Here is a 70,919-nt window from a genome sequence, read left to right on the forward strand (position 1 = left end):
GCACTGCCAGCCCTTTGCCTTACCCACAGCGGAGGAGTGAGGCAGCAGGTGGCAGTAGCTGGGAGTCAGAAAAGGTGGGCCCCAGCCCAGGCCCCCTCGTGACAGACCCTGTGGCCCCGGGTGAGCTGTTGAACATGCCAGGGCCTCCCAGCTCCTCCCGTGGAAGCAGAGCCTGGACAGGAGTGCCCTCTGCCCGGGAGTGGGGGTGTTCAGTGGGGCTGGGCTTGCCGGGCCATGGCCGGGGGCGGGGGGCTGGCTGACGGCCACAGCTGGTGGGCTGAGCAGTCCCTGTGAGAGTCACTCCAGCCTGAGAACTTCTCAGCTGTGCTGCGGGGCCGCGTGGGGCTCTGCCAGCCATCCTGCGGGGGGCGGGGCGGGGGGGGGGGGCAAACCCACAGGGAATGATGCCCATTTTACTTGGAGATTTGGAGACATTTTAACAGTAGCGAACAAACACCTGGAGCACAAGGTGACATTCATACAAATTTTAAAAATAAAGGGGGAACAATGGGGGCATATGCCACACTTTGGACAATAAAGATAAATAAAAATAAAGAGGTCTTCACGAAATTCCTTGTTTGTGGCAGGTCTGCCCCAGCTTCACACCCCCCCCCCCCCCCCCCCCCCGCTCCTTCGCTCCTCGGCCTTGAGATGCCTTGGTTGACAAGTATCCTAAGCAACCGAGGCCCGTCCACCTAGAGCAGCCGCAAAGCCTTGGGCACTGGAGGGGCAGAGGGACCCATCACCGATCCGCCTCAGCTCCACTCTCCCGTGGCCTGTCTGACAGCTTTGCAGGCTGAACGGGGAGTGGGGGGGATGGGGGGGATGGGGGGGAGGCCTTCTTCAGCCCTGCACCCCGAGGTGGCAGAGCAGCGCCTTCCAGGGTGCTCTGGGGGAAGCGGGGCTCACTGCCCACTCAGCCGCAGACCCCCATTAGCCAGGCCTCCCAGGGGCTCTGGAGCATTCAGGGGTGAGGACTGAAGACAGACTCTAGTGTTTGCGAGGGGAGGAGCGGGGTCTGCAGGGACAGGCACGCTGGGAGAGCAGCCGCTGGAGGAGCAGCTGCAGTGGCGCCAGCCCTCAGGCCTCGCCTGCTCCAGTCCGGGCCTATGGGAGGCCTCTGGGTCCCAGGAGCAGAGGGAGGGAGGCGCGTGTGGAAGGGGCGACGTCCTGAGTGGGCTGGGGTGGGGCAGCGTGGCAAGAGCCTGCGAGCTTGTTGGCCATTGTTTGACTGTGTCCCTCCCCTCTGTTCACATAGCGGCTGAGAGCTGGACTCTCCTTCCACGTGGTCCTCCCAGGTCCCTGGGGTTGTGGCCGTTGTAATGGATTGTTTTCAGCGTTTTGAAACTCTAATGGAAGTCACACTCCATCTGTGTCTGCTTTTCGCCTACCCAGTTATGGATGTGTTTGATGAATAAATCATGGGGAAATGAATGAATTATTCCTTAGTGATTAGTCTTATATTCCAAGATGAGGGATATTTGGTAGAAAAATAATAAAGGAGCGTCCTGATGTTGAATCAGCTGGGAAGGAACACAGGTCAGAGGCTCCTTAGGGTTCCCCCAGCCCCAGCGCCCTCCCGGCAAAAGGTGCCCAGCCCAGAGCCGCCAGCAGCCACAGTGCCCATGGCCCAGGGGGGCACGGGGGAGAGCAGAGGTGACAGCCATTTCCTCTTGTCTCTGCGGGGAAGATTCGGGACTCCACGGGGCAAGAGCAAGCGGCGTCTGTGTGTGACTCACACTAGAGACCCCTGTCGCTCTCTCCTGGGTCCCCATGCCCAAGGCAGAATGTCAAAAACATTGGAAAAGCCCAGGATGAGGGCCGCATGCCTGCTTAAAATAACAGCTGTTCAGCCCAGCGGGTCTCAAGCGATGTGCGCCCCAGAACCCCTGGGGGAGCTTTTAAACACACAAATGGGCTCAACTTTCCGAGTCCCTGGTTCCGAACGTCAGGGCTGAGACCACGGATGTTCATGTCTAACACGGCCCCACGTGTCTGCTGCTGCCGCTGGTGCAGGGGCCACACATTTTCCCCATCCTCCCACCTCCGTTTCTCACTTCCGTGGCGTTCCTGTCACCCTCACCGTGTCCCCCCACCATCTCACCCCTCAATGCCCCTGTCCGGGCTCCCCTGGCTCCTCCCCCCTTTTCCCTACACCAGCTCCGACAGCCTCCTGACTGTCTCCCTAAACAATGGCAACCTTGGTTCTCCTGACAATAAAGTGCAGGTGAGACAGGAGGAAAAGCCAGTGTGCTCCCCCCCCCGCCCCACCCCCACCCCCGCTGCCACCTCCCAGGTTGGCAGGGTCACAGGCGACAGGGACCATGCGGGCTGGCAGTACTCAGGGTTCCTCACAGCTGGCAGAGCCGCCTGGGGCTGGGCAGCGCAGCCAGACTCCCTGTGCCCTGGGAGACAGTGGGAGAGAGGGGTCACTAAGGGGGCAGCGTCCAAGCACAGGGTCAGCTGAAAAGGTCCTTCTGGTAGTTTCAGACTCCGGAGCGGTGCCTCGGAGTCCCCTGAGCGCCACTAAATTAATTCCTCTGCTGCCCGCCCGGAGCCTCTCATTGGGCATGTCTAGGATAGAGCCCCGGACTTTCCTGATAGTTACCAGCTGCAAGCACTAAAGGACCTCCAGCAGGGGCAGTGGACAGTGTCTGGGATCAGGCAGACTGAGGCCAGAGACGAGTATTTGCTGAAGAAAGGAATGAAGGGAGGAAGGGGACTGTGGGGCTGCTGTGAAGATCTTGGCCACGGACAACACTCTCACCCAGGAGCCTGGCCTTCCCAGGCGGGTACAGGTCCCCGCAACAGGAAACGGAGCAGCGTTCCTGTAAAACCTCTCATCAACCGAATGTCATTAAGTGAAGGCGCGATTACCAGGAACTTATATGGACAAAGGTTTCAGTGTCCCAGACCCAACATGCCTCGCGTGCACAATTGAAACCCCTAATTACGTTCCGTCTTATGCTAAGCATAACCCTCTCAGGCGCCCTCCCGGCTTTTCTGGTACCTCAGGGCGCATCTTGCTAACCAGGCACAGATAATTGAGATAATGCTCAGCTGCTCGCAGACACGGTTCAAAGCCACGCGGCCGGATGCTGAGATGCCCAGGGTGCTCCCAGGGCGGGGCCGCTCCTGCCGCTGCTCAGGGTGGCTGCCAGCTCACTGCACACCAAACTCCGAGCAGTATTTTTGCCCCCCCCCCGCCCCCCCATAAAACTCAGGGTATAACTGCATTTAGTTTCTAACAGTCTGAACCTTTCATCCAAATATCCCTGACAAGGAGTGATTTACTCTTTCATTCTCTCTTCTGCCAGGTATCACTCTGTCTACCAGGAACTAGTACAACCCAACTTTACACTGGATGCTTCCCAGCGTTGAGACAAGGACCCCCAGTACCACATACAGATTTTTTTTTTTCTCCAAAAAGTTGCCTAATCCTTCCTATAGCCCTTCTTCCCTGAGAACAGATGGGGTTGTTGTAAGATGAAGGAAGCTGAACATACGGTGTTGTCCCAGTTACCAGGCCAAACTTGTCTGTCTGACTCCCTTTTCCCTTCGTGTTGGTTTTTACCCAGAAGGCTCTTTGGTCTCTCATGCAAATGAGTTTCTGGGCCGACCTCAGCAGTGATAGACTCAGCTTGTGGTCAGCCTGGATGGGCCCCCTCTTTCCCACCGCCCCCCCCCCCCCACTTTAATTTCACAGAGAAATGAGTTGAATTCTAGAGGCTTTACAGCTCTACTGATTGGGAGTGGGCTGCAGGGCCTGGCTGGACTCCCCCACTCCTGCCCCCCCGCAGTATGCCCATCTTCCCCTGGGTTTGTGGGCCCCTCTCAGTCACCTCTGTGGTAAACCGTGGGAATGAGGTAGTGTGAGGTGTGGACTTTGTTAGTGGCAGGACTTGACTTTAAATAGCCGTAGATGACAAAGGTCCTACAGTCCTGGGTCATTAGAGTCTGAAGGGATGACCTAAGTGTAGCTCTATGTTTTAAGAACAGAGACGCGGTGAGGGATGTGCCCATGTCGGAGGCTGTGGGGTCTGAGACGGCCATGCCGAATCCACTGGGCCCTGGCGATGGGGAGGACTTTACTACGATCCTCTAATGCAAGGACCACCTAGGACAGTGGTTCTCAACCTTTCTGATGCCTCGACCCTTTAATACAGCTCCTCATGTTGTGGTGACCCCCAATTTCAATTGTTACAAATTGAACATAATTAAAGCATAGTGATTAATCACAAAAACAACATGTAATTAATTATATATGTGTTTTCCGATGGTCTTAGGCGACCCCTGTGAAAGGGTCGTTCGACCCCCAAAGGGGTCGCAACCCACAGGTTGAGAACCGCTGGCCTAGGAGGTCACTTTGCCTGTAAGTGGCAGAGTTGACTGAGGTCGGGCACTGAAAAAACCCCGATGCCTTCCAAGGACCAGACAGGATGAGGGGCCCCAGAGGTGGCCCTGGAGAGGGGTCGGAGGCTCCCTCGGCCGAGCCCCTGGGAGAACTGTCTGGGAGGGCAAGTCCAGATCTGCTCTGGCTCAGCTGCCTGTGGCCTGCCCAGCGGAGACGTGCCCTCCTCCCTCTGCACCCCGCCTTGCCTGTGTGATGGGCACTCATGCCCTCACGGCTCTGGCATCCACAGTGACGCAGAGGAGCGTGGAGGCCGGTCAGGAGCGCGTTCCCAGGCACCCGGCGCAGACAGGCTGAGGCCTGGGGCACGATGGCTCATGACTCACCTGCCGCATGAGCGTGCCTCACCTCCTCTGGCACACCCCTGCCCGCCACTACCCTGCTCGCTCTGCCTGAGGCTCAGAAGGCTCTGGGGAGGCCAGTCAGCAGCTTATGGACGGGAAAGAGGACTTGCCTGGTGGCCTGGAGGCCTGGAGGCCTGGAGACCTGGGCCCCAGCCCTGGACCTGCTACTTTTCAGCTGCTTGGACTTGGAAAGGTCACTTCATCTCTGGCCTCAGTTTCCCCATCTCTGAAATAGCAGGTTGCTCATGATCCTTGGTCTTCTAAATGTCCTGGGACTAGGAGCAGCGGTACCATCTAGGACAGCGGTTCTCAACCTTCCTAACGCCACGACCCTTTAATAGCTCCTCATGTTGTGGTGACCCCCAACCATAAAATTATTTTCATTGCTACTTCATAACTGTAATGTTGCTACTGTTATGTATGAATCATAACGTAAATATCTGATATGCAGGATGTGTTTAGGCGACCCCTGTGAAAGGGTCGTTCGATCCCCAAAGGGGCCGCGACCCACAGGTTGAGAACCGCTGATCTAGGAGCTCATCAGAAATGCAGTCTCAGGCCCCTCCCCAGACTTGCTGAGTCAGAAGCAGCATTTAGCAGGACCCCAGGTGATCTGCACACAGTGTGAGTAGTGCCGCTTTCATGGTCTCTAAGGTTGAGTCCAGTACTTGAGGCCTCAGTTTGTGCCATAGGGGTCCCTGGGCATGGTTCCAGCACCAGGCCCAAGAGGGGTTGCCCCAATTTCCAATGCCTAAGTGTGCCTTCCCAGTTCTAGCCCTTAATCAGGGTGCCCAGGAGGCTGAAGGTAAATTGCAGGAAGCCCTCTCGTGTAGCCCTCTCTTGCTTTCCAGGGGCATTGCCTCCAGTTCACCTCCTACTTCCCTGATCACAGCTTCACTCGGCACCCATTCTCGGCAGCAGCGGGAGGTGCCCGGGAGGTGCCCACCCTACAGAAGCGTGCCCTGTGATTTGGGAGGTAGTTCAGGAGCTGAACAAGCGCCCTAGGTGGAGAACCGCCACACGTGCACTTAGATTGCATGCTGACAGCCAGGCGGAAGGAGGAGAGGGAGATGTAAGTAACGTGAGACACTCCCTGGAGGGGAGTGTGATGTCTGGGGGTCGGAATCTGCAGCTGCTGCTCAGCTCAGCTCAGCTCAGCTCCCCAGCCTCGCAGACGCAACAGACTCTCTAGGCTGAACGCGCAAGCCGAGTTTTTCAGGATTTGCATATTTTGAACAATGTGGCTGCTGCGAAATGAAAACCAACTATTGCTTTTGTTTCCAGCAAAGAAACAAACGCATTCCATTTCTAGAATGAACAAACAACTGGGTGGGTCTCGTGAAAAGAAGTTATGTGGCCTCCGACACAGTGTCTTGCTAAGGAACCGCTGAGAGCGACTTTGGTCATAGGCGACTTTTCCCTCTGTGTGGCGACCGAGCTGAGAGAGGAATTGCTTCCTCCCTGCGTGTGGGCAGGCAGGACACACGGAGAAATAGTTAACAGGGGAAATCAGCAAGTAAAGAGAGTCAAGGCAGGTTCTAATCTTTCTTTTCCTTAATGTCGTATCTAGAATGTTCTTTCATGATATCTCTTCGGGTGTTGAGACAGCCTAATCCCCATTTTTTTTAAATTACTCACTCACTTAACAAATATTTATTGAGGTTCAAATATGGGCCAGGCACTGTGCTTTGAGACTAGCTGGATTCTGAGAAGCCAGGTGGTGGCTGAGTACAGAACTTCCAGAAGATTCCAGGGGGTCAGGCTAACCCAGCCGTGGGCAAACTATGGCCCGTTTGAAATGAATAAAACTAAAAAAAAAAAAAAGACCGTACCCTTTTATGTAATGACGTTTACTTTGAATTTATATTAGTTCACGCAAACACTCCATCCATGCTTTTGTTCGGGCCCTCCGGTCCAGTTTAAGAACCCATTGTGGCCCTCGAGTCAAAAAGTTTGCCCACCCCTGGAACCTGTCTCCATCATGCCGGGCTCTCTGCATGCCTTCCAGGAGGTGCTGCGCCGAGTGCGGCATCCAAGGCCTGCACGGAGGCAGTGAAGCTACTGGGGAGAGAGAGGGTGACAGGGCTGGGAGTTTGAGCCTCGTCAGAAGACCACGCAGATGGGAACCTGTCATCACATGTTTTACCAAAGGCCACGTCAACGTCTTTATTCAGATCATACCATACGAGGGCTGAGGCAGCGTATATGAGACACATACACTTTTAGGGTGAAATATAAATAAAAGGTACACAAGTAGGCCAGGACACATAAATTATGGAGCACAGTGGTGAGCAGAGCACAGTGGCGAGCAGAGCACAGCCGATCAGCCTCCCGAGGGTGGCCCCCAAGTCGCTGTGGTTGGGCTGCATCTGACTAGATGAAACTGAATGAAGATAAAAATAAAGTCCTGCTCTTGGGATCGAGAAATAAATAATACCCGGGCAGCATAGCGGAGGCCTCGCTTGCTTATTAGAAAACGCCCCGAGGGTTTCAGTTGCTGAGCTCCACGTGGGCTGACCGTGTGGCCGGGCTGTGCATGCGGGTGGGGCTGTGTAACAGCACCCAGCGTCCGGCACTGTGGAGCATGGCCTCTCGCCCAACACTGGCTGTGCATTTGCTTCTGCAAGCAACATGCTGACATCTGCTGCCCTGTGCCAAGGGGATGGGGCCGAGAGATGGATGAGGGGAGCCCGCTGGGCTCAGCAGTCAGAGCTGAGGAGGAGGGCGTGCCGGGGTGCGGTGTGAGCGATGCTCGGGGGATCCCATGTGGACATCGGTGCTTGGTTCCAATAGCTAGTCTTTAAAAGGACATTGGCCGGAGGAGCAGCGGGGACGGGACTTCTCTGCTGGTGTCTAAGCCCTCAGCAGGGTTGCTGCCATGGGAGCTCCAGTGGGAGAACTTGGAGGCTGCCCAGGCCCTTCTGGGGCAGGTGGGCACGGCAGGGGCGTCAGTAGACTGGCACAGGGCGCCGGAGTCTAGACGGAGCCTGGCATCACGGCCGTTCATGGGCATCCCGGTGGCTGCTGGAAAGCTTCTCTGTGCAGCCTCTGGCTCCCCCCGCACCCTGGCACACGACGGGCCTCGTGCTCTGAGGCGTCTCCATCAGAGGGGACCTGTGCTGAGTAATGAAGACAAAATGATCAGCCTGAGACCCGAGTGCATCCTTTCAGGCCTGTGTGCCTGACACGAGCCTGGTGCTCGGCGTCAGCTGGCCTGGGGCCCACTCTGCAGCTGCCCCCCAACAGCACCATTTCACGGGCCAGTCGTGACACCTCGCTGAGACTCGTTTCCCACCTGTGTTGTGAGGATTTGTGACCGGATCTCAAGAGCTGTGAACACCAACTGAGATAATGAAAATGGAGAAGGTGTTTGGCCCAATAAATATTGAGGAGCTCATCAAATCTCAGCTCCCTCTCCCACCCTTTCCTTTCAGGCAAAGCTGATCTCGCTCTCTGGGTTCTGAATCCAGCCCCCCACCTCCACCTTGGACATGGCCAGACACCCCCCTGTTTTTCTTTGTGACTTTAATGTCCTCTTTTCCTCTCCAGTGGCCCCTCTCCTCCATTTAACATCCTGCTCAATTTTCTGTATCCCTTCCTAGGAAAAACTCATGCTTCAAACAGGCTATGCCACCACAGCCTTGCTCCGGCCATTTCATCACCCAATACTTTGAAGACTAATCTGCACTCAGTCCTTAGACACCTGAGCAGCTGCTCTCATATTTGTTCCCACCATCTACTGATAAAGTCTCATTGCCAAGTCCACCCCCCTTTCCACAGGACACGACCTTCCTGACAGCTCTGGGGTGTTGGGTGGTCAGCCCCCCGATCTTGGTCTCATGTCCTCCTTCATCCTCTTTGCCACACCCCTCCCCCCGTATTGCCCATTATTACTCCTGGGAATTCTCTCTGGGCTCCCCACCCGCCTTCCTTCTCCCAGTCCCCAAAAGCAAACCTAACTCAGGGGTCTGACCTCGGCTCCTGTGGGAAGTAGCCATGGCTAGTTCAGGGCAGCAAACTACATCTGTAAAAGGCCAGGTCGTCAGTGTTGCAGGCAAACAGTCTCCTCGACTCTGTCGTTTCAGCATGAAGCAGCCACGCAGGAGCCGAGGATCCCAACTGTGTCCCAACAAAACCCACCTACTTACAGACACAGAGGGCCAGCTTGCCCAGCCCGAGTGCGGAAAGAGTGGGAACAAGGGTCAGATGCACCGGTTTCACCAACTGGCTCTATCGCCCACTCGTTCCATTATGTTGGGCACGCTATTTAGCCTCTGTGCTCCTCGATAGCTTATCTGTAAAAGGGGAGCGATAATAACTTTCCTCTCAGTGCTGTTGATAGGGTGAGCTGGGATAGTGTGCCTCTTTGGGGGACTCTCAGGGTTCCTGTGGCCCCCCAACCCCCCACTCCCCACAACACGTTTTCTTCCTGTTTCTCTCTACTTCTCACCCTCTACCATCTCCTCCACATCCATGCCTGCAGCCCCAACGTCCATCTCCAGGCCTGTTCTCCCTCCTGAGTTTAAAATCTGTGCATTCGGTTCCAATTAGGTAGTTCTGTTCATAAATACCACTTCCATCTCCAACTCCGCATGTGCGAAGGAAAATGCATCATTTTAACCAAACCCGTGCCTTCTCCTGACCTCCTCGTCTGTGGGCGGCAATGCTGTCTGCAGCTTTGAGGACACCTGTGGGTCCTGTCTGTCCTCTGCTCACGCTGTCCCTGCGCCTCCTCTCCTTCCCATGCCATCATTTCAGGCCACTCTCTCACCTGCCACCTGAGCTTCCCATGGTCTCCCTCTCCCCTCCCTCTCCTCTCCAGCCCATCCCGCACTAGGCACCCAGCTACTCTCTGCGCTCCCCCTCCCCCGGCAAAGCCTAGCCCCTTCCCTCTCCAGCCCCTCAAGTTAGCGAAGGCCCTTTCTTGCTTTCCCAGCATCAGGATCCGCATCTCGTCCTCCAGGGAGCCCCCCAAACCCAGCCACTCCTGCTCACTCTCCCAGGACACTCTAAGTCTTCCCCTTCTGCATCTGCCCAGATGCCACCTCTGCCTGTCACCTCAGGACCAGGCCAGGCTTCTGACACCACAGGCGGCCCCTCCCCACCTGGCGGGAGGCTCTCTTCCTGGGCTTGGCTCTCAGAGCCTGTGCAAGACTGTGCTTATCTCATGGCACGCACTTTCCATTTTCTGTGTACTTTGTGAGGTGCTGCATACCTGCTTTATCTCTCCCTCCAGAGTGCAAATGCCTCCAGGGAGAAATGTGGGCCCTCGCAGCCCCAGCACGAGGCCTCTCACCCGGCTCTCCTCTGGGCAGACTTGGCAGCTGCCCCGGCCCCTCCCCTCGGTGGGCAGAGAGGTGTGTGTGTGTGTGTGTGTGTGTGTGTGTGTGTGTGAATAGGGTGGAAGTGGTGTGAGGTTTTTATGTGGGGGTGCGTTGGTGTGTATGTGTGGGCAGTGGGGAGGATGTTGTGTGCAATGTGGGGGGTGTTGACGTGTGTGTAGGGGTAGGTGAGACTATGGGTGTGTGGGGAGAGTGGATTTGTGCACAGAGTGGGTGTGTGTGGGCAATGGGAGAGGTAGGTGTGCATGAGGTGTGTGTGTTTGTGGGAGTGTGCACGTGTTTCTGAGGTGTATATGGGGAATATGGGTGTGTCACATGAGGGTGTGTGTGGAGGAAGTGCTGACATATGAGTATGGTGTGAGTGTGTGTATTTGTGGGGAGTTTAACCTTACCCCCTCTTATAAAAGGATGAGTCCTGCCCTGGCTGGTGTGGCTCCGTTGGTTGAAGCATTGTCCCATGTACCCAAAGGTTTGGGGTTCGATCCCCGATGAAGGTGCATTCAGGAGGCAGCTGATGGATGTTTCTCTCTCACATCGATGTTTCTCTCCCTCTCCCTTTCTCTCCCTAAAATCAATAAAAGCATGTCTTTGGGTGAGGATTAAAAAATATAATAATTAAAAACAATAACAAATAGGCCAAGAGTCCTCCCCTGGGAATCTACAGGAAGTGCCCAGCAGGTGGAACATGGCACACATATAGCTTGAGGGATTCCCTGACCACTGATGACGTCTCGCTTGGTTACAGTTGGGCCGTAACAATGAGCCGCTCACCCCTGAGACTCCCGGGGCCTTGGAGCGATAGCAGCCAGGTCTCCAGCCCCTGCAAGCTGCAGGCGAGGGCTGTGGGGCCCCCTGCCCTGCCCTGTCCTCACTTACGTTTTGAGTAAAGGACCCTGCCCACCCCCAACCCCTGCGTTCTTCTCCACTGAGGACAGCAGAACTGGCAGAGCCAGTCACAAACTGTCTAAACCAGGACTGTGGGCACAGGTGACGCCCTGGCCAAAGGTCACAGTGTGAAGGGATTGAGAGGTGCCGTGATCAGGAATATCTTTTAGCCTCAGAACTTGGGTTCCCAGGAAGCCTCCCGGGAAATTTCAGTAGATAAGAGCCAGCATGGGGGTGGGTGCTGCCCTTCCCCAGCTCACTCTCCAGCCCCCTGGACGCCTCTGCAGAGCACAGTTTGAAACCTCTTCTCAGACCATCTCCTGCTCTAAAGGGAAGGAAGAGGACCTGCCCAGGGTCATCCAGTGGGTGGTGGGCAAGTCCCATAAGTGAGCAGGCTCCTGAATGGCAGGGCCCGGCCCACACTAACCTGTCACACGAAGCCAGCCCCAGACGTCACAAGGGATGGAGGGCCTGAGGGAGGCGAGACCAAACGGCCCCTGGCTTTGAGGGTCCCGTGGAACACAGAGTTTGGGGACTGAAAAGGTGAAAGTGATGTTTGCATAATTGTGTTCCATGGAGAGTGCAGTACATCTCACAACTTTGGAGGGCCCTCTGCTCCTAGACAAAGCCCTGTGGTCCGGGGTGGCTCTCACTCTTGTATCTACTGCAAATCTTAAAGCCATCCACTCTCCTAAGAATGACCATGTGCCTCAGAGAGGTTTCCCTGTGTAAGAACACCCTGGCCACCGGCATAGTGACGGAGGTTTACTTAACCAGCACGGGTACGGTGCTGTGGGCAGCATCCCTGTGAGCTGCATGCTGCTACTAACGTCACCTCTGACCCAGGGGTGATTATCAGCACCATCTCCGTTTCGCTGATTCGGAAACCAGGGCACAGAGAGGTGGAGTAACTTGCTCCAGGTCACACAGCTAGTAAGGACTAAAACTGGATGCACACCAGACAGCGGGGTCTTGGCCCATGCTCTTCACTGTGGGCTGTTGAGCGTGTCTTTTTAATGAGAAGGACGTGCAGGGCAAGGAGCCCCACACTGCGGCCCCTGGTTGTGGGGGCAAGTGAGTTAGCTGCCCAAATGGCCTTGAACTGCTCATCATCATTGTCATCGTCACCCTGCTCACATCTCTAATATTTATCTTCTAATGGTTCTTAAGATAAAGGCCACGCAGGCGCTGACTTCTGGTGCACTCGCCCTCTGCCCTGCGCTCCCCACTTCCTCCTCACCAGGACCTTTGCTCCAGCCAGTGCCTCTCCCTGAAACACTTCCCCTCCTGTGCCTGTTTCTGTGCACGTTCCCATGTGAGGTGCTGCCCCTCTTACCGGTCCTTGCCTGACCCTGCTGATGTATCCGTTAGTGAGAACATGAGGTTACTGTCTGCCTCTCACCCGACCGGAGCTCCCCGAGGGTAGAGACCTCGCGTGTGTGACTCCGCAGCAGCCCGGTGCCTGGCACGGTGCCTGACGTGTCCGGTGAAGGAGCGAACTCGTTAGGGAGTCCTCCTGTTTCATCATGCTCACCCGGAAGGGACCCCGCCACCGCCAGTTTGAGGTGCGCCAAAGTCCCCGCAGTTGGGACTCTGGGTGAGCTTTTTCACCCCGCATTACATGTTCACTAACAACCTTTGACATGGTTGCAAGGAGCCTTGTCCTGCCTCCCCTATTTCCCATCTTTGCAAAAACAAGGCAGGGACTGTCCTCATTTTGCAGATGAGAATACTGAGGCTCAGAGCATCACGCAGCCTGCTCAGCGTCACCCGGGAACCAGTGCTGCTCTGAGTGGGACGCAGGCCTCCAGGCAGGGTGACTTCTCTTTTCCTTTCATCTGGCAGGGCGGGACCACCCCACCCTCTGAAACCTCTTCAAACTGCTGCTCTTGTCCCTCAGTTCTGAGGGTCAGGTGGAATTCCCAGAAAAGACACCAGAAAAATAAAAAGATTATTTCCTCCTTCCAACCAGCAATGACCTTTGCTCTTACACCTGGAACTCAGAAGGGAGTGCCCAGCTGCTCCTGAGTGCAGGTCCCTGTCCCCCTGGGGGTGGGGGTGGGAGGTGAGTAACTATCTCCAACCAACGGGGGCTTTGACTGCGGTCCCCTGGGAACAGCTGCCCGTCTCTCATTCAGGGTTTGGGGGCCAGACCAGCTGCACCTGTGGGGGTCCATGTCCATGTGAGAAATCTTACAATATCTACCTCGGGTGACATGTGGTCACTGGAGCCGCTGGCCTGTCTGGAAAGTGCAGCTCCAACAATGAAATGGCCAGCCCTGGTCTCTTGATTTGGGGGTCTTCCCGGCCGGCTCGGGGTGCTGACTGCATGGGAGGGTGCGTGAGGAGGCGGGGGCACTGCATGTGGCCCCCTGCATGTCCACCTGGGCAGGTGCAGGGCAGAAGCAGGTGAGAAGGGCCGTTCTGGGGGGTTCTGCTCTGTCTCCTCCCCCTGCACCCAGGCAAGGGCACAGGCAGCCTGTGGGGAACTCTCCCTGCTCTCCCTGTGCCAAAGGCTTTTCTCCGCAGAGGGTTTGGGGCCAGACCAGCAGACCCTCAAGATGGGCCCCTTTCTTCCACATTCTAAGCTGAGGGACAACCTCCTGTTCAGGTGGCAGAACCCTCCATGGAGTGGAGAGGGCCGCGGGGACCCTCCTCTGGCTTCCTCAAGGACGAGGGTGCTCAGGTGATAAATACCTGCCCCGTGTCCTCCTGGTCCAGGGCCCAGGTGGGCAGAACCCTGTCATTGTCGTCCTCCAGCTGCTTGCCCATTCGGCCTCCAGAGACCCAAACCTGTCCCAGCTCATCGGAGCCCCGCCACTCCTCCGGGCAGGTCTCCTGTGCACTCACCTGCTCCCTGGAGGGAGGTGGGGGGGGGGGATTCTGGGTGGGAGCAGCATGTCCCCGCTCCTCCGACTGCCAGCAGCCCCAGGTTCACAGGAAGCCTGTGTTCCCTCTCCTCTGCTGACAGGCGCACTACAAGTCCAGCTTCTCAAGAGGCACCCTGATGTTGAGGGAGTACCAGATGATCCAGAACAGGAGGCTGAAAGCCATGATCAGGGACCCAGAGTAGACCAAGAAGTCCCAGTAATCGAGCAACGCAAAGATGCCCAGGAGCAGGAGCACCAGGCCCAGGGCGTCGAGCAGGAGGGCCAAGACGAGGAGGATTGCACAGCGGCCGGGGCTGCATCTTCCCCAGGGCCCCCCCAGGAGCATGGCCCCGGAGCCCAGAGGCACTCCCAGGCCTGATTTGCATGGGAGGGTGGCGGTCCTGCCTGCTGCTGCCTCTCTCTCCACTGGGTGTGGGCAAATGAGCGAGCCTCTGTCTGGAGCCACCAGGAAGTACACGTGGATCTACCTTTATGAGCGCGGCAGCCAGTGGGGCAGGATGTTTCTTAACTGTTTCACGGCTCAGCAATGATCCTGACATCACGGTTTATGGACCGAGGCCAAGCCAGTTACGGGCACGGGAGGAGTCAGGGTGCCCGGGGCCGGCTTTGCCATGTCTGGGGACCAGGAGCACGGAGCCTGGGGCCCGCAGAGGCCTGCCTGGGTCATACTCTCTGGCTCTTGTGTCCCGGCCAAGTCCTGCTAGGTTTCAGGACACGGTTTCTCGGGCTCGCGTGGTAGGGTGGGGTGCCCGTCGCCTCCCCACTCTGCCCGGTTCGTTCAGGTGGGCCCGGAGGGTGTGTGTGAAAGGTGTGGGAGATAGGTTACTGATATAAAGAGACTTTGGAATGTGCTGTAAGAGAGGGTCAGTATTAGCCAGAGAAGTGGGATGTGTCTTGTAGATTCTCTGCTCTGCAGACCCAAGGACCCATGCCTCCTCCAATGAGGCTCATCGGAGAGCACAGAGGCCAGGATGGCCGAGGGGGCAGAGGGCGAGAGGGGACTGCTGGCTCTGTGTGTGCTGCACGGGGCGTGGACCGAAAGGCAACTCCAGGCAAAAGCCAGGCGTGTTTTCCTGGCTCTCTGTGTTTTCTGGAAGGACCAAGTGCACATTTGCTGTCTGTCCCAGGAACCCTGCACGCGCCCCCGAGGGGGTAGGTATAAAACGGGGGTCGCATCACCGTGGCCACTCATTGGGTGTTCAGAGTGAGCGTCAACTGAGGAAGAGGCAGCCACAGCCTTCAGCCACCTCCGCAGGCCCACAGACGGCTGCCCCTTCCCCGCCCCGGCTCACTGCCTTGAACTGGGCACCAAACCTTTCCGGGACTCAGTTTCCCCACAACCGGAAGAAAGAATTTCCACTCTTTCTTTGCCTTCCCCCGTGGATGAGAATAATAAGCAGGTGGTTGAAATTCAGTTTCCTACCTATAAGATAAGAAGCTGGGATGAAGGGGAAGCTTGCAGTAAAAGCAGTGGGGAGCGGGAAGGCTTGCCCAGACCACAGGCCGGTCACTAGTAAGAACCGTTCAGTGGGCTTTGGCATTCCTTGGCTTCCAGGGGCATGGCCTTCGTAATCAAGGGCCAGCCTCCTGGTGCCCATCCCTGTGCCCTGCTTTCCCCTCTGCATGAGGACACCAGTGATGGTGCACATAACGGCAGCCACTCCAGCACAACCTCAGCTCACTAGTGACATCTGCAATGATCCTGTTTCCGAATAAGGTCACCTCCTGAGGTACTAGGGGTCATGATTTCAGTAAATGAATTTGGGGACACAATGAGACACATACCAATAATTAAAAGGGTTGTTTGTTTGTTGTTGGAGATCCTTCAGCTTCAGCTGTAGTGCAGATAGAAGATTTAGACTCAAATCAATCTTTCAGAAACAACGTAATGACAAACTCAGCGCCCCATGAAAGGTGGCCCGGCGTGCCACTGGGCACCAGGAGTGCTTCGGGCCCAGGAACACTGAGGCCCCCTTGGCTTTCTCTGTGTCACAGGAGACAAGCCCAGGAGGCAGGGCCTTCCTCCCCTGGGCTGGGCCGGTGCTCACCGCTCATCCCGGCCGAGGGCTTCCCATCTGCACGTGGGTCACCCTGAGGGACGCCCACACACATTTAGAAAGTGGGATTTATTAGTAAATTAGACTGACTGAGCACCTGCTACATGCCAGGCAGCAGGGAATCGCATCAAGTACAGAACCTGACATCATAGAGCTAACCCTCGAAGAGGGAGACAAATAATTAACGCATGACTGATATATTTTCCGATCATATTATACTAGAGGCCAGGTGCATGAAATTCATGCAAGGGGCTTGGACCCCGCAGCTGCAGCCCTCGTAGCCCTGGCTCATCTGGAAGGTCAGCTGGAAGGACGTCTGGTCTAATTAGCATATTACGCTTTTATTATTATAGATGATTTCAGATTATGTATTTCCCTAAATGCAATGGAAAATACTACATGTGGGAAGATAAATTGTGGCGGAAAAAATGAAGTTAAAGTTTTTTAAAAATGAAGATACTATGGAAAAGAGGAAATGTGAGACAGGAGGCATCGGTTATGCCTTTTGAACATGTACATGGTGTTTGGGGCTGGGTGCCCAGCCCCGGCCTATGACTTCCAGGTTTGGTCCCTTAGCGCCCCTCTGCCCCTCTGCCTCGGAGACTCCTCGGGGCTGCCGGGGCTGCGTCACCGAGGCTCAGAGAGGTGTGTCCTGCTGCTGCCACCTCAGAGCTCTGCCTCCTGGCAGCAGAGACCTTGTCACTCCCTTGGCAAAAGCACCCTGAGCTGTCATCTCCCTGTGACGTCTCAAGGATGACAGCCTCTCCATGACCCAGATCCTGAGGGCAGGTGCTCAGCTGACCCAGAGTCACAGCTCCCAGGCCCGGCTGCATGGATGACAAGGCCCAGTCACCTCCCGCGGGCCAGGCTCTGATGCTGGGTGAGTCTAGCCACACCAGCCTGTGCCACTCACTCGCTGTGTGACCTCGGGCAAGTCACTTGCCCTCCCGGTGCCTCGATTTCCTCATTGTTAAATAGTCCCTTACTCCACCGGGTTCCTGTTAAGGTTAAGTGAGTTCACAGGTGTAAAGTGCTTAGAAGCTGCACTCTGTCACATGGACAGTGTTACTACTGTGGTCGTCACTGGCACCTTCATGTCCTTCCTGCCACGGTGCCGCTGGTGGGGGGGAGGGGGGGAACCAGGCTGGGAGCGATCAGCCGCTGCTTCTCCCACACCATCATGTTCTCCCCTTTATCAAGCTTGGCTTCACCTGGTTACAGCTCCCTGTCCCTTTGCCTCCCCTGACCGCCCTAGGTCCAATTAGGACATGCCAAGCCCGCTCTCCCCCTCCCCGCCCCATGGGTATGGACCACCCCTTCATACATACACATCCCTTTTTCACAGGGATTTGCTTTTCTAGTCCCCATCGTGCCCGTGTGGAGGGCTCCTGGCAGCTGGGACTGTCTCCTGGGGACCACGGTCAGCCATCCCGGAGCATGGCCATGCACGGTGAGAGGGCAGAGCAGGTGGTAGACGGAGTGCACACGGCGGCCAGTTCCGTAAGGCAGAAAGGGGGCATTTATGGTCCTGGAGGACGGACCCCAAGGAGTGGCTGCTGACCAGCTCTGGAGGCCGAATGGTCTTCGGGTCTTCTGACAACAACCATCTTAATGGGTGAGAGCAGATTCCTGTTTAAGTCGATAGTGACCTTTACACTGGTGCCCAGCATATCTACAGAGGGACTTTGTTGAATTCTCCGTCTCCCTCGTTAGACTGGGTGTCCGTCTCAGACAGCGAGTGGCTCTGCCTTCTCCTGGTAACCCAACACCCAGTGTTCACTCACTGGATTCATTGATAACTCCTGGCACCCCCAGCCTCCTGGAGAGCCCAGGCTGTCTCGCCAGAGTCCCCCACCTCCACCCAGATACCTGCAAAGCCCCTCTGCATCTTTCCTTTCTTCTTGGCCTGGTTCTGAGGAAGCAGCGCCCTCCCAATTCCTGCTCCAAGGCAAATCGCTTCCAGATAACGCCTTGAAGCCCTGTCCCCCAGGGAAGTGGTTCCTGCACCCCTAGATTGTGCTGCCACACCCATTTGGCTTTGTCATCTGTGTCTGCTGGCTCTCGGCTCTAAACTCACTGCGGGGCACACAGTGGAGGTACCAGGGCTACCACTCCTGGGCATCGCCACCAGGATTCCTGCTGGGCTTGGTGCTCGAATCTGTCTCTTGCCATTTTTCTTGCCACCACCCACTTGCCTCAGCAGCAATCAGCTGCAAGCCTGTTTGCCAGGTCCCAGGGTTGAGTTGCTCAAGGCTCCGTGTCAGTGTCTGTGATCCTGTTCCCGTCCCAGCCCCAGGGCCTCTGCTGGGTGCCCCAGTGCACTGGCTCCAGGGCCAGAGCTGAAGGCTTAACCCCGGGGGCTCCGCCGGCAGCTCGGGCTCCGCTCTCTAGAGATGCCCAGAAAGTCAGCTATAAATGAGCAAGAGAAATACAGCTCCTGCCTTCAGGGAGGTCACAGTGGTGAGAGGGAGGAGGCCAAAGGGGCAATTCACCCCGTGAATGCATGTAAACATATGGCGGACGTGAGTGGTCTGTGGTGAAGGGCGTCCTTCTGATGAGATCATCAAAAGGAAGACGTGGGCCAGGCTTCCCTGAGGAGCTGATGTTTGAGATGAGATCCAAAGGGGAGGCTGGGTGAGGAGGGATGAAGAGGAGGAGGCAGCTTTTCAGGCAGAGGCAGGAACATATGCCAAAGCTGCGTGGTGGCGGGTGGCACTGTTGCTGTGGCTGGGACAAGAGGAAGAAAGGAGTACAGAGCCAGGTTGGCATCTTCCTCCTAAGAGCACTGGGAAGCCGCTGGAGAGTTTATTATAAAGAGGAGCCTGGCTGCTGTGTAAGAGCAGACTGGAGGGGCGAGAATTGGCATGTGACAGGCAATGCGCCTGGTTGCAGTAGACCAGGGAAGCGGCGGAGCTGGTGACAGTGGTGATGGACAGAAGTGGATCTACCTGAGAGATAACCAGAGGGTGAAACTGACAGGACCTGGTGACAAGTTCAATATGAAGATGAGGGGAAGTGGGGGTTCATTGCTGAATGCCAGGTTTGTGTTTTGCAAAGCTGGGTGCTAACAGTGCCTGCTGAGACAGAACATACTAGAAGAGAGCCTGGCCTTGCCTGTGTGGCTCAGTGGTTGAATGTTGACCCAGGAACCAAGAGGTCACGGTTCTATTCCTGGTCAGGGCACATGCCCAAGTTGTGGGCTAAATCTCCAGAGGGGTGTGCAGGAGGCAGCCGATCAATGTTGATCTCTCTCTCTCTGATCAATGTTTCTATCTCTCTATCCCTCTCCCTTCCTCTCTCTCTAAAAATCAATAAAAACATGTTTTTAAAAAAGAAAAAAAAATAGCAGAGAACCTAGTGTGGTCATAAAACCACGAGTTCAGTTTTGCGCATAATGCTGTGGATACATCGGTTGGAAGCTCTAGCGCTGAGCTAGAGACATGAACTTGTGAGTCAGCAACAAACTGGTGGTAAGGATGGGATTGCTCCAGTGTCCTTGAGACGGAGCACAAGAAGAGAAGAGGATCCTGGGCGGGTCCCCGAGGATCTCCCGTAACCACTGGGTCGAGTAGCATGAGCCAGCAAGAGACAGAAAAAGAACATCTACAGAGAGGAGGAAACCACAAGCTGGTGGTATCTTGAACCCTAAGGAAGAGAGAGGCCGTTTCAGAGAGAATTGAGCGGTCAATTGTGTTCAATGCTATTGAAAGGTCAAGTCTGCTAACATACCTCCCCAGGGCTAGCGCAAAAGTGGGGGGCAGGGTTCTCAGCAAGTGGCCCTTGGCTTCTCCTCCCTTCTGCAGTCTACCTGCCCATTGCTCCTCCCAGCCGATGGCTGTTGGGGCTGCAAGCAGTTGGGCCCAAAGGTTTGAGCAAAGTAGACTGGAGTCTTCTGAGACTGGCCAGGGAAACCGGCTGGGAAGTGTTACCGTAGAATGAGAGCTGGGGAGTCAATGATGGACACTCCAGATCAGGAATAAAAAGCCCAGAGACACTGAGAAGAGCCTGGTTCACAGAGACCTGGGTGCTGGCCCTGCGGGAGGGCTGACCCTTGAAGGGGGAAAGCCAACAAGGCTGTGTAGGCCGGGCAGCCTGTGTCCCCACACGGCCCCCTTCAGGCAGGCTGGTGTGGAAGTCACTTCCGTGTGGGGAGGAGGGAGAGCAGGGGAGAGGAAAGGGGGCATTTCCCACACACCAGCCTCTTCCCTCCTCTGCCCTTGCTCTGCCCTCTCTCTGCTGGAATGTCTGCCCCAGAGGGCCCTCCTGCAACTACATGCTCAAGTACCACTGTCCCTCCCCCTTTTCCATGTCCTCGCCTTGTTTCGTGACTCTCTGACACCATCTTTTCCATGGGATGATGTCCTTGTTTATGGTCTGCCTGCCCCTCCCATAGGAAAATTCAAGAGAGCAGGACTGTGTGTCCATTTTGTTATTCCCATCTCCCCAGCGCCCGGTGCAGCTTTTGGGAGGTGCTCAGTAGCTGTTTGTTGAATAAATGGATGGAACAATGTTGTCTTTCAAAGCCCAACTGAGAACGGGGCTGTGCGACCATCCCAGGCCTGTCCAGTCTGGCCTCAGCTTCTGGACCTCCCTTCCACTCCCACTCAGGCTCACCTCACTGTGCAGCAGCCTGTGTGGCCACGCGGCGGCCACACCCACCCCAGCCTGTCTCTTCTCACCAGCACCCGCTTTCCCAGGAGCCAGCACCCGCTCTCCTCACTGCTTTTCATCTTTTTGTTGGGGTGAACCTGCCAGTGGCTGCTCTGGCACACACATTCGGAGCCGCTCATTAGTCTGCTTGCTGGGCACAGCCCTGAAAGCAGCCACGCCCTCTCCCCGAGGATGGGCAGCCCCCACAGGCATATGACGTGGGACTGTTCGCTCTCCCAGTGCATGGGCGCCAGTGGGGTGTTTGGCAGGTGTTCCAGAGGTATTCACTGGGGATTCTGACCTGAATTTTATGAGGTTCTGACCTGGATTCTAAGTGAAAATGTGAACTAGTCTGGAAAGAGGCTCCCTCATAATGACAGCAATGCTACAGGGACAGCCTGCACTCTGTTGCAAAAACGCTTCATTTCTTTGTTCAGAATCAGATCTGTAGGTCCTACCTGAAGAGTCTATTCGTGGCTTTACCCGCTGAAGCATGGATCTATTTTAACAGAGGGTTGGGGATTCCCGCGTTATGCCCGTATCCTAAAATCCTCTCTCCCTGTGACAAAGATAGTAGCACTTCTGCCTGTTAGTGAACACCTACTCTGCACCATCAGCACTATTACAGTGGGGCCTTGACTTACGAGTTTAATTCGTTCCGAGACCGAGCTCGTTAAGGAGCTCGTTAACTCAAATTACTCTGTCAACTCAATGCAAAAAATCGGCGGAGAGACAGCTGGTATCTCAAAAAACTCGTTAGTCGGGACACTCGTAAGTCAAGGCCCCACTGTACCTTCTTTCATCCTGGACAGGACCTGCTGAGGCATCACCACTCTCACACAGAACTGGAACCCTGTGGTGGAGAAATGAGCTCTTATAGTCAGAGTTTGAACCCAGGTCTGGCTAGTGCCCAAGCCTCTGATTTTTCCATGACTGTAACTGCTTTTAGTGAAATGCTTACTTTTCAAGCAGGATTTGACGGACACGAAAAGCCCGTTAGGAAACTAGCTACCATTAATCGGAGGAGACACCCACGTTCCTTGGGGATTGGGCTTTTTGCTGCCGGGAGGGTGTGGGAGGAGATGAGTCCTCAGGAGAGGGGAGCTCAGACTGTGCAAAGGGACCACACGGAGAGAAAGCTCGCGAAGACCTCACATTTGGGGGAAAGGTCACTCTGGTGCGGGACACAGAATGGGTTAGAGCAGGACATGCCGTCAGAGTCACCAGGAAGATGGGTTCCTCCGGCTCCGGTGAGAGCTGTGACAGTGACAATGTCGCTCGTGTAGTTGCTGTAACAAGCAAACCCACCATTCTGGTAGCTACACAAAGTAGACATTTGCTTCGTGATTATGTGCTAGTCCAACGTCATGTCCTGCTCTCCATGGGGCTTTCCTAACTGTCACAGTCAGCTGGGGTTGCTGTAACAAAACACCAGGGCCTTCAGCAACAGACGTTGCCCGCCGTCCTGGAGGCGGGAGTCGGCAGATGTGGTGTCTGGTGAGGACCCTCTTGTCTGTGTTCTGCCATTTCCCTGTGGGCTCACATGGCCTTTCCTTGATACATGGGGGCGGGGGAGAGAAGGCTCTTGTGGTCCTTCCTCTTCTTATCAGAACATTAATCCCATCACAGGGGCTCCACCCTCAGGACCTCATCTAAACCTGGCCACCTCCCAAAGCCCCCGCCTCCCAGTACCATTACACTGGGGGTGAGGGTTTCAACATACATTTTGTAGAGACACAAACATTCCGCTCATGACACTTAGCTGATGGCTCTGAGCCAGGCTCCTGGCACCCTGTCCTCGGCCCAGAGCTAGAAGGGAGTATGGGGAAGAGATTTTATAAGGCTCAGGCCTGCAGTTCCACGTCACTTCTGCTCCCGTGAGCCGGGCACATGGTCACACCTGAAGGCAAGGCGTCCTGGGCATGTGAATCTGGTGGGAGGCTGACCTCACTCTTCACTGTGGAGGGAAATATAAATGTTGCCGAGCAGGGAGCTGCCTCCAGGAGGAATTGCCACCCTTGGGAGATATTAAAGTGGTAGGACTACAGGCCTTGGTGATCGATTCAGGGTGACAGAGAAGCAAAGCGAGAGGGAGGGTCACACACATCAGAATAAAGTCATTGGCCAGTGTCAGGCTCCTATTGGCCAGGCTGCACAGTATATAGTACCCCTCCCGCATTCTCCTTTCCCCCCTAATCATCTTTCACTCAGTTGTACAGATTTGCATTCTTCTTTGTATGAACTCATTTAGGAGGATATCCAGTCTTGCATAGACTGCCTTGCATAGTCTGTTGCATTAATAATAACTATTATCAGGGCTTCATAGAGAGACGCCTTGTGTGAATTATCCCAGTTAGTGCTCGGAGGAGGCGGGCACTTTCATGGCCCCCGTTTGCAGTTGTGAAGATGGGACTATGGGCAAGTGAAGTAAGTCGTTTAGGCCCAGCGGGGAGTGAGCGGGTGCTGTCTCCAGTTCCCACACACTCAACCTGCACAGAAAGCCGTGTGGTCGGGAAGTCTGTGTCCCCTTGGTGTTGACAGCTGCGGAGACTGAGGACTGGGAGAGGCAGCTGATCAGCCAGGGGTCTCCTCCCATTAATGGTGGCTAGTTTCATACGCTCAGTCCTTCCTACCACCCTCTCCCACCCTCCCCTGCCTCAGCCCTCAGAGCAGGTGGACAGCCCGAGAGGTCGCAGAGAGCCAGGGGTGCCCTGTGTGAGCACACTCTTTCCCTGCCCATCACCCGAGCCCAGGCCGCGGAAGGTCCCTGCTCCATCACAGACAGGAGGGCACAGTGTGAGCCACTCGAGGTGGCACTGCTCGTAGCTCCTTCTCCCTTATTTCTCTCTCCTTAGGACTCAGAGGATGCCCTGAGGTGGAGAACACGTAATGGCCCTGATTTGGAACTTATGTATGATAGTCTTTGTCAAAGGTATAACGGTTCCAGATGTAACCAAATAGCTTAGAGGAAGAAAATAGCTCTTTCCCCAGACTTTCCTTGGGAGGGAGAGAGAGAGAGAGAGAGAGAGAGAGAGAGAGAGAGAGAGAGAGAGAAGGATCTTGTGGTCCTTCCTCTTCTTATCAGAATATTAATCCCATCACAGGGGCTCCACCCTCAGGAAAGGCCATGGGAGCCCACAGTCACCTATATAAGTAGGGATTGTATTAGCTGCAAGGGACAGACCTGAACCACTGGTGACTTACTGTAAGGGCTTATTTCTGCCTCCTGTGGGAGATGGGGCCAGGCAGTCCAGTGGCTCCCCAGACGCCCCCGGGATGCAGGAGTCTCCCCCCCCTCCCCCACTCTGCTCTCCTGGGCAATGGCTGCTATTCTCAAGATCCGTTCATGGTCCCAACATGGCCCACCCATGGTGCCTGCACTCAGAGAAGGGGGTGAGGGAAAGAGCTCTGGCAGATGAGGAGTTTCCTTGTCCCCGCCCCCCACCAATGAGTTTCATATGCATCTCATGGGTCAACTCTTGTCATGGGGGGCTGAGGAATAGCGTCATTTAGCTGAGCATGTTACTGCCCCCAGGACAGTGGAGGTGTTATTCCCAGGGAAGATGCGGGGAGGACATTGGACAGGGAAGCAGTAGTCTCTGATACTTTCCCCAGAACACCAGATTCTGGCCTGGGCAGCGTGCTGAAGGCTGGTGAACGGCAGCAGTGTCCTTCTCTGAGACAGGTGATGGGGAAGAGGAGGGGGATGAGTTCCATTGGGGCAGGTTGCGTTTAAGCTGCTGGAAGTCTGAAGGTGAAGGTTTTTGTGGCAAGCAGAATAATGCCCCCCCACCCCGCCCCAAAGATGTCTCTGTCCTCATCCCTGAAACGTGTGAATAAGTTGCCTCATGTGGCAAAAAGGAATTTGCAGGTGTGATTAAGTTAAGGGGTGAATTGTGTCCCCCGCCAAATTCACACTGAAGTGCTGAGCCCAAGGACTTCAGAATGTGACTGTATTTGGAGGCAGGGCCTGGAAAGAGGTAATTCAGTTAAAATGAGGTCACTGGTGGGCACTAATTTACATATTGGTGTCCTTATAAGAAGAGGGAATTAGGACACAGGCGTGTACAGAGCGAAGGCCATGTGAAGGCGCAGGGAGAAGGTGGCCGTCTGCACGCCCTGCCGACACCTTGATCTTGGACTTCTAGCCTCCAGAACCGTGAGAAAACCAGTATCGGTTGTTGAAGCCCCCACCCAGTCTGTGACACACGTGGTTGCGCTCCTGCTGGGGGCTCCTGGGAAAATCGGCTCCTTGCTTTTCCAGCTTCTAGGCTGCCACACTGCTTGGCGGGCGGCCCCCTCCTCCACCTTCCGAGCCAGCAACCACATCAGTCCGACCTTTGCTTCCGTCACTATGTCTCCTTCTCTGACTCTCCTGCTTCCCTTAGAAGGTGCCTCCTGTGAGATCCGTTTTGGACTTCTGACTTTCAGAATGATGAGGTCATAAACTGGACACTAAATTTTAAATAAACTTTTAATTTATTTTTTAATTTGAACGACTACGTTGATGATGATTTTCTTTACAGCAGCCACAGGAAGCTGACACATCTTCTAACAGGCATTTAGACACTGAGGATCGATGGGGAGTCACCAGCACGCAGAACAACTGGAGCCCTGGTCCTGGAAGGAACCGTTTGGAGCAGGAGAGCAGGGAGGAGAGAGGGGTCTAGGGAAGGACCCACAGGGAGACACGTCCAGGAAAGGACAGACCACACTGCTGCTTCTCGATGGCAGGGTCTCCGGATAGATGTGTGCCAGGGGCTGGGTGGGCCGGTGTGGCCCCCGGTGTTGTGTGCAGTCTGCGTAGATGAAAACCTCAAACAGGAGCTGGCCACAGGCTCAGGGTCCCGATGGGGCAGGAGGTAGGACCTGGATATACGATGGCCTGGTTTAGCAGGGTCTAAGAGGCCAGGTCCAAGGCTCATCAGTGACTCCTCTCTCATCTTGAATGGGGCAGGGAGGGTCTTTTGGAAAATGGGGAACAGGACAAATGTCCCACAGCACCTCTCCCTGCGGGAAGACTTGGAGTCCAGCAGCTCCAAGCCCTTGAGAAATGACACTGGATCTTGACTGCTGTCTGGTTCCGGGTACTCCCGCGAGAGGTGACCTTGAACTGTTGAGGGGTTTTGGCCTACAATGTGATGGAAAGGCACCGTAGCCAGGGCCAGGCAGTTCCAAAGCCTCCTGCTGGTCAGTAGGAGAGTCTGGCCTGTGGGACAAAGGCCGGACCAAGGCCTCCGCCTCTGACGGTGTCACTCGTGCTGGTGGTTGGAGACCCCCATTCCTGCCTCTGACCATTCACATGGCAGAAAACCAGGAGTTCAGGGGATGAGAACATCGGACCTCAGAGGCAGCTTTGGGCCTCAGTCTCTGATCGGTTGCTTATGGGCTGTGAGACCTGGGACAAGCTCCTTACTTTTCTGAGCTGTGGTTGTTTCTCTGTAAAATGCGCTAAAAAGGACTGGATGTGGGGGGGAGCGAAACCTATGTGAATGCCCCCAGCTGGGTGCTGGCCCCTCAGAATGCTGGGTCTGCCTGGCTGCTGCCTCCTTGTGTCCCCCTGGCTCCTGGCCACTTTCCCGGGTGGTGTTCTGGGTCCCCGATTGCTTCATCCTCCCAGGCTGTCCTGCAACCCCAGCTCCGTTCTTACTTGTCCTGCCCTGTCATGACCCTAGCGCTTCTGCCCCGCCCCCCCCCCCCCCCCCTCCTGCTTGGAGGCTTTTGGAGGGCTGACTGGGTGGGGTAAGGGGTGTGGCCTGTGGAGCCAGGGTGCCTGGATTCAGTCCTGGCTGGGTGTTGTCCTAGCTCCATGTCCCTGTGCCCCACTCACTCACCTGCCAAGGGGAATGATGGTGGTGGTACCCCAGGCCCGAGCATTTGGAAAGGATTAAGTGAGTTCATGCATAGAGTGCTTAGAGCAGCCCTCGTACGTGGTAAACACCCACGGAATGTTTGTTCTTTCCAGCCGGGCCCCTTCTCTGTTCTTCCAACTCCGCTGCAGAAGGTCTCTGCCAGGTGCCTCTTACCTCTCTCCTCCTGCCCCTTCTCACAACACCCCACCCCGCCTTCCCCACTACCCAAGCCCCCTGGCACTCAGAGGTGTCCCCCAGAGGCCTCGCCGTGCTCAGGCAGCTCCCTGGCCCACATTTAATACAGACACGCTTGGGGCTCTGGGTTAGCTTTCCAGGGCCCTCCGATCTTGGCGGGGGAGATAGTGCCGATGGGTGGGTGTGGAAGGCAGGCGGGTGGGGCGTCGAGACTGATGGTGCTGCAGGAGTGGAAGCAGAATAAACACACTGCTCGCCGTGCAGACCTGGCACCACCCTCTTGTTTTTCCTCAGAGGACAGGGCAAGCTGGGACGAGCAGAAAGTCAAGGACACGAGGAATCTGGTTGTAGCCCAGTGAAGAGAGTTGGGATGCAGACCAAGAGGGGCAGAGAGGCTGGGCTGGGAGAAAGCGGGGCTTAGGAGGAAGGAGGAGGCCATGAGGAGCCCGGGAGCTGAACTGCCACCCTTGTTCTTGTTCCCAGGGACAGTGACAGGCTGGCCCGGGTGCTGCCTGCCCTACCCTGGACCACTGACTCATTCGGAAGCTGCCTTTTTGCCTCTATTGTGGCCTCCCTACTGGACGGATGGGATGGAGAGTAGGGTCATCAGCTCCTGTGAGGCCCTGAGGAACCATGCATGAAACCCACCCTGCCCCCTTTCTCCTGGGCAGCTCCCGGGTGGGGGGAGCGGACATGTGGTGGTGAGAGGGGCAGCTTAGAGGAATGAATGAGTGGACCCAGTCCCAGGAATTCTGGTGGAGCAGAATGAAACAGCAGGCACTGTTAAATAGAAGTAGAATTCACTGGTAAGGAGCATGCTGAATACAATTCAACATGACATCAATTCCTTTAGGCCTCAGATTCAATTGCACTCTCCGGGGAGAAGAGTGATGGGGGGTAATGCAATCCAGCTGGCAGAGCGCAGGGATGCTGGCCCTTCTCCGACCCGCGGTCATGAACGCGGTCATGTGGTGGAGCTTTGGGCAGAGACGTGGTGTCTGACCTGGGCTGCGTTCACAGGCCAGGCACACCCATACCTCAGGCTTCCACGGGCTAGGCTTTGGCAAAACCCTTTAGTGTGATGCTGGCGTGCTCCTAGGCCCACATTAGTATAGGGGACCTCAAGGGGGTTGCAGGACACTTGGGGAGCTGTCCTCAGAACTTTCCTATCTGAAAAACTAGCTTGAGGAGCAGGGAATGTGGGCAAGTATCGCTGCAGACTGCAGGGGAGTCCAGAGCTTGGACACTTTCTAGAGTCCTGGCTGTCCCCAAACTTCTTTCCACTAAGACATGGTGGCAGTGACATCCACCTGGGGCCTCCTCCCACAGCTCTGCCCAGACGACCAGCTTTCGGGCAGATGAGTTAAGACACAGGGAGTGTGGATTTCCATTGAGCTAACTGGGAGACCATCACCGCATTTGCTCCCCTGCCATAGAGCATCAAGGAATGTAGGAATGACATGACAGGGCCGCTACTGAACCTGCCTTCACATCAGAGAAAGGAAATGATCTGCAAGCTGGTCACTGGGGGCACCGGAACTACAGTTAGTGGCATAGCACTTGCAACACCCCAGGGTTGATCCTGACCCCCTGTTTGCAGGGGCAGGTGGGCTAAAGGAATTGGCCATTCTGAATGAACGACATGACCATTCTGGGTGAAGCTCAAAGGCCACCAGCTTCCTGAACTCTGGCTCCTTAGGTAAAAAGGGCACCAGATGCCCTCATGTCACAGGTACCTGCCTTCATGGAATTTCCCATGATGCAGAGGGAACCAGGTAGAGATGCCTGGAGGGCTGTTGAGAGAAAGGTTGCCATGGTGACCAGGAGGCCAGAAGACTAAGGAGTGAAGGGAGTCAGCTCAAGCCCAGGCTGAGTGCAGGGCAGGACACGTTTCCCTCCCAGCTCCTTATCAGTGCTCTCCACTGGCCTGGGCCTGACCTAGGGCGGCGTGGTGGCAACCTGTCCCAGGTACCCCTCCTCGTCTGTCACCTGAGGGTCTCTGGCCTTGGGAGCACCTTCCACGTGGGTGCTGTCTGTTTGGCAGGCCCTCAGGAGACCCCCTTCCAGTCTCCCACACACCCCCGAGGCCCTCGGTGTGTCCCAGGAGAAGCTGTCCTGAGGCACTTGGGGGAGAAGCAGCCACAAGGAAGGGCGAAGTGCAACATTTGGGAGGTTAGAAGAGTTTCTAAGCAGTTTCCTAAATGTTATCATGCTCCCTCCCTCATCCACCTTACAAAGACAGTTCCTGCTGCCCTACATGCTGCTCCTTCCTCCTCATTGCTAGCTCTCGTTTTCCTTTTGCTCCCATATTGAATGATGGGGACTCCAGCAACCACTATGTCCTCTTTCAAGTCTGGGCTAGATGCCCCCTCCTGCTGCCACACCCATCCACCTTTCTCCATCAAGTACGCAGCCCAGGGTATTGCAGTGCCTGCTGGCCGGGCTGTATCTCACATTTTGGGAAGAAGACTAGAGCAGGAACGTGTCTGTCTGCTCCAAGCCCAGGGCCTGGCCCATAATATATGTTTGCTTGTTTGGTGGGTGGGGGCAGGGAGACAGATTTTTGAAACGGAATTCCGTCTCTGGAAACCTACAGACTATTCAAATGTGGAATTCTATCCTCTTAGTTTTGATTCTAAATGGCGGTGAAGGAGAGAGCAATCTTATAGAATCCCTCCGAAGCTCATCGTTGCTGTTCTAGAATCAAGGGTAGGGACAAAGAGGATGTTAGGGTCACATGCACTTGTCCTTGGCTAGTTGGCAAGCTCAGAGGGGAAAGTTGTCAAGGAGAAGGAGTTAGAAGGTCAAGGAGAAACTGTGACACCCCTAGCACACCCCACCGACTCTGTGAATACTGTGTAACTGAGACTTAACTTCCTCGGCTGGCTGACCCAGCTTGTCCAGGGGGATCATGGCTTCCCCAGCTCCTTCACTGTTCACTCTTTGGAATGTTTGATACTTGTGACTTGTCTGGTCTCTTGAAATGCAAGTCAATATCTCACCCATGAGCCGGGCTGGCAAACCCAGGGGTCAGAAGTCAGCCCCTCTCCCCTCTCTGAAGGACCACTGTTGGTCAGTTTGGTTCTAGAAGGATGCAAATGTGAATCTAGCTCAGGCACTCAGCTCTGTAAACATGAGGCTCTCCTTGGGGCATAGCCCACCCCAAGGAATTTCCCAACATGCATAGCACTTGGCAGAGGGAGTTAGCTGAGTGACTCCTGAATGCACGACAGGGCATGGGAGACATGAAAGGGGATGGCTGCGGCAGGATCTAGGGGAGCATCGGTGATAAGACACTAAATGGATGCATCCAGCAATGCGCCCTCACTACATGGAGGGTGGAGTCCCGAGCTCTCTCTTTCCCTCGGATCCTGGAAGTGGGTTTGCCTGGATCACTTTTATGGCAAACCCCACCACCAAGGTGATGGGCTGTTGGATGTTGGTCATCAGATCTCCTCCTCCTGGTTGAGGTGCAGGACGAGGGGAGGCCAGCAGGGGAGGCCACCATCAGCGATTTAAGAAGAAGGACCGGATGCTCTGGAAGAACATGGACTTCTGCCTCTGCTTCTGTTTCTTCTTGATGATGGGCACCCACACCAGCCCGCACACCATCATCATGAGTCCCAGGGACAGGAACGCAGGCCCTATCATCTTAAGGACCTTACGGCTCATATCACCCAGAGTCAGGGTGTAGGCCAAGCAGGTGATGGCCACGCCGAAGAGGAGGATGGCGCCACCCACGGACATGATGACGATGGGCTTGCGGTAGATCTCCCAGTTACTCCTGGGGGCTTCGGTCCAGACAGACTCACTTCTGGAGCTGATGCACAGCGAGCTGGCAGTCTGGCTGGGCAGCAGGTCCTTGGATTCAGGAGACTTCTCGTCGACCTCCAGGGCTTTGGGGAGAGCCTCCATCGTCACAGCTCCTCAGCACCCCGCATGTGGGACCTGCAGCAGTTGGAAGCAAGGGCAAAGCCAAAGGGTTCCTCACACACCTTCCTGCTCTCAGCATCCGCCTCCAGCCCGGCCTCAGTGGAGGGTCAGACAGGGCTTTTGTGCTGAAGCCAAAGGAAAAGCAGATGAGAGCCACATAAAATAGAAACCACTCAAGCTGGTATGCGTTCTTCTTGCCAGAGATAAATATTATATCATCTAATCAAGTTTTTAGTATTTAAAACTGGGAACAGCAGTGCCCATTAAGCCAACAAAATCAACAGTGTACTGATTGGCATCTTACTTTCAGACTCAATAGCTTTCTAGCTCTGTGATCTTGAGTGAGTTACTTAATGTCTCTGTGCCTCAATTTTCTTATCTATAAAATGGGATAATAGTACCACTTGTAGGGTTTTCAAAAGGGTTCAATGAATTAAGACATGTCATGCATCGGAACAATGTCTAGCATATTGCAAGCCCTCCACAAAGGGTATCATTTGTCCATTAGAGTAATGATCCTTAATACATAATCGTGTGTGTGTGCACGCACAGGTGTAGTGTCTGCCAGTGCTAGGCGCTGCACTAAACACTCTTTCATCAAACTGGAACCTCACAATACCCCTGGGAGGTAAGCATCCTATTTTACAGATGAGAAAGCCAAGGCTCAGAGAGGTGAAGCAAGTGACCACAACATCGGATTAAACCCAGTCTGCTCTTCTCTGACAACACGGGCTACGTACGGGTTGGAGCCCATCTTTTAGTGCAGCCTGGGATTTTACGTGCTTTGTCAGCACAGGAAGTGATGCCTCTGGTTCAGTGTGACCTTTAACATCTAAATGACCCCTTTTCCCACCGACCGTGTGAATCACATCAGATTCCCACCTTCCTGTTCTTAGGCCCATAAGGGTATAGGGCAGCGGTTCTCAACCTGTGGGTTGTGACCCCTTTGGGGGTCGAACGACCCTTTCACAGGGGTCTCCTAAGACCATCGGAAAACACATATATAATTACATATTGTTTTTGTGATTAATCTCTATGCTTAATTATGTTCAATTTGTAACAATGAAATTGGGGGTCACCACAACATGAGGAACTATATTAAAGGGTGGCGGCATGAGGAAGGGTGAGAACCACTGGTATAGAGCGAGCCCAACTGCCTATTCCAATTTCTCACCTAGAGCCCGTCAGTGTACCTCACAGCCACCAGAGCTCTCGTCCCCCAGTCCCATGGGGAGGCAGGTGGTCACCTGTGCAGAGCAATGCCAGCTGCTGAGAGGCAACACTCACTTGCCAAATACTCCCCCAGAGCCACGCTGGCTCAATCGCCGTTAAGGTGGGATTAAACCGTTTCATTCCATGATTAGAAAGGATGGGTTCAAGTGCAAATGCCTATAGGTTTGCAAGTCAATAAGAGATGAATGCTTTTAGACACTCTCCTGGTATTAGACACTCTCTGTGGGGGGGAGGGAGAGGAGGCCAGCAGAGTCCAGACACCCTTCCCGAGGTCATCGCCACGTGATCGCCCTGACTCCTCTTTGCATGATCTCCAGAGGTTCCGGGGCAGTGCTGTGCCCTAGACTGAGATTCCGTACAGCTTTAGTCAAATGAGGGAGAGAATGAAGAACTTCCTTTCTGTCCCCCCTCCCACTGCACCCTTCCCTCTCTCCTTTTTCTCCCTCCCTTCTTCCCGTCCACTGGTCACCAACAACAAGTCCAGCTTTCCTTACAACACTGCTATACCCACTCCCTTCTTCCCGGAAGAGCCTGGTGCCTCCCTGCGCAAGCCTAGGTGCGCTGCGCTGGGGGACCAGGCCGGCCACTCTCTCCTCTGTATCCTGGATCCACAGCCTCTCTTGCTGCTTCCTGCAGGGCCCCCGCCTGCCTGGGAGGAGCTCCGCAGCACTCTCCCCAGCCTCTGCTCCTCTCCCTCCTCCGATCAGCTGCCTTTGGGCTTTGGTGTCTTCTCCCCTCCCCCGCCAGGTTCCCCGGGGCCTCTGACCCCATCGGCCCCACTCAAACCAGCAGTTACTAATACCCCTCCTGTGAGTGGGATGGGAGAGATTTCTCATCACAGCAAAAAGTTTATTGGGAGAGAAAGTAGGCTATTCTTCCCAGTCACCATGGGTCCCCCTGACCCACCCCAAACAGAGTGAGAGCCAGACCCAAATAGGGAGGGGGGTACATTTTTGGAGACTGTGGCACCAGCCCTGGTGAAAGACAGCTTGGGGTCAAGGAGATGGTGCCTGCAGCGGTGGGTCCCAAGCCCCAGCCCTCTGCACCTGCAGTTGTGGGTTGTCCTTCAACACTTCCTACAACGTTAAATTCAGGCAAATCCCCTCAACATCCACCCCCTGAACCAGCACAGGGTAGTGCTCCCCACTCCCCAAAGCACATGTTGCCCCTGTCCAGAGCAGCAGGTGTAGGCGCCTCCCCTGAGGGAGGGAGGAAGGGGGAAGGATGAAATTGTGCCTTCAGCCTGTGGTGTTCATTCATAGACACTCGTCTGGAGGAGGGGCTTGGTTGCTGCCTCCAAAGGCTGAGAAGGAGGATGACGTGCTTTGGAAGTGCAGACAGGTGTTCGCCTCCCTCCAACCCCGCGGAGTATTTGCAAAGCTAAGCAGCCATTTTAAAGTGACCTCTTCCCCGGTGGACTGGGGGCAGGAGAGGGGTCACAGGCATATTAGGAAATCTTAGCCAGGAACCTTGCCTTGGTTATTGCCACCTGGTTCCTTAGGTGGGCAGTGTGACACCTTCAGGAGGGTTTCCGCTGGGTCGCCATTTCCACCACTTTGTGGGGAAGGCCTAAGGCAGAAGGGCTCACTGCTCAGACGCTGCAGAGGTTATAATGGGGAATCTGGCCGTTCTCCACGGTGCGGTGCGGGAGGAGAGCTGGGCTGAATGAGGAAGGGCTGCGTCCCTGAGCTACCCTCGGGGTATGAGGTGGCCACTGCATCATGAACAGGAAGTGGGCAACTGGGGATGGGACCCCTGCCAGGGATAGCAGATTCCCGGACGCTGAGGGAGGCGGAGGGACTGCCTGGCCTTGCTGGACTGCCTGGTGGAGGGATGCTCTTTATCCCTGTGAGGAGGTCATTAATGTATTCCCAGTTTATAACAGCAGAAACTGAGGCCCAGAGAGGTTCAGGGGCGAGGCCGCAGCCCCCCACTTCCTATGCGGTTGTGCTGGGACTCAGGCCATGGTCTTTGGACTCAAAGCTCCTTGCCCAGAGCACACTGGTCTGGATGACTCCAGAGGGTCCTTCAACTCTGACAACGTCTGAATTTTTTTCACTTTGGGGCTTCATTCTGCAGAAAACTAGCCTCTTCCTGAAGATGAGTGCTGTAGATAAGTGATTGAACAATGACTCAGCATACAGCAGGCAAATAAGGTCACTGTTGTTTTCCATAGTGTTACATTTATTTAATTTAAAGGACTATTTTTACTCTGAGATTATGTTCTTCCTTCCTTGTTTGGCATTGCTTCATTTTATGAAATGGCCCTGAGGGAAGATGATCATTGGTTTTGTTAGTATCTGTATTTGCCAAGGTAAAAGGTTGACTAGCCTGTGCAGATGTCTGCCAATCTATTATCCCTATCTATCTAGCTAGCTATCATTATCTATCATCTATGTTTATTTAGCTATCATCTATCATCTAAATTCTAATGACCCATGAAACCCCCCAAATGGGAACCTTTAACTTAGTTTACTTACTGCCCTGGCTGGGTGGCTTAGTTGGTCGGAATGTCTTCTCGTATACCAAAGGTTGTGGGTTCGATTCCCAGTCAGGGTACAAACGTAGGTTGTGGATTTGATCCCAGGTTGGGGCATGTATGGGAGGCAGCCCAGTGATGTTTCTCTCTCGCTCTCTCTCTCTCTCTCTCTCCCTCTCCCTCCCCTTCCTCTCACTCTTAAAAAAAAAATCAATGAAAAACATGCCCTCGGGTGTCAGGTGAGGATTGAAAATAAACCTAGGGGACTCACTCAGGAAGAGGTGTGTCCGTGGGATAGTGAATGGCAGGAAGGGTGTGGCCATGGAATGAACACTGTACTGGGAAGAATCACTCCTTCACAGGCCGGGCAAGCACTTAACTTACTTGCAGTGTCTGCATGCTACAGAAAGATCTGGAAAGATTGTGTTTGAACCCAGTTTGCCTTTCTGAGCTCTAGGACTTTGGGCAGGTTACTTACCACCCTGAGGCTTGCTAGCACCACGCAGGAGATACGGATAACAGAGTATCTGTCTCCCAGGGGTGGAGTGACTATCATCTCTCACACAACCCTGCTGAGTGTGTGACACATCCCAGGTGTCTAAGAGAAGGCCCTGTTGCTAATAAAATTATTGTCTTTCTTGGTCCCTGTTTCCTCATTGGTCTCGAGAAGAGGTTGGGCTGAGAGACTTCTAAAGCTGCTTTACATAGGCCCACGGGTGGTGAATCACAGGTGAGTTCTGAGAATGCAGGCTCCCTGGAAATCAGCCCCTGGGGGCAGTATGTGTCTTATAACTTTTTATTAAAACCCTAAAAGATTCTATATTTTTCTGATACAAGGGATTCTCAACAGGGCACTACTGATGTTTGGGCTAATAACTCTGTGGTGGGGACTGTCCTGTCATTGTAGGGTAGTTAGTAACATTCTAGGTTCTACCCACCTTTCAGTAGTGGCTCCCCACTTCAGTCAAGATAATTAAAAACATCTCCAGGCATTGCCGAGTGCCCCTGGTGAAGAACCAGTGCCTTAGGTAGGTTGGCCTTTTCTCCCTCCCATCTTCCCTCCCTCCCTCTCTCCATCCTCACTTGCAAACTGCCTCAGGGCCAAGGCTGAGTTTATTCACCCTCCACCCAGCAGTGACCCACGGTGCACAGCCTGGCCCTGCTGGAGGATTTGGCCTTGACGCTGCTGCTCTATGAGGGACCTGGCAACACCTGGGAGCCAGTCCCCTGGGAAGAACCACGCTTTTGGGTTTGGATTAAGTTTTGGGGCCTTGGGTTGAATGGATTCCTAACCTCCTGCAGTGGGCTCAGCTGTCCACCCAGAACCTCAGCATGTGACCCTAACTTGGAATAAGGGTCTCTGCAGGTGTAATTAAGGTAAGGATCTCCAGGTGAGAGACAGTGGAAGGCTAGAGATGCGGGCCCCCCTGGACTACCCACAGATTTGAATGTTGGCTCAGCCCTTTGGGCATCAATTTCCAAAGGGAGAATAGGTCCTACTCCCCTGGAGGCCATATTTGGAGAGTCAGGAGGCAGATCAGTGGGTGGAACTTATTTGTTGCACACAGCTAGGAATGGGCACCTGCAGCTGGTGGGCTGGTCTGGAACTATGCAGCCATAGGTAGGAAAGAAAGACAATTTCTTCACAGAAAACCATGCAGGGATCTCCAAACAGGAGGCTGACCAAGACAAGCCAGGCACATTTTCATTTACATAAAATGAGATTTCATTTAAATAAACTTCAAAACCTATAAGATGATTGATGCTATTGGAGGTTAGGATCGTAGTTACCCTTGGTGGGTGGGGCAGTGTCTGAAAGCAGGGGTACATAGAGACTTTTGGGGTGCAGGTTCTGAGTATTGATTTGTTAGTAGCTGGTGACATGGGTGTGTCCTATTTGAGCTGCAGAGTTTTAATTGACTGCTTTCCTGTCTGTGTGTTAAACATCAATACAATGTTTAAACAAAGATAATTAAAGGATATGACTTCATGCAATATGTCCCTTTCTTTAGATCCTGACTAGAACAAACCAATGGTACAAAGACATTTTGGGATATATTTTGGGAATTTTGAATATGGATTGGGTATTGGATGACATTAAGGATTTAAAATTTGTATTCAGTATGATAATAATATTGCAGACACATAAGAAAACATCTTTATAAATATTGAGAGGCATCTTGAAACAACATATAAGGATGACATATTGTGATGCTATGATCCACATGAAAATATGAAACTTTAAATCATATATGACAAAATAAAATTATTAAATATAGATGATGAATGTATGGAAGTTCACTATATTGCTATCTCTACCATTATGCATGTTTGCAAATGTTTATAATAAATTAGAGGCTGAATATACAAATAGATGATGGCCAAACTATATATAAAAATAGGACTCTGACCCACAATTTGCAGCAACCAGCCCAGGAAACCAACTCCTACTCTATAGACACCAGAGCAGGAAGCCAGCCTCTGTCTATAGTCAGACCTGTAGGAAGCCAAGCTGCTGTCCATAGTCAGGCCGGTAGGAAGCCAGGCTGCTGTCTGTAGTCAGACCTGTAGGAAGCCAGGCTGCTGTCCGTAGTCAGACCTGTAGGAAGCCAGGCTGCTGTCTGTAGTCAGACCTGTAGGAAGCCAGGCTGCTGTCTGTAGTCAGACCTGTAGGAAGCCAGGCTCTGTCTGTAGTCAGACCTGTAGGAAGCCAGGCTCTGTCTTTAGTCAGACCTGTAGGAAGCCAGGCTCTGTCCGTAGTCAGACCTGTAGGAAGCCAGGCTCTATCTATAGTCAGACCTGTAGGAAGCCAGGCTGCTGTCTGTAGATCAGACTTGTAGGAAGCCAGGCTCTGTCCATAGTCAGGCCTGTAGGAAGCCAGGCTGTTGTCTGTAGTCAGACCTGTAGGAAGCCAGGCTGCTGTCTGTAGTCAGACCTGTAGGAAGCCAGGCTCTGTCTGTAGTCAGACCTATAGGAAGCCAGGCTCTGTCTATAGTCAGACCTGTAGGAAGCCAGGCTGCTGTCTGTAGATCAAACCTGTGGGAAGCCAGGCTGCTGCCTGTAGTCAGATCTGTGAGAAGTCAGGCTGCTGCCTGTGGTCAGACCTGTGGGAAGCCAGGCTGCTGTCTCTGGCAACCAGCCCAGCAAGCTAAACGGTAACCCAGGACAACTAACTTTTGACAAATGCACCAAAGCAATTCAATGGGGAAGGGAAAGTCATTTTAGCAAATGGTGCTAGAATGATGGGATGTTCACATGGGAAGAAATGGGACAAGTCCACCTCACACGACCAGCAAATATTAATCAAGACGAATCACAGACATGGCTTGAACATAAATGTAAAACTATAAAAGTCTTAGAAGAAAATACAGGAAAATATCCTCGTGACCTGGTGGCAGGCAAAATTCCTTAGACAGGACAGAGAAGGCAATAACCAAGAAAAAAAAAATCAATAATTTAGATTTCAGCATTATTGAAAACTGATCGTTAAAAGTGACTAAGAAGAAAATGAATAGGCAAGCTATGGACTGGGAGGAAATTTTTGCAAAATATGTATTTGTTAAAGGATTTGTATCTGGAATGTATAAGAACTACTACATTTGATGAATAAGAACACTAACAGCCTAATTTAAGAAATGGGCAAAATGGACAAGCCCATTTCAAAGGAAGACAAAGAAATGAACAAGAAAAAGTGCTTGAAATCGAAACTCAACAGAAAAAATGCAAATTAAAACTACAATGAGATATAGCCGCTCATTCACTGGAATAACTAAAATTTAAAATCTCATAATACCAAACAGTGAGCTGTGGTATGAGAGCTCTCGTGCACTGCTGGTGGGGATGTAAAATGGCATAGCCACTTTGGGAAAAGATTGGTAGTTTCTTATGAAGTTAAACACCCATCTACCCATTAATCCTGCAATTCCACTACTAGAATTTTTTTATCCATGAGAAATGAAAACCCATGTCCACTAAAGACTAGTTTAAGTGTTCATAGCAGCTTTACCCATAATAACCCAAACCAGAAAACAACCCGCATGTCCATGTGCAAATGAAAAGATAAACAGTGCAATTCGGATATTACTAAGCCACAAAAAGGAACTCATTTCGGACACATGGATGAGTCTCAGGCTGGGTGAAAGAAGTCAGACATACAAGAGTACATATATTATACTAGAGGCCCGATGCATGAAATTCGTGCGAGGGGCTCTGCCCTTGCAGCCACGGCAGCTTGCCTCAGCCCTCACAGCCCCGGCTTTGTCTGGAAAGGTTGTCCAGAAGGTTGTTTGACTGTCTCGTCTAATTAGCATATTATGCTTTTATTACTATAGATGTTTCCATTTATACAACATTCTAGAACCTTCTAAGAACTAATCTAAGATGACAAAACTCAAAACAGTGGTTGTAAATGTGGGGAAGAACTCACTGGGATTTTCTGAAGTGAGTGAAAATGTCCTATTTCCTGATATTGATGTGGGATACATGGAGGAGCTATTTGTCAATGTGAAACACTAAAATTTGTGCATTTCTATGGGTGTAAATTACACCCCAGAAAAAACAACTATAAAAGTCTTAATAGTCGGGTGGGTCAGGGTGGGTAGCAATTGGAAGTATAGCTACACCAAGATGGCAGAATATTGATAATGGTTGAAGCCATATGATGAAACATGGGGATCCAGGGTAGGGGTGTGGGCACGGAACATCTTACACCAGAAAAGGAAAATAAGGGTATGGGTAGGGGTGAAGTGACCTCAGAATAAGGTTGAGACATTAAAGGGAAATCTGTAGGGTGAGGAGTCACCTGGCTCTTATGGGAAAGACTGTATAACTGATTCTGAGGAGATTCTGCAAGGAAGAGAGATGCATCTTGGAGAAATTGGGAATTGGGGACAGAGGATAAAAGATGGAGATGGAGATAGAGGTGGGGATGGGGATGGGGATGGGGATGGGATAGAGATGGATGGAAGTGGGGATGAAGATAGAGATGGAGATGGAGGTGGGCTGGGGACGGGGCTGTGGCTGGGGATGGGATGGAGGTGGAGATGAAGATAGAGGTAGAGATTGAGATGGAGGTGGGGGTGGAGAAGGGAATAGGTTTGGGGATAAGGATGGGGATGGAGATAGAGTTGGAGATGGAAATGGAGGTGGGAATGGAGATGGATGAAGATGGAAATGGACAGAGGAGAGAGGGAGGCAGAGAGGGAGAAAAGAGGGGCAAGAATGACAAGAATTTTACCTTTTCTATCTTGAATCTGGACAGATTCCATCCCTTGAAGGAAAACACAGACTTTCAGGGAGCCAGAGGGGCCTGGACAGAGCAAAGACTGGTAGGCAAAGAAACACATCCAAAGGGAGGAACCCATGGAACTGTCCCTTAATCCTGTTATCACTGGTCTACTTATCTGCGTATTTGTAATTGTCAGCTTACTTGGAGAGCCTGCCTACTTATATGGGTTCAGTGTTTGTGTGTACCTGTGACCCCAGGTCGCCATTCTGCTCCCAGCTAATAGCATTCACCAGCACGGACACAGACACTTGTCAAGCAACGCTCGTGTGCCATCCTCTTCTGGGCACGGACTCACAGGCAACCCAGAAGTGTCCTTCTCCACAGGGGAGCTCAAGGCGTGCACACGTCCTCGCTTAGCCACATTCACTCACCCACCGGGTCTCTGAGAAATGAGGCAATGAGATGTCTCAAATGAGAAGGGAGAGAGCTGGCAGGGAAACTGGCTTTTGCTCACACACTCATGTATTCATCCTCGAACACAGGGTCTGGTAGTGTGTGGAGCATGCAAGCTGGTGAGCCACAGTGAGTGCCCGAGATAACGAGGAGGGAATACTTTTCCCTCTGGTAGACACTTGAGTGTCTGAAAGGCACCACTTTATGAAATGGCAGTTGGAAGTGCAGTAAGTGAACTATTGCCCTGGAGGTGACCGTATGTACCTGGTGTCTGTCCTCACAGGACCAGAAGCCCTCATTCCCTCCCAGACTCCTCGAGGGGCTGGGCTGGCCTCCCCAGCTTCCTACGCTCTCCAGCAGACAGCTCCATGCCTTTCTGAGGCCAGGACTCAGCAAACACTTGTTAAATGAGTCAATAACCAGGGGAGCTGTGGCAGGAGGGCTCACCATTGCCACGGTCAGCTCCTCCTCACCTGTTTCTTCTCACCCAGTTGTCCACGATGTCCTTTGTTCTCGAGTGAGGGTGGTAGGATGGGACAAGCTAACCAGGGGGCATGAGAGGCAGCTGCAAAGAGCCAGGAGGGACCCGCTGGTCAGCCTCCTCCTCCTACCCTCCTTGGCCTCTAATGGACTGACACCTCGCCAAGACTGGCTGCCTCTGGCTGACGTTCTCAAAGTCTCCAACTACCCGAGCAGCCCCTCGTGAGCAGAAGACGCAGTGTACTGGGGAGAGTTGACATGTCCCACAATAACAATAACTGCCACTTGTCAGACTCTTATTATGGGCTGGGAGCCATGCTGCCTGCTCTTTCCGCGTGGCCTCGTCTAATCTTTAGGCGCCGAGGAAGGGAGTGTTAGTATCCCAATTTACAGGCTTGAAAACTGAGGATCAGAGAGGTTAAGTGACTTGCCCAGAGTTACACAGCAGGTGAGCAGCAAGCCAGGATCTGAGGGGAGTTTTGGAGCCTGTCTGTTCCAGTTTATCCTGCTCCCCTGTGGGACGGTTTTGATTTTCTTTCCAAATCCAAAGAAAATGGAGAACACACTTGGGCCAGGCCCTGGCCGTGAACAGAACGGCAGGCGTGGCTGCCTTGGGTGGGGTCAGGCCTAGCGCTGCTGCGTGGAGCTGCTGAAGACGCGAGGGCTGACGCTGCAGCCTGGAGCTGACGCCAGAGGAGCAGCAGCAGGCCTGGGCCTGAGCAGCCCGAGTGCTTCCATCATCCAGCGGAGCGCACAGTGCCCGACACAGCAGCCCCTTCACGTGGCGCATCTCTGTGACCCCCAGAGCTCTAAGAGGGCGGTCTTCTTACGATCGTTCCCATTTCCCAGATAAGGAAACTGAGGCTCAGAGCGGCCGGAGCCCAAGTCCTGGGCTTTTACACACCGTGTCTACCATGCTCTCTCAAGGGTGGAGCTCCGCCTTCCCTCTCTTTTTACCCACTCCCTCCTTCCTAGCGTCCCGCCACCCCCTGTCTGCACGTCTGAGCGCATCCCCCCTTGAATCTGATGAAACGCCATCAGTATTAACAGGTTGCCGGATTTGGCCAATACAATGACAAAATGCCCAGTTAAATTTGCGTTTCAGATAAACAGCGAATGCTTTTCTCGTGTGAGAACATTCCAAACAAAACCCGGGACACACTTAGGTTAAAGCTTATTTGTTGTTTCTGAGAAATTCGCGTTTAACTGGCATCTTGTCATGTCTCTGGCGCCCGATAGCGGAGCGTCCCTGCTGTGCCGGGGCCGGTGTTATCTGCCCCTTCCAAGCTTCCCGCCCCGATAGCGGCCGCTCTATTCTGGGAATTGCAAGGACTGGTGCAGGGGGGTGGGGGGTACACCCTGCTTCCCAGGTCAGCTGCTGGAGAAGGCAGGGTGGCCACAGATGCAGGGGTGGAGGTCACATGACTTATTATTCCTGAGGGAGACCCAAGGTCCTTTGGTTTTAATCCCTGAGATGTCCCAGCGGAGTCCCTACAGCGCCCCGCAAGCTGTCACAGCTGGTGTCTGCCTCGCCCTCAGCAGGACGCGCAGTGATGGCCGCTCTCTGATAAAGGTGAGTGGGGCCCGGTGCCTGTGCTGATAAAACAGAGGCCAGGGCATTTCTGAATACACTGCCCGGCACCAGGGCACAGCCGCCATCTGCCACCTGCTCATAGGCCTTCTTGGAAGCGCCTTCTCCAAAGGCCGCGCCCAGGCCCTGCCTGGCAACGAGGTGGGAAACCAGCTCAGGTGACGTCTGCTCCACCGGGGTCTGGTCCCAGCACACTCACCCTGCACGTGTGTATATGCTCCCTCCCGTCTCCCTTTCTGCAATGGAGATGCCCCAGCCAGCCCTGCACTTTGTTCTCCTGGCGCCTCCGGGGCGCCTGGCACCTGCAGCGGGAGGGTGGGCAGATGCTGAGGCCGAGGTGGGATGCCCAGGAGGCTGTCCGGGTCTCAGGCCCGCCATGCACTCTGGGGTCTGGGGGTGATCTTGCTCGTCAGCGTCTGCCTGTTTTGCTCCTGCCTCTGACCAGGTTTGGGAATGTGTTCCCTGCCCAGCTCGGCCCCCAGTGCCGGCCAAGGGTGGAGGCTGGATGCCACACCACCCTGCTCCCCTCTGCCAGGTGCACAGCCGGGCAGCCCCTCCCCTGCCACCGCTCTGCCCGGACTCTCACTAGGCGGGCAGTCCCTTCTGCCCGCTGGCAGCCGCTCACCCCTCCCAGGGCCCCTCTCTTCGGCCTGTCATTCACTTTGCCTTCCGACTCCGGTTCAAAGACAACACATTCTAAAGCAAAGTGAACACCAGCTTCCTGTTGGACGTGGGAGGAAGGGCAGAGGGCGAAGCTCTCCTTACTTACTGTCCTGCTGTCCCCGGGGAGGATGGGGGACCTGGGAGTCGCACACGGCTCGCACGGGGAGGAAGCCAGCAATGAGTTTCTGTTCAAGTTCTTCATCCCAGGCGAGCAAGCCTCCCTGGGCCGGCCCAGGAGCCGGTGTGCAGCCAGTCCAGCCACTGAGCAGGCTCCAGCGGGGATGAGCTCACCAGGATATGGGCTAATGGCTTAACCCTTTGCGGGCGGCTGGCACGGGCACCGGGGATGTGGCTGCGCTCAGCTCTGCTCAGCCACTCTCAGATGAATCTTGTGAAAAATTAATGAAGCGTCTCTGCAGTGTGTCTTCGAGTTTTGGGGAGTGCGCATCAGGGCGATGCCTGCAGGCCTGCTTCTCTTCACCGGGCTCAGAGGCCGGGGGACCCGGAGCCTCTGGGTCGGTGGAGTGTGTGGTGGGGATGGTGGGGATGGTGGGGCACGGGTGGGTACCTCAGAGGCTCTGCAGCGCTGCCCAGATGGCCTTGACAATGGGGTCAGGAGCTCTGCTTGTTCTAGATGTTGGAGAGGACAGTGTAGATGTATTAAACATCCTTGGTTCCCAGGTGGCAACCCCGGGAACTTCCCAATGTGATAGGTGGGCACCACATGTGACGAATACCGGGGATCCACAGCAGAAGGTAAGGTGAGTGCACAGGGCCCCTCACACCCCACGCTCAGACAGCTCTGACCTGGGCACAGCGCATGCTCACCCTTGCTTCTCCCACCCATCCTGATTTCCCCCGTGGGGTTTCATATCAGGGTGATAGAGAATAAGGTCATCGCTGCACCGGTGGGGAAGGGACTCCCATCTCTATGAACAGTTCTCGAACTGTGCTTGTAGAGCTGCGTGCGAGGTGTTGGTTGCCCATTCTCAAGATGCTGATGGGTACCCTGAAGCCAACAAAATTGTCCAAGATCCTGCACCAGGCTGGCCCTGCCCTTCTCCATGGTAACTGGGGACAGGGAGGAGCTGTGGCCGCTCACTGGCTGTGAGCCATGGGCGAGGGAGGTCCTGGCCGTGGGGACAGTCATTGGGGGCTTCCCTGTGGTCTGTAGGGGAGGCTCCCCCAGGAGTCATTAGGGAACCAGGGACTAAGGAGGGAGAGAGCTCCTTCCATCTCTGGCATCTTGATTTCCGTGTCTATGAAACTAACAGGAAATTTCCAGACTGGGAAGGCTCTGCAGAGGTTGATGTGTGATAAATGGCCAGAGAAGCAGGCAGCTAACAGGGCCGGCCTGTCCACTGAGCTGCCGCGAGGGGTCAAGCTGAGTGGTTTTCCTGTGTCCTCCTCTGTGAAAGCGGAGCCGGAGCCGCCTCCGCTCAGGGGGCTCGAGTCCAGAGACTGTGGCCGGAAGCTTTGAAGATGCTGCTTGCTTTGCGGCGCCTCAGTCTTTATGCTCACTCAGTTTGTTGAACCGATGGGCTGGCTTGTGAAGGAGCCTGGGGTGAATTATTTTGCAATGCAAATAATCAAATCATTTCTTTTCTCCTCAGTTTAGACATCTGTGCTTTCCCCACTCTGCAGGGTGTGGCAGGGTGGTCTAGAAGTGGCCATCAGTGAGACAAAGCCTTATGCAGCACTTCCTCTAGGGCCTGCACTAGTCCAAGCACTTTATATGCATAACTGGAGGCCCAGTGCATGAAATTCATGTACAGGTAGGGTCCCTAGCGGCTGCCAGCTGGGACCTCCCTTTGTACCCTCCTTAGCCTGGCGCTGCCGGCTCACCTGCTCCACCATCCCGCCACAGTCCCGCTCTCATCAGGGCCCATCGGGCCGGCAGCCCCTCCACTGCCACCCGCTGCCAGCGCCGCATTGCCAATGCCCACCATGTTCCGCACTGCCCCCTGGTGGTCAGTGCACGTTGAACTCCCAGTCGGTCGAACTCCTGCCCATGGGGACAATTTGCATATTAGCCTTTTATTATATAGGAGGATCCTTCATTCATTCCCCCGGAAACCCTATGAGATGGGTATGTGAGGTAGATTGCTATCCTCATATTTGGTTTGAAACAAATTAACTTCTCTGAGCCTTATTAAAATGAAGGTTTTTTTTAAATGAGGATAGTAAGTGCTTAATGAGTATACTTATACTGTATATATTATATATTGTATGTAAATCACTGCACTGGTGGGGAAGTGACCCTCCATATCCAGTTTCTGCATTTGTGAGTTCAGCCAACCACAGATGAAAAATATTTTGAAAAGGTACACTGTTGCTGGCATGTGCTGTGCAGAGCTAGGCCCATGATGGTTGCGTCTGTGCTGAACATGTACAGACATCTTTCTTGCCCTTATACCCTAAGCAATGTAGTATACCAACTATGTATGTAGCATTTGCATTGTGTTAAGTTTTCTAAGTAATCTAGAGATGGTTAAAGTATACTGGAGAGTGTGCATAGGTTACATGCAAATATTGCACCATTTTATATAAAGGACTCGAGCATCTGAGGGTCCTGGAACCAATCTCCTGAGGGCACTGAGGCACAACTATATATATAGTGTATGTATGTATGTATGTATTATACATGTACATATGTACACATGTGTGTATATATGTACACATATAAGTATATATGCAAAGTAGGGGGGTTGGGGCCCAGGAGAAAGTGTCCAGGGTAGAAGCTTTCCGGCTTCTCCCCAGCAGGACAGAGCAGGGTGCATGAGAAGCCAGCTGGGTCCCTGGGCAGTGGACTCTGAATGTCCTGGGAAGAGGGGCTGCTGCTGCAATGGGGTTATTGAAGTGAGCAAGCATGAGGACTGCCTGGGGGAGGCCCCCGGCCTCTTATTCAGAGTGCCACACCCTCTCCAGATCACCTCTGCTCCCCTGACCCGCAGCCCAATGTGTCACGCCCCGATGGAAGGATTGGGTGACCAGCCATCTGGGTGAGCCCACGATAGACCGGTTTCCTGGGACATGACACAGGGCTTTTGGTGCTAAAACCAGGCCAGTTCCAAGTGAACCCAGGGGAACTGGTTACCTTCATAAAAACTGTGGAGCATCCACACCTCTGCACACCAGCTCTCTGCCTGGAGTGCCCTTTCTGCTCTCTTCGTGCCTCGCTGACCCGCCTGATCATGCCTCCCGCCTTCTGCACCCTCCGCTGGGCCGGCTGGGTTCAATGCTCCTCCTGGGCGGTCTGGTTGTTGTTCTGCTCTATTACACTTCCTGATGATTGTCTGCCCCGAAAAAAAATATTTAATCAACCTTCATGTAACCACAATCCAGCTTCAATAATTATCAATGCTTATTCTTTTTCATTTGTCTGCCCCCTGCCCCCTGCACTACATTTTTATTTTTTAGCATTTTAAAGTGTCAACCAATGGTCATTGGTGCCAATTCAATGCCAAGAGAAAGCCCCAATTTGGGTTGTGATGAAGAAGGAGGTTTTACTTGGTGCCCAGCTCAACAGTAATACAGCGCAGCTGTGGAAACAGCTCTGGGCCAGGCCCCTCGCTGGCTAGACAGCCTTGCTCTGCTCTTTGGTGATCTCCTTCACTCTGCCCTGGGTAGATTCGGCTCAGCCAGGGAGATGCAGACTTCCTTCTTTGGTGAAAAGGGACAATGTGCCCTGCTAGCCAGAGGGGAGCTGGCTGATATGGACAGAAGTCTCTGGCCCTGATCCCTGATTGGTCTGTCCTCATGCAAATGAGGGCTCCAAATCCTTGCAGTTTGATTGGCCCAAAAGGCACTGGCCTGATTGGTTAGAATAGAGCCACTCTGATTGGCCAGAACTGCATAGCTCTGATTGCATGGGGAAAGCTTCAATACCATTGGTTGAAATAGGATTCCAGGAAACCTTTATAAGGACTGGCTCAGATGGCAGAAACAGAGTTCAGGCAGGGAATATAACACAAAGGCCAGTCGTTCAGTGCAGAGGCAGGCAATTCAATGCAGGCTTCTCTGTGAAGTGCAGTTTTAAGGAGAGGTCCCTGTGCAAAAATGGCTGCTAGGCTCTGTTTTTAAAAATTTGAGCCCAGTTAGCCACCAGGGGTCCTTCTTAGTAGGTGTCTTTTTTTTCTTCTTCTTCTCAGAGTTCACAAAAGCAAACCCCCAAACACGAGATGTTTAGCTCAACCTTGCAAGTGAAGGTTGAGCTAACAGATAAGGACTCCCTTCTTCTCTTTTTGGAAAAAGCAACCACAGCCCCATATAATCATCATAATCGTCACACATGATTCACATGTTCCTGATTGTCTCAAGGTTTCCATAAAACAGGATCGTCACAAGTACTAGCCCTCCCTCCTAGTAGCCACATTTAAGTTTCATTTCACCTGTGGTAGCCACTTCCTCCACTGCTCACACTATTTAGTCATGGATAATGCCTTAGAACATTCTGGACTTGGATGGCTGCTTCCCACATTATGAACTTGGTTGTCTGCTTCCTCGTGGATCATTTTACATTTTGCTCTCTTCAGCAAGGACCTTGTCGTGCCTGGATTTCCACTGTAGCCTGGGATTCTAGGTCAGAGCCTTGGTCCAGAAGAGGTGCCCAGTGGATGTGGAATGAGTGGCCAAGTGAACATTCACCAGCTACCTTACAATTAGCTACCTTTTGACTACGTGCCATTTGGTCCTCAGGATAGCCCCATGACACAGGCAGGGCCACACTTTGTATACGCTTCTCAGTTGTACTGCTGGGACAGGTCACTAGGACTATAGACTTACATACAGGGGTCATGCCTGTCTTCCCCTCTCTGCCTCCAACATCTAGTCATGGGGATTCTCACACAGGGACTCTCAGATGAACTGTAGATCTCCGAGTCCTCTTCAGAGGAGGTCTCCCCGAGCAGGAGTTTCCACAGGGTCCTGGGTAATCTTCCCAAGGCCAGTCCTAACTGTGAAGAGGGGGTCTGGGCCTGGGTACCGGCAAGGGAGCGAGCAGAGGTGTTGCTTTCGGCTGTGGGGCTACACATCTAATGAAGGGGTGTTTATATCGACACGCTTGCCTTTCACGCTGTTTGCTCCCATGCTTTTTTGTCATAGCCTAAAAAAACGCCATGGGCAGCTTATTGTCTGAAAAAACAACAACACAAAAACAAAACAAAACACAAACACCGTCAACAACCAAAACAAAACAAAAATCGCAAAACCCCCAAAACACCACCACCCTTGGAGAATGTGTTCAGAGTGAACATATTGCTTCCACCCAATGACGCTTCTGTCCCAGGCTGTGCCCAAGGGCAGAGCTCGCCACAGAGACAGAAGTAAGGGAGGCAGGCTTGGAGGGGAGGGCTCTGCTCCTGTGGATCCGGTGGATGTGGGAGAGAGGAAGCCCTTTGGTCCACAAGCTCATAGGCTCCTTCTAAGGCAGATGAGAAGCTTTTGTTTCCATGGCCCAAGAGAGTCATGCAAAGCAATTACTCAAATCAGCAGCCCCAGGGAGGAGTCACCACTGGCCACCTGCTCTTCTCCCCTGTTAATCTTTGTCTCCTTCCTTTCCCATCAAGGAGGGGTGTCATGACCAAGGAGATGGGGCTCTCCCGCCCTAAGTGTCTCCTTGCATGTTCATCTTGAGAAACTCAGTTACGTAAAGGCTTCTCCCTAGCCCGTCTCTCTGGCTGGGTCAAGCATCTCCTCTCCAAGCCACATGGGGCCAAAGCTATGTCCCTAAGGCCATTTCCTCCAGCTGCCTCTATCTTTGTTTTCCCATTTCTTCTTGTCTCTCCTGATGAGCTTTTGTCTTGTCTCTGTCTATCTTCCTCCTTGTCTACTCGTGCCTCCCATACATGACAGCTCTCAAGATGTCCTAATTTCCCTGGGGGACATGCAAGGAGTACTGCCCTTTTCTGCCATCCTACATATTAATTGAGCAGATGGTGTGGAGATGGCAGCCGGGCTGGGTCCTGCGTGGGGGATGGGGAATTTTATAATGGGGTGGGGGTGGGAGATGGGGGAGCTCGGGGCATGAAGGATGAAGGGACTGGTAGAGTTTACAGGGACAGGTCAGAGGGGAGGAAGGAACACCTCTTTGATATTCCCAGGGCGAGCAATACCTGCCAGCACCTGCCCTCCTTTTTGGGTGGTCTGTGTCCTTCAAAGGAGCTGGACAGGGGCTGGTAGGGGGATGGTCTTCAGTTTAGGACCCAACTGCTTGGGCAGGGGGTGTGGTCACAGGGCACAGGTGGCCTGCTCCTTGGATGCGGCTGCCACCTAGTGGTAAAATGTAGGTAGTGTTGCTATCTGAAGTTTACTTGAATTATTTCTCAGTGCTCCTTGCCCAATAATCAGGCTCAGGCCTGGTAATTAACACTGGACTTTAAGATGGAAAAGTCAACTTCACAGTGTTTTCTGATAAGTAAAATCTCACAAAAATAGTCACCACAGTTTCAAAATTTCAAGGAAATAAGATTATATTTTGAATAATTTAAAAGATTCGTGACCTAGATTGGTAGCTGGGATGAAGGGAGAGGCTTCCTAAAGAAGGGATGGAAAAGATGAGCCTTGAAAGAAAAATAAGAGCCAGGAAAAAATATGATGGAGGGAATAGAGGTTTCGTTGGTGGTGGTGGTGGTGGTAGTGGTGGAGATGGTGGTGATGGTAGTAGTGGTGGAGATGGTGGTGGAGGTGGTGGTGGTGGTAGTGGTGGTGGTGGAGATGGTGGTGATGGTGGTGGTAGTGGTGGAGATGGTGGTGGAGGTGGTGGTGGTGGTAGTGGTGGTGATGGAGATGGTGGTGATGGTGGAGATGGTTGGGGGATAATGTTGGTTTAAGAGGAAAGGTTGGTGATGGTGCTGTTGATCAAGAGTGAGAGGAAAACAGACCATAGGAAAGCAGAAACTTCAGTTTCTCCTTTAATGATTTCCAAAGCATTTATGTGTAAATATAAGGAATCCAACTTAATAGCACTAGCATTATAGACTTTAGAACTGGAAGAAATTGCAGAGATATTATGTCTAATGTGTTTAAGCAATTTTTCTGTTACTATGTATACCGAGTCCCAGTTTTTCTTAGTAAAAATGCAGAGCCTTCCTGTGCCTTGGGCAATTAGGATGGAGCCTGGGTGAAGTCTAGTGTGGAGCTGTAACAGCATGCCCAAGGGACGCCCAGCCTCGGTTGGTTCCCTCATCTGACCTCATCACACATGAAGAACCAGATTTCCTTCCTTTTTTCCTCCCTCCCTCCCTCCCTCCCTCCTTCCCTCCCTCCCTCCCTCCCTCCCTGTTTTGCTTCTCCTTTCCTTTATTTTTATTTATTTATTTTTTAATTGACAAACTGCTGAATCTACCTGCTATCTGCCAGGCTGGGCACGCTGGTGATTCAAATGTGAATAAGATTCTATTCCTGTCCTCAGGAGGCTGGCAGGTGAGTAGGTGTGAACAACTGTCAACAGAGGGTCAGGTACCAGGAGGATCTAGATACGGGCTGCAGCTACCCCCAAGGCTGGGTCTTCTCCTTGTCTGGTCAGCCTCCCTATCCCCCCGGGGGAGTCCGTGCAGGGGGATTGGAAGACCTCCCCGTGGCCGCTTCCTCTTCCTTTTTTGCAGTCCAGGCTCCTGTCAAGCACTCTCCTCAGACCCCCGGGAACTTGGCTCCAGCCGCCCTGCCCCTCCATGGCTCCCTGCAGCCCCTGCCCCACTCGGCTCTCCCGGCCGCCCTCCTGTCAGGAGGCTGCCAGGATGCCCTGCTGTGGGGCCACTGGGGAGTATGTGCTAAGCCTTAGCTAAGCCCCCGGCCCTGCATACACGGGCCAGTGGGCCCCCCTCTTTGCTTTTCACTCGCCACGCTGGCCTTTGCTAGCTGCTCCTGCCCGGGGCCAGTCAGCTTCGCTCCTTCGCTTGGCGCCTACGTATGCAAATTAACTGCCATCTTTGTTGGCAGTTAATTTGCATATTGCCCTGGTTAACCAATGAGAAGCGTAGCGGAGGTACAGTTAATTACCCCTTTTCTCTTTTATTAGATAGGATGAGATGCTGTAGGAACTTAATTCTTTTTTTTTTTTTTAATATATTTTATTGATTTTTTACAGAGAGGAAGGGAGAGAGATAGAGAGTTAGAAACATCGAGGAGAGAGAAACATCGATCAGCTGCCTCCTGCACACCTCCTACTGGGGATGTGTCCGCAACCCAGGTACATGCCCTTGACCGGAATCGAACCTGGGACCTTTCAGTCCGCAAGCTGACGCTCTATCCAGTGAGCCAAACCGGTTCCGGCAGGAACTTAATTCTTATGTCAAGTAGCCATTGATAAAATTGGTTGTTATATGTCAGTTTGCTTAAAGTTGCAGGACCTATCAATGACATTAAGTGAGGACTTGCTGTATTTTAAAATTACTACACCCTAAAAGAAAGGGGTGGCCTGGATATAGTCCAGGCTAATGAAATACAGAGAAGACCTGTATGGGACTTCCAGATCTTCCTTGAAGGGTGGGCACACGTGCTTGTTTGCCCTCCCACCTTCCTCTCTGTGACTAGCTGTGAACGGGACTGTTATTGCTGCAGTGGCGGTCCAGGGGCAATGGAGAGGCAGGAGGATGGAACAGCAGTAAAGACTGGAACAGAAACAAAAGGAGCTTGGATATTGCTGATCCTGTGGAGACTACAATAGCCTGGACTTTCTATTTCTAGACTCAAGGATGGAAAAAATGAATCATTACCTGTTTTAAACCAGTGTATTTTGGGGGGGGGGTATGGGGTGGAGCGGGATGTGTCTCTGTTATAGCAGAATTGCTAATTGATGCAACTTACATATGCCAGGTGCTGCTCTAGGTACTGGAGAAAAACATTGGAATGAGAAAGGGTTCCTGTTCTCAAGTTCAACAGGGAGAAGTGCCGGGTAGCATGGGACAGAAAAGGGACAGTTCCTCATGCAAACAAACACGCAACACTCGAACAAGGTTACAGAAGAAACTCACCAAGGGGAATGGAGCCCATGGAGCCATGGTTTGGCCTATTATGGTTACTGCTTTATCTCTTGTACTTAGAACAGAACCAAGGGTATTCAAATAATAACATATTCAATGAATGAAATAGAGATAGAGCATGCTTTCACATGAAAAGAAACTTTCTATAGAGAGAGGATGGTGATGGACTTCTTGGATTTCTAGGTGGGTTGAAAGACAAAACAATGAGGCAGGGCACTTGGGAACCGGGCACACAGGGACCCAGGAGGTAGAGGCAGGGTGGGCAGCACATCCTGTGCAGTCATCTTTGTAATCACTTTCAAAGCACACAGGCCTTATTGTGGCACTGATGACTGAAGGCTCTGAGTGCTCAATTTGGCTGGAAAACACCTCTCCCCAAAGACAGAGCAGCAATTACAGAAGGCAGGGGAGAACATAAACCCATTTAATTAATGAGGTCATTTGTTTTGTTGAGACTCTCACCAAGGCCTTTGAGAAGGGCCTTGCAGAGGATGATACCCCCAAAGGAGGGACGTTTCTGTGTCGCCCATAGAGGCCCCATCAAGCTCTGCAATGCTGATTGCTGGTTTTAATTGACACTCACTTGTCCCTTCACACTAATTTCTATGTAGGCCTGTTTGGCTCCAGCCGTCCTCTCTGTTGAGGTCCTCTCTGTTGAGGTTCTCGAATGGATTGCACAATTTCAGCCAGTGTTTGTGACATCCTAGCCCCCTGTCCTAAGAATAGTGATGAGATAAAATAGCTGAGAGTAATTGGCCTGAGGCCGGCAGCTAGTGAGGGACACCTCTGGGATGTGAATATGGCTATCAGGGGCCCAAGTGTCTGCTGTACTAATGTGTCCCCACTTACCCCAACTCACCAAAATCACTGAAAGACAAAGACTGCAGTTGGAATTGTCACGAAAGTACCAGTACTGCTAAAGGCCCAGGGCCAGGAGAGTTACCCCTGTGGTTGTCTTTTGTAACAAGTGCCCTGTGAGTTTTCAATAGAAAGTCAGCTAAGATAGAAAAGGAGGGATTTTAAAGTAGTTCAGGACATTCAGAAGCACATGGCCGCCTTCTCTTCCTTCCAAAGCAAGCCTTTTGTTCAACCAATCGACAGTGTTCAGTGAAGCCTAGCACTGTACTAAGGACACTGTACTAAGCATAAATACACAAGTGTAAGACACAGTCCCAGCCAATTTAAACATAGAATCTAAACATTTCTCAGGAATTACTCCATGGTTAAACAAGCAAAACTGGACTTAGTTAACAAGATTGCAATGAACAGTCTTTAAAGCCAACATTTTAAAGAAAAATATTACACCTACACTTGTTGTGGTATGCAAGTTCTCCCAAGTAATATCAACTTCATTGTTATCAATAAACAAGGTTTACTTTTCTTAAAATTCACCCCTGTAATTTCAATAGATTTTTTTTTTTAAAGGAACTTTAAAAGGTAAAGTAGTGAAAACGTGTAAAAATTTGGCCAACAGATGTCTGAGCAAAAGAGCTCGAGACTACTGAGAGAACCTAGCCCATCTCCAGGCCATTTTCATTAACATTTTGACAACATAAAGCATGTTTCCATATAAGACATTACCACCATCCCGAAGAGGGAGTCAGTACCATGGACAGCGGTGTAGGCTAGCCATTACCAGGAGGGCGAAATTTTGCACTAACTTAGAGGCAATAGATAACCAGGGGTTGGGGGAATTTTGTCCCCCAAATTAACCTCTTGATTCTCTCACAAACTCTCATAACTCACAGGTGTTAGCCCAAACCGGAAGTCGGATTGAGATACTGTACATGGTGATGATTTATTCCCAGGAATGAGCAAACCTCCTGCTTTGAGAGCATAGAGCATTCAGCACAGAGCAGAGAAGCGAGAGCAGCAGCCTCAGGAGCCTGAAACCTGAGAGGGTGATGCCAGGACACAAACATGACTGTCACCTTGCTTTCTTTTCCAGACCCTTCACTCGACTGTGGCCCCAGCAAAGAGCTTTAGCCTCATGCTGGGTTACTACCCAAAATGGTCTCCATTTTGGCCAAAAAAAAAAAAAAAAAAGGCAAATCAAGGAAGGGACTAGCACAAGGGGAAGACTGGATAATTCTCTAGTGTTCATGTAGTCTGGATACTCTAGTGAAAAGGACCACTGACTCCTTGAAATAAAGTATGTTACACCAGGAAGTCTGGGGTAGGCTGCAGCTGAAGGGAAAAGTTCCAATCTGAACTTCAAACTTGTGGTAAGCAAGCACCTTTTGCTCGAAAGCACTAAATAGTGAGCATCTAGCTCTGGCAGAGATGGGAAAGAATGCCAGTTCCTTCCTGTTCGTAGACTCTAAAGTCTAACAGGGTCCTGGGTATGCAGAGACGCCAGGCCCAGGGCTTCACAGCTGGACTTGGTCCTCCTGCCAGCAACCCTTCTCCTTTCCACCATGAAGGTCACTCTGGCTCCTGTGCACCCGACAGCCCTCAGGATTCCTCCCTCCAGCAACTGTAGAGATGATCATCAAGGCTATTGAAATAGGAGGTAGTGTACAAAACGTAACGCTGGTTTTTCTTAAAATGCAACACTGGTTTTCTTATAGCAGATACAAGGCACAGTGTGAGAAAGCCGCCCCACGCCCAGGCACACATCCACACTTGCTCCTTGCACACACACAAGCAGCTGGTTTTGCCACGATGCACAGGAATGAATTGCTTCCAGTCATTTCTGGTTCTTAAGCTGGTTGGAGAGCCAGTCCAGGCCTTCGTAAAGCCCGTCTCCACTGGTAGCGCTGGTAGCCTGAATGTGCCAGTTTCTCTGGCAGATGGACTGTAAGCCAAGCTTGTCTGTTATTTCTGCTGTGCTCATAGCATTGGGAACATCCTTGAAAGAGAATATTCAAAAGTCAGTTTATAATGTTGCATTCATATAATGAAACACCATGCTCTTAAATATATATATATCCTTCTCTTCTCCCCAAACCTGCCCCAACCCACAGACTTATCTCAGCTGATGGAAACTCTAGCCTTCCAGCTGCTCAGGCCCAAAACTTTAAAATCATCCTTAATTTTTTTTCTCTCTCTCACTCCCACAACTCCACAGTAGGAAATCCTACAGACTCTACCATCTAAATATATTCAGCATCTGACCATTTCTCACCTCACCTTCACAGCTACACCCTAACCCCACCACCATCATTTCTCACTTGGATTACTTACATAACCTCCTTATTGGTCTCCTCGCTTCTGCTCTGGCTCCCCTCAAGTCTATTCTTGACAGTCAATTAGAATCAGATCAAGTCATTCTTCTATCAAAATCCTGCAACAGCTCACTCTCTCTGGGGGTCAGAGTCCTTCTTTTTTTTTTAAATTAAATCTTTATTGTTCAGATTATTACATTGGTTCCTCTTTTTTTCCCACCATAACTCCCCTCCACCCAGTTCCCACCCCACCCTCCGCCCTCACTCCCCACCCAAGGTCCTCATCCATAGGTGCATGATTATTGTCCAATCTCTTCCCGCACCCCCCACACCCCTTTCCCCCCCAAGAATAGTCAGTCCATTCCCTTTCTATGCCCCTGATTCTATTATAATCACCAGTTCATACTGTTCATCAGATTATTTATTCACTTGATTTTTAGATTCACTTGTTGATAGATGTGTATTTGTTGTTCATAATTTGTATCTTTACCTTTTTCTTCTTCCTCCTCTTCTTAAAGGATACCTTTCAGCATTTCATATAATACTGGTTTGGTGGTGCTGAACTCCTTTAGCTTTTTCTTATCTGTGAAGCTCTTTATCTGACCTTCACTTCTGAATGATAGCTTTGCTGGATAAAGTAGTCTTGGTTGTAGGTTCTTGGTATTCATCACTTTGAATATTTCTTGCCACTCCTTTCTGGCCTGCAAAGTTTCCGTTGAGAAATCAGCTGACAGTCATATGGGTACTCCCTTGTAGGTAACTGACTGTCTTTCTCTTGCTGTTTTTAAGATTCCCTCTTTGTCTTTTGCTTTTGGCATTTTAATTATGATGTGTCTTGGTGTGGTCCTCTTTGGATTCCTTTTGTTTGGGGTTCTCTGCGCTTCCTGGACTTGTAAGTCTATTTCTTTCACCAGGTAGGGGAAGTTTTCTGTCATTATTTCTTCAAATAGGTTTTCAATATCTTGCTCTCTCTCATCTTCTGGCACCCCTATAATTTGGATGTTGGTACGCTTGAAGTTGTCCCAGAGGCTTCTTAAACTCTCTTCGTATTTTTGGATTCTTTTTCCATTTTGCTTTTCCTGTTGGGTGTTCTTTGCTTCTTTGTATTTCAAATCTTTGACTTGATTCTTGCGATCCTCTGGTCTGCTGTTGGGAGTCTGTATAATATTCTTTATTTCAGTCAGTGTATGCTTAATTTCTAGTTGGTTCTTTATCACAACATCGAGAGTCTCACTAGATTTCTTGAAGATCTCACTACATTTATCGGCGGTCTCACCAGTCTTTTCGAGGGCCTTACTAAATTTATCGGCGGCTTCTACACAGTTCTTTAAAGATCTTAAAAGTGTGGTTTTGAACTCTATATCCAGCAGTTTGCTCTCCTCCATTTCTGTCATTTGCATCCTGTTTCTTTGTCTCGGCATTTTTTATGCTTCGCTGTGTCGATAGAGTGCTTTCTGTGCTAAGTGTCCCAATTACCTGAGGTAGACACTCTTGGTGCACCCCCTTGTGGGCTTTGTGCACAGTCTTGTTGTAATTAAGCCTTGATTGTTGTAGTGAGGAATTGACCTCCAGGCCAATTGGTTGTGAGAATCAGCTGTGTCTGCAGTGGAAGAACTTCTGTGCTGGAGACACCCCTCTGGGGCAAGACTTCCTTCAGTGGGGCTTTGGCGCTCACTGAGTCTGCCCCCTGAGTGTGTCTTTTATGGTTCCAGGGAGCTGCAAACTGGATGGTCCCATTCTGACCTCAGGGCTTCCTGGCTCCTGGATCTCTAGGGAGGTGCTAATCTAGCCTTTGCCTGCGGCTATTCAGCTAAAGCCTCCATGCAGGGTTTGGGTGGGGCAGGTCCCACAGGATCAACAGGGCAGGGCTAGCAGTTATGGGTGCTCTCAGTCTTGCCCTCAGAGGCTCTGCTTCTCAGTGTCCTGGTAAGGTAATCACTGCAAGTCCCTTGGAGTGAAAGCTGCCCTCAGGTTCTGACCGATGCCAGACAGTCCCGCTTCGCCTGTATGAGTCTGGGTCCCTAGAGACTTGCCCAGAACTGGAGCTCAGAGCCTGAGACTCCCTCCCGATTGAAAATGACAACCGCGCCCTCGGCCGCCAGCCCGCTCCGCATGCACCTCTGCACCTTAGTATTTTACTTCCGCACTGCGCCTCCTCTGAGTCTCGGTATGCTTTTCTCTTTCCTTCTAGTTGTAGAATTTCCACTCAGCCAGACTTCCTGTGGTTCTGGATGATGTCCGTTCTGTCTTTTAGTTGTATTTTTGAAGTGGTTGTGCGAGGCAGCAAACTCCGGTGTTTACCTATGCCGCCATCTTGGTTCTCCAACTTCCAGAGTCCTTCTGATAGTCTGTAAGGCCTTCATGACCTGAGCCCCCATGACTTCTCCAAATAGTCCTGCTTAGTCTTTTTAAATACAGCACTCAGCACATGTTACTATATTATAACACTTACTTACTTAGTATGGTTTTTCTTAGCCATCTCCCCTAACTAGAATGTAAGCTTCACAAAGGCAGGACTCTATCTCTTTCTCTGGTGTATCCCAAGTGCATAGAACTGTGCCTGGCACATAGCAAGCTCAAACTAAATTTGAATAAATCAGCACTAAAGAACAAGGTAGATCCGTTGTATTGATATGGAAGGTTGGTCAAAGATATGCTAATTGAAAAAGGCAGGTTGCCAAACAGAATGCAGACTATGATCTCCACAATTTCAATGTGAATATAATCATTTAACTGCTTATATAGCAGTGATGGCAAACCTATGACACGCAAACTCATTTTTTTTGGTTGATTTTTCTTTGTTAAATGGCATTTAAATATATAAAATAAATATCAAAAATATACATCTTTGTTTTACTATGGTTGCAAATATCAAAAAAATTCTATATGTGACATGGCACCAGAGTTAAATTAGGGTTTTTCAAAATGCTGACACGCCGAGCTCAAAAGGTTCGCCATCACTGTTATATAGGCATAGAAAGTTCTACCTCTGGAAAGAGGTAAGGAATGTAACAATGTTTTACCCTGAGGAGTGGGGCTATGTATGTCACTTCACTTGATATTCTGAACTGTTTGCATACTTATACCATGAACATATTCTGCTTTTATAATTAAAACAATAAATCTGTTCTTTTTTTTTTTTTTTTGAAAGTCCACTATGTTCACTAGTGAAATTCTGGACTGACAGTTGAGTAAATGATGATCCATTCACCCTTTAAAATCATGTTTACAAAGAGATGAATGACAAGAGAAAATGCTTCCGATGAATCTGAAGTGATAAAACAGTATGCAACACTGTCAAAACAGTACGATTTCAATTTTAAAACGAATATATTCATAGAGGAGAGAGTGGGAGGAAACATATCCAAAGGTAACTGTCGTTATCTCAGGCTGGTACATTGCACATGATTCCACCTTCTTTCCCATACTTAGTTCAGCTTCGAGTCCTGTTCTACACTGGGCCTTCCTCCCACTCTTTTACAGCTTATATTACATCTCCTCAGTGATAGCCCCATGAGATCTAATCATTCCCTCCCTTGTCCACCCCCAACTCTGCTCCAGTGTCCCTGGCTCCCCTGCTGTTCCTGGAACCCTGGGGCGCCCTTCCTGCTGGACTTCAGGTCTCTGCTCAGGTGTCATCTTATCAGAGAGGCATCCTGGCCCCTCCCCATATCCATTCTGCCCCTTCTCTGTTTTACCTTCCTCCACAACACTTCCACCAGACACAGTACACACTATGTACTCACTGACTCTCCTCCTATAGGATGTAAACTCCATCAGCACAGAGACTTTTGTCTGTCTTGTTCACTGATATTATCACCAATCCCTAAAACAATGACTGGAACTTTGATGCTCAATGAATATTTGTTGAGTGGATGAATGAATGAATATAAGACATACGCTATAAAGGAGGTGGAGGGAGAGGTTATGGTAGGGACTGGAGAGAGAGAGGCAGACATGTAATTTAAATATCTATTATTTTTAAGTGATCAACTAGCATAAATTCCAGTTCCAGTATTCAGAAAGCCAACAACATACCTGTTTATTTGCAAACACCAACAATCCTGCATCCATGAGCTCATACTCCATTAACAATCTGGTTAGTTCTTCTTGGGCCTCACTGATCCGTTCTCTGTCGTTACTATCGACCACAAAAATCACACCTGGAGAGAAATCACAAGCATGTTAGTAATCTGAACCTGGAAATGGCAGCTGTTTATATCTCCTTCCAGCTTCTCCCTGCTCACATGTGTGTTTTCACGGAAAGCAATCCTATGGAAGAATCTATAATCCTGAGAGTTAGGAAGTATAGTGTACGCCAACTAACTTATCTTCTTCAGAAGCATCATAACCCTTCACCAGATTATACAAAATATACAGAGAAATATACAAAGAAAAGGTTTTTAATCTCTCATTTTTAAAAAATACGTTTTTGTTTATTTTAGAAAGAGAGGAAGGGAAAGAGATGGAAATATCAATGTGAGAGAGAAGAGAAACATTGGTTGACTGGCTCCTGCATTCCCCCTACTGGGGATTGAGCCCACAACCTGGGCATGTGCCCTGACTGAGAATCGAACCTGCAACCTCTTGGTGCACAGGACGACGCTCAACCAACTGAGCCACACTAGCTAGGGCAATCACTCATTTTTAATCACTTCATTTCTGCATCAAACCTACATAATAAAGTTCCAATAAAATTCTGGACATCAACATTCAGGTAAGTTTCCCTGGTTTGGCAATACTCTGCATACATCACACATCAATATGCCAGAAGGGTAATGCATTCCTAACTCTCAGGATTATATACAGGGTGGGGCATAAGTAGGTTTGCAGTGGCTTGTGTGGAAAAAAACATGCAGATTATGATTATTACAACAGCTTTATTAGCCCTAGCTAGTTTGGCTCAGTGGATAGAGCGTCGGCCTGCAGACCAAAGGGTCCCAGGTTTGATTCCAATCAAGGGCACGTACCTTAGTTGCAGGCTCTGCCCCAGCCTGGGCCCTGGTTAGGGCTCACGCAGGAGGCAACCAATCAATGTGTTTCTCTCACATCGATGTTTCTCTCTGTCTTTCCCTCTCTTCCACTCTTCCTAGAAATCAATGGAAAAATACCACCCCCCCAAAAAAAACACACCAATAGCTTTATTAACACTGTGTTTTATGTACTCACAACTGTAAACCTACTTTTGCCCCACCCTGTATCCTTCCATCTGATTGCTTTTAGTGAAACCACACATGTGAGCAGAGAGAGAACAACGGAAGCTGTGTGTTGGTACCACCGGGATCTCTCCCTTTGGTTCATTTGTGTCCTTGTAATAAAACTGTAATGGTAAGTATAGCCCTTTCCTGTGTCCTGGAAGTCATTCCGATGAACCTGAGGGGGTAGTGGGAACCCCCAACTTGCAGCTGGTGCCTGAAGTAGAGGAGCCTTGTGCACGTGACCCATGAAGTTTGGCACAACTCCAGATAGCTGGTGTCAGAAGTCTTTGCGGCATCTCAGAAAAATCCCAGGAAGCCAGACACAGGTTGAAGAAAGGTGCTGCCACACTATCTGAGCAAATATCGTTGAAACCTGCACAGACCTGGTGACTGCCTCATTGGCTGGGAAAAGAGGTGGTACAAGGATCTCCCAAAGGAGGTGCCCAGGAGGAATCCAACATGCCATCCAAATACAGGATGGGGGAGACTTTCTTAGCAGCAGTCCATGTGGCAATACCGGTAATGACCACGTGGGGTTCAGGTGACAGTAAGCCCTCTCTCAGACAAGAATGTGGTTGCCAAAAGAACAAATTTGATCCTCAGCTGTATCAACAGCAGTGAAGGTAGCTTAGTTTTTAGGACATGGGTGATAAAAAGCCCACTCTATTTTATGTCGGTCAGAATATCCTGGGAATGTTATGTGATCAGTGCTGGACCCCACATCCTAAAGCACAGGCAAACTGGAGGGATTAAGAGAATGACTAGGATGGAAAAGGAATCAGATACCATGTCATCTGAAAAATAACTGCTATAACTGGGGATATTTTACCTGGAGAAAAGACTCATTGCAGGGACTGCTGATCGCTGTCTTCAGATATTTAAAGATCCTTAGAATCATTAGTTTCTAATGCAAAACAGACAGGGGGAAGCCGGCATAGTACTAGTATCTCTTTGCCATTCCTAATAAAAATAAAGGTTTATAAATATTAGGTACCTTTTCATATTCTATTTTTATAGGCATCCTTATCTGAGAAACAAAGAACCTCGCATCAGACTGACTACACTTTTGCACTAAAAGAACCTAGAAAAGGTAAATTGACACATGAGTAGCATACTGTAATTTGTTTTGTAAATGGGGGAGGAATATGTAATTATAGCATAATTATACTGCATAAAATACCTTTGGGCAGATATACAAAAAATAAAAATTGTTGCCTACAGGAAGGGAACTGGATGGTTAAGGGACAGTGATGAGCTGATGACTTTTTATTGTAGACTTTTATTTCTTTTTGAATTTTGAACCATATAAGTACATTGCCATTTCACAAGTTAAAATTACCTGCAATCAACGAAAAATCTTTTCATGTGAGGACTAATAGACCATTTTATGCATTATCTATGGTATAGCCCCATCTTTAAAAACCAATGATAAGGAAATACAGTAACAATCTGGGATATTCATGCCTATACATGTACTTGTAGAATAGTAGGACAGCAGGGAGGGACTGTGACCACACAAGACGCTGGGATTTGGGATTTGGGGATTCAGCCATCTCTGTTCATCTTTTTCTCTCCAGAGGCATGATTTTTAGATATTCTCACTAGGTTGACAGGGTACGGAGCCCCAACCCCCCTGAAGGGCCCTGCTCTGTGCGTGACAGGGGGTGGCGCCGCAACCTCCCTATCGACCCTGTCTTGAGTGTGACAGGGGGCGGTGCCCCAACTCCCCAATCAGCCCTGCTCTGAGCCCGACCAGGGGCTTCACCTAGGGATTGGGCCTGCCCTCTGCCACCTGGGAGCAGGCCTAAGCCAGCAGGTCGTTATCTCCCGAGGGGTCCCAGACTGCGAGAGGGCACAGGCCGGGCTGAGGGACCTCCCTTTCCCCCACACGAGTGCACAAATTTTTGTGCACCGGGCCTCTAGTATATTATATAAATATATATATATTTGGAGAAAATATATTTCATCATGCAGTTTTTTTCTGTTAAGTCATTAAAGAGAAGGTCAACTTAAAATGGACACATTGTACAATGTGTGGAGTTTCCGGATTAATCCTCAGGAGGTCAAGGAATATCAAGATCTGAATGTGGTAGCTTCAACTCTCACTCTTAAATTAGTGGCCCAAATTAAGTTCATTTCCTCTGTTCTCCAAGCAAGATAATCTGACCCATCATGGACAGTAGGCCTGATCTACTCTACGACTTTCTTACAGGCTTACTTTGTTCTAAAACAGCTTCTAACAAAGAATTTCCAGTTTTAGAAATAAGCAATTTGGGCAGTAATTCATTTCATAGACTCCAGCACTCCCAATACACAAATTAATGTCACAGACACTCAAAGATGTGGCTCAAGGCCAGCAGACCACGATGTTGGCCACTGACTCAATCCTTTCCTCACCCATGTGTTCAACTCCGTTCACTGGGAACATAGCATTTGCTCTACTGAAAATGAAACTGGACTGGAAATGGCTCTTCCCTGCTAGCTCTGCTGGAGAGCTAAGCCACACAAGGGCCAGGGTTGTCAGGAAGAAGACATGCTGTCCCCTGAGCTCTGGATGGTCTGGAACAAGTGTCGTTTAAAGTTTTAGACTGGTCTGGGCAGAAAGGACCCCCAGTGGGCATGCTCTAGGTCAGTGGTCAGCAAACTGGCCCCTTGAGTGTGGCTCTTCCTCAAAATACTACGTGCGGGCGCGCACGTACAGTTCAATTGAAACTCTGTGTGGGCCATGCCACGGGGCCAAAGAGCCACATGTGGCTCGCGAGCCGCAGTTGGCCGACCACTGCTCTAGGTAAAGGCATCCTCTCCTTGGATTGCAGTTTCAAAGGACTCACCTGAGGTCCACAAGAACACCTTCTTAGCAGTGAGATGCTAAAACTCGGTTTTATGACAACAGACATAAAATGTCTTCAGACGAACCATAAGGTCATCTTCAGTTTATTTGGCACAGCAAAAATCTTTCCATCTTTCCTCCCTCCCTCCCTCCTCCCTCCCTCCCTTCCTCCTCCCTCCCTCCCTTCCCTCCCTCCTGACTTACCTTTATTAGGAACAAATTCTATTCATCTAATTTCACAGAAGACAACAACAGGAAAATAAAGCAGTCTGCCTTGTGCAGTGGAGATGGGTTGCCAGACCTCTAACCTTAGATTGGGAATGGCTACTAGAAATTCATGCATTTTATTTAGTCCCTGTAAAGCTTAAACCACAAAAACGGTTGTTTCAGCCATGCGAGGCTTCGGACATGGAAAGTATACAGCTCCCCGCCACGCTCTAAAGCACTGCTTACCTCTGTATTCAGCTTTTATGTAAAGTTAGTACTCGTCTACCCCAGTGTTCTGGGTATATTTAAGATTGCCAAATATTTAAATGGTCCCTACTCATACTTACTAAGGCCATTTGTAATCCTTCCTATGATTAATCATATTCTATGATTAAAGAGAATACAGTTTATAGCAGCGCCTGAACATTTAGCATCTCTGTAAACATAAAAACTAATAAACATCTAAAAACATGAGGAAGTTTTTAAAAAAGATCCAAAAGAAAGAAAAAAGACAATATAATGAGAAGATATCTTTCAAAGCAGTATTATTTTACAAAGAAAGGAGGGGGAAAGTGTGAGCGAAGTTATTTCAGCAAAATGATGGGCCACCACACTGTCATCATTTCTCCTAGCTTAACAGAGAACTTTCTAGGATGCAAAAAAATTATCTACCCGTAAGTCGTAAACTCCCCAAATAGTGAGGCAAAGGCACTTGTGGTGACTGTATACTGGGAAATTTTCGAACCTGAGTCCTTGCAAATCCTGTCTTCACTACTGGTATCCATACACACACAGCCCGAGGCCCTGCTCCAGGCTCTCGTCTCAGCGCTGCTTGCCAGCTGATGAGAAACTTCAGATCATTTTGCAATAACTTCTGAATTTACATGCTTTTTTGAACTCTTACCCACCTTTCCCTGTCACTACTTTGAAAAGGCTTATGGATCAAGTTGCCAGGCAAGGAAAAATGAAATCTTGCTTTTATCTTCTGTGTTTGGGCTGGGTTGGCTGTTTATAGCTGACTTAATGCTTCCCCAAGTGTGTTTAGCAAGATTTGATTATTGTACACACTTGAATTTACTCCATGTCTTGTTGCTGAAACTTCAAGGGGAAGTTTTTAGGATATGAAAAAACAGACTTAAAGCAAAACATATTTCAGGTTTTAACTACCAGTATACACTTTTCTGTGTTACATTTAAAAAGTGTTTCAGTGAAGATGTACAAATTTAGCAAGAATTTTAAAAAAGGATAAACCTCTTTTTTAGACTTTAATGACATCCTTTGACAAAAAAAGAATACGGGGAGAAACTGGACTGTCTGGCAGCAGGCAGAACTCGGAACTTGAGGGCAGCTTTCCCTCAGAGGTGCTTGCAGCAATTACGGGGACACTGAGACACAGGGCCCCTTAGGGCAGGGCTGAGGAACAGCCTTAGCTGCTTGCTCTGCCCTGTTGATTCCGAGACCCCACCCCACCTAGGCTGGGGCAGAGGCTTTTGCATATGAATGCCCTGGCCCTTTGCAACCTGAAAATTACCTAACAAATTGCAGCTGGGCCAGACAGACCCAGAACTTCCAAGAGAAGGCCCAAGGCCCCACAGCAGCTTGCATTGCTTTACAGCTGGGCCTCATCTGGTCACCTCCAAACCCCAAAAAAGGAAGGGGAATCTGCAGATCTCTTCGTAGCTCCTGCTGGGTAGCCTCAGGCAGAGGCTAAATTAGCACCTCCTTAGATCCAAGAGCCAGTGTACCCAGTGGTCAGAGTGGGACCATCCAGATTACAACTCCTCAGATCCATAAGGGACACTCAGGGGGCAGATTCAGTGAGCACCAAAGCCCCACTGAAGCAAGTCTGCCCCATAAGGGTGTCTTCAGCACAGAAGTTCTCCCACTGTAGACACAGCTGATTCTCACTGCCAATTGGCCTGGAGGTCAATTCCTCCTAGTGATACCTACAACAATCAAAGCATAACTACAACAAGACCGTGCACAAAGCCCACAAGGGGGTGCACCAAGAGTGTCCACCTCAGGTAACTGGGGAGGCAGAGCCACTGGGCCTTATAGGACGCCTAGCACACAAAACCACTCTACCAACACAGGGAAGCATAAAAAATGCGGAGACAAAGAAACAGGTCACAAATGACAGAAATGGAGGAAAGCAAACGACTGGATATAGAGTTCAAAACCACGTTTATAAGGTTTTTCAAGAATTTTTTGGAAACCACCGACAAATTTAGCGAGTGAGACCCTGGAGGATATGAAAAAAGACCAACTAGAAATTAAGCATACACGGACTGAAATAAAGAATAATATGCAGAGATCCAACAACAGACAAGAGGATCCCAAGAAGCAAGTCAAAGATTTGAAATATGAAGAAACAAAAAATACCCAACCGAAAAAGCAAAAAGAAAAAAGAATCCAAAAATATGAAGATAGTGTAAGGAGCCTCTGGGACAACTTCAAGCATACCAACATCTGAATTATAGGGGTGCCAGAAGAAGAGAAAGGGCAAGATATTGAAAACCTATTTGAAGAAATAATGACAGAAAACTTCCCCTACCTGGTGAAAGAAATAGACTTACAAGTCCAGGAAGCGCAGAGAACCCCAAACAAAAGGAATCCAAAGAGGACCACACCAAGACACATCATAATTAAAATGCCAAAAGCAAAAGACAAAGAGGGAATCTTAAAAACAGCAAGAGAAAGACAGTCAGTTACCTACAAGGGAGTACTCATACGACTGTCAGCTGATTTCTCAACAGAAACCATGCAGGCCAGAAGAGAGTGGCAAGAAATATTCAAAGTGATGAATACCAAGAACCTACAACCAAGATTACTTTATCAAGCAGAGCTATCATTCAGAATTGAAGATCAGATAAAGAGCTTCACAGATAAGAAAAAGCTAAAGGAGTTCATCACCACCAAACCAGCATTATATGAAATGCTGAAAGGTATCCTTTAAGAAGAGGAAGAAGAAAAAGGAACTCTTACCATTTGCCACAGCATGGATGGAACTGGAGAGCATTATGCTAAATGAAATAAGCCAGTCAGAGAAGAATAAATACCACATGATCTCACTCATTTGTGGAATATAATGAACAACATAAACTGATGAACAAGGACTGATCCAGAGACGGAGAGGCATTGATTGGGCTGACAGGCCTTGGAGGGAAGATAGGGAAGGGTGGGGGTAAGAGGGAAAGATCAACCAAAGGACTTACATGCAAGCATATAGGCCTAACTAATGGACACAGACAACAGGGGGCTGGGGGAGGGGGGTGAGGGCATGAGTGTTGGGGGGGGGAGATAGGGGGTAACATGGGGATAAGGACACATATGTAATATCTTAATCAATAAAAAATATATTTAAAAAAAATAAATACAAGTAAATGGGCTGAAAGCTACTATGAATAACTGCATTTTCTACATTGATTACCGTCCCTGCCCTCACCCCACGTTTCTGGTCCTTGTAATCTAGGTGCATCACTCATGCTGAACACAGAGTGCCTCATTCCTGGCAGTTCGTGTGCTACCCACACCGAGAAGAGGGAAATTCACTCTAATTTATATTCATCTCTCGTTCCCCTAAATCAGGGGTGGGCAAACTTTCTGACTCGAGGGCCACAATGGGTTCTTAAACTGGACCGGAGGGCCGGAACAAAAGCATGGATGGAGTGTTTGTGTGAACTAATATAAATTCAAAGTAAACATCATTACATAAAAGGGTACGGTCTTTTTTTTTTTTTTTTTTTAGTTTTATTCATTTCAAACGGGCCGAATCCGGCCCGCAGGTCATAGTTTGCCCACGGCTGCCCTAAATCATGAAAACAACTGAAGGGATAGCCCCGGTCCCATATTCTAGGCTAACATAGAAACTAAACGCCAGGTGCAAAGTCTGGCACCCCTTAGCATTATTTCCAGCCCCCAACTCCTTTCTTATAAACGGTGAGCAATCTATTGACTCATTTTCATCTCCAAAGCTTCCAACAGCTGCTCTCCTGTGGCAATGTTGGGCACGTGGATGGTGGTGCTGAAAGCGCTAAGCACTTCCATCTGCTGAAGGACATCTTTGCGGCTAGTGGTCCCAATAATAAGAAGCTTGCGGCCCTGACCACAGAGAGAAAATATGTTAAAATGCACAGCATAAGCTGACTCAAAAACTAGAGTAAGCCTGGACAATACCCATTTCTTTCATCGCAGAAATGCAAATGATTAGGCAATAAAAAAATCAGAATTTTCCTCTTGAAATTAAAAAAGAATAATCAACACCATGATTCAGAAAGAGCAACACTTCCTTCAGGACAGGATTCAGAAAGAGGCAACAACTCTTTCTCCTCATTCACATCAATAAAATAGCGGCTTGGTAAATCAGGAGGACATAGAAGCCAAGACACTTCAGTCCATTGACTCATTTTCACCTCCAAAGCTTCCAACAGCTTTGCCCTCAGCTCCCTCAACTTCCACAAATCCCAACCTAAAGAAGAGCTCTGGCGAAGCAGAGGACAGACCTTGTCTAGACGCTCTACTGGGTGTCCAACAATTCAATGAATTCTGACCCTAGTTAGCTGGAGTGAGCGTCAGATTCTACAGATTTAAGGCTCATTCCCACTAGATCCTCCACAATTTAGATGCCAGTTGTAAGTCTCGAGCCACCCATACTGCTGATGAGCCACAGCGCCCTCCGCAGGCTCAGTGATTTGTCAGAGTGGATCACAGAAGTCACAGAAACACTTAACTCATTTACCAGTGTGTTATAAAGGATACAATTTAAGAACCACACAAGGCAGGGTATAGGGGTGGAGTGGGGCACGGGTGCACTACTCCCCCAGCACCTCAACTTTCAGCCCTTCTCCCCTCTCTGGAGGTCAGGCAGGCGGCTAAAAGTTCCAATCCTCTAATCATGCCAGGCCCTTTCTGGAGACCAGCCCTCATCCTGAACCTGGGGGGAGGCGGGCATCCACAGCCATCTCATTAGCATACACAAGATCCTCTCATCACTGTGGCGATTCTAGGGTTTTAGGAACTGTGAGCCAGGGACTGTGGAAAAGACCAAATATTTATTTCTTACTCTGCCACGCCGTTTAATTAGGAGTCCACACTCCAGGGGTGGTAAAGTGCTTCAAATACTGCTGCATAAATCTGCCCCAGAACATTCATTAGCTGAGCATAGAAGGTTGTTTTGGTACATATTTACTCATATATAATAGTTATTTATACACACATATACATGTGCATATGCATGTGTGTATACATATATGTGTAAGCATGTGTATACACACATTTGTGTAGATATATCCATAAACAAGGCATAACAGCCCACTGGCTATATTGGGCCCACAGGTTGAGTGTCACTCATCCCCACTATCCTTGTCACACCTGGGCAGGAGGGGTCCTGCCCTGGGCCGCAGGCTGGAGAGCAGGGGTCAGCACACTTTTTCTATAAACGGTTTAGGCTCCATGGGCCCCAATGTCTCTGTCCCAACTCTTCTACTCTGCTCTTGTAGTTAGTGTGAAGGCACCTAAAAGAATAGGTGTGGCCGTGTTTCCATAAAACTGTATTTATAAAAACAGGCAGTGGGACGGGGGCGGCCCAAGGACTATAATTTGCCACTAAAATCCGTGGGGCCAGATCTACTCACACATTTTTCAATGACATAAGCTAACAAATTCCCTTTTCTCCCTGAAACCAATCTGAGAGGACTTTCTGTCTCTGGGAACAGCCCGGCCCTTACGGAGAACACGGCAGTGGAGTGGGGCTCAGACGAGCCTGCTTTGGATCAGGCCTCTCCCACTTCCCTGTGCATGAGCCACCTGGAGGGCATGTTGAAGCAAATCATCCCTTTCGATCCAGACGGGCTGGGCTGCGGTGGGCCCTGAATGTGCATCCCTAGCAACTCCCGGTGAGGCTGGTGCTGCTGCCAGGGGCCTCAGTGGGTGTGGAGAGCTGTCCTGGCCCAGGGTTCTCAGGCCTCAGCCGCATCAGCAGGAGGGCTCGTTAAAACACAGGCTAGTGGTGCCGCACCCAGAGTGTGTGACTCAGTCTGGGGCGGAGCCTGATGATTTGCGTTTTTTATAAGCTCCCAGGGGATGCTGGTGCGGCCGGTCGGGGGACACCCCTTGGAGCAGTGATTCTTTGGAGGACCTTCTCTCTCTTTTTAAAAAATCCTCACCTGAGGATATGTGTTTGATTTATTTATTTATTTATTTATTTATTTATTTATTTATTTATTTAGAGAGGAAGGGAGACAAAGAGAGAAACATCTATGTGAGAGAGAAGCATTGATTGGTTGCCTCTCGTGCACACCCTGATCGGAGATTGAACCCGCAACCTAGGTATGTGCCCTGACCGGGAATCAAACCCGCAACCTTTCGGTGTACTGGACAACACTCCAACCACCTGAGCCACCGTCCAGGGCTGGAGGACGCTCCCCTGACCCTCTGCCAGCTGGGCCCCTCCCCACAGGCGAAGAGTCTATGGGGCCGAGGCCCATCCTCCTTGCTCCTAGACTGTACTCGGAGAACCAGGGTCTCAGAGCTCCTTGTCCACGCAGCCTGAGCTGGTGTCAGGGCCTGTGCTGCACCTGTGCACAGGGTGTGGGAAAGGCTAGTGCATGGAGAGTCCGCACACTGTGTGAGCGGTTCAGGGTGGAGCCAGGGTTGAGAAGGACTGAGGGGCTGGCACCAGAGCCCAAACAGGCCTTCCTAAGGGGCAGGTGCCGTTGCTTCCTCTCCTCGGGACCACCCTGTTCAGGACCAAGGGCATAAGCAATGAGGGGCATGCAGGGGTCCCTCCTTACCTGTGGTTTCATCTTCCAGGTTTCAGTTACCTGTGATCAATTGTGGTCTGAAAACATTAAATGGAAAATTCCAGCAGTAAACCATTCATAGGTTTCAAACTGCACGCTGTTCTGAGCAGCGTGATGAAATCTCTCGCTGTCCCGCTCCATCCCGCCTGGGACGTGAGCCATCCCATTGTCCGGGGTCTCCACGCTGTAGCAACTCCTCCCTGTCAGTCACTCCTCCCTGTCATCAGATCTACTGCCAGGGCACCACCGTGCTATGCTCAGTCACCCTTATTCCGCTTAGTAATGGACTAAATAAGGCATTTCATCATCTCACATCATCACAGGAGGAAGGGTGAGTACAGTACAAGATACAGGGAGAGGCAGAAGGAGGTTTAGTTTCTCATACGGAAAATAATGCAATGATTAACAAATCATAATACAAGAATACACTCCATGTTCTGTGTACTCACAACTGTAAACCTACTTTTTGCCCCACCTGTATTTTGAGAGAGACCACATTCATAGAACTTATACTATAGTATATTATTATAATTGTTCTACTTTATTAGTTATTGTTTTCATCTCTTACTGTGCCTAATTTATAAATTAAACTTTATCATAGGTATGTATATACAAGAAAAAACAGCACCCACTGGGGGTCTTGAAATGTATCCCCCATGAATAAGGGGGGGAAGACCATACTTAAGTTTGAGCCTTGACTCTGATACCTATTTACTGAGTGACCTCAGGCAAGTTACTCAACCTCTCTGAGCCTAGTCCCTGCATCTGCAAAGTTGAGACCATGCCAGATAGCGACTTCATTGGTATTTTGGCAAGGGTAATTCAGTAAGGTATAGAAAGCATTTAGTGTAAGTCTTGGCACATGACACATGTTGGATATTATTGTTCTTGCTGTTCTGAGTCCTTGGGGGCTGCATGTTCTTTGTGACTGCCCTTTCCTTGTGTCACAGAGCCAGCCAGGAGTCCCTGCGCAGGGTTCCAGCTGCTCCCCGCTCTCTCCTGCTCTCCTCCGTGGGCCTAGTCTTGCAGGACACGAGGAAAGGACTTCAG

The 70,919-nt window shown here is 51.0% G+C and overlaps 2 protein-coding genes across 2 annotated transcripts; both read right to left on the bottom strand.

Moving 5' to 3' along the window:
* Window positions 1-26,299: 26,299 nt before the first annotated feature.
* On the bottom strand, window positions 26,300-42,938 carry PIRT (phosphoinositide interacting regulator of transient receptor potential channels). The gene is made up of 2 exons (XM_036342014.1): window positions 42,793-42,938; window positions 26,300-30,575 (listed from the first exon to the last, which is right to left on the bottom strand). The coding sequence occupies exon 2, from the start codon at window positions 30,540-30,542 to the stop codon at window positions 30,135-30,137; it is 408 nt and encodes a 135-aa protein (XP_036197907.1). The 5' UTR covers window positions 30,543-30,575; window positions 42,793-42,938; the 3' UTR covers window positions 26,300-30,134.
* Window positions 42,939-54,356: 11,418 nt separating this feature from the next.
* On the bottom strand, window positions 54,357-59,180 carry LOC118672280 (ADP-ribosylation factor 2-like). Its single transcript, XM_036341883.1, has 3 exons — window positions 59,162-59,180; window positions 58,873-58,997; window positions 54,357-54,518 (listed from the first exon to the last, which is right to left on the bottom strand). The coding sequence occupies exons 1-3, from the start codon at window positions 59,178-59,180 to the stop codon at window positions 54,357-54,359; spliced, it is 306 nt and encodes a 101-aa protein (XP_036197776.1).
* Window positions 59,181-70,919: the final 11,739 nt, after the last annotated feature.

The sequence above is a fragment of the Myotis myotis genome, unplaced genomic scaffold, assembly GCF_014108235.1.
Source record: "Myotis myotis isolate mMyoMyo1 unplaced genomic scaffold, mMyoMyo1.p scaffold_m19_p_17, whole genome shotgun sequence".
Taxonomy (NCBI): domain Eukaryota; kingdom Metazoa; phylum Chordata; class Mammalia; order Chiroptera; family Vespertilionidae; genus Myotis; species Myotis myotis.

What these genes read in the sequence shown, in the direction of transcription:
- PIRT (XM_036342014.1), bottom strand. Translation starts at nt 30,542, where the DNA reads ATGGAGGCTCTCCCCAAAGCCCTGGAGGTCGACGAGAAGTCTCCTGAA.
- LOC118672280 (XM_036341883.1), bottom strand. An exon ending in TGGTGTTTGCAAATAAACAG is followed by an intron (nt 54,519 to 58,872) that starts GTATGTTGTTGG and finishes TTCTCTTTCAAG; the next exon opens with GATGTTCCCAATGCTATGAG.